The sequence below is a fragment of the Lampris incognitus genome, chromosome 7, assembly GCF_029633865.1.
Source record: "Lampris incognitus isolate fLamInc1 chromosome 7, fLamInc1.hap2, whole genome shotgun sequence".
In the NCBI taxonomy this organism is placed as follows: Eukaryota; Metazoa; Chordata; class Actinopteri; order Lampriformes; family Lampridae; genus Lampris; species Lampris incognitus.
The window spans coordinates 15,914,961-15,987,049 of NC_079217.1; the positions used below are offsets into that span (position 1 = coordinate 15,914,961).

At 42.2% G+C, this 72,089-nt stretch overlaps 2 protein-coding genes across 2 annotated transcripts; both read right to left on the minus strand.

Moving 5' to 3' along the window:
- Positions 1-5,437: 5,437 nt before the first annotated feature.
- Positions 5,438-55,405, minus strand: nectin3a (nectin cell adhesion molecule 3a). The gene is made up of 6 exons (XM_056283596.1): positions 55,273-55,405; positions 22,346-22,693; positions 16,469-16,768; positions 14,944-15,061; positions 12,184-12,335; positions 5,438-9,437 (listed from the first exon to the last, which is right to left on the minus strand). The coding sequence occupies exons 1-6, from the start codon at positions 55,355-55,357 to the stop codon at positions 8,779-8,781; spliced, it is 1,662 nt and encodes a 553-aa protein (XP_056139571.1). The 5' UTR covers positions 55,358-55,405; the 3' UTR covers positions 5,438-8,778.
- Positions 55,406-63,601: 8,196 nt separating this feature from the next.
- Positions 63,602-67,821, minus strand: diabloa (diablo, IAP-binding mitochondrial protein a). The gene is made up of 6 exons (XM_056283570.1): positions 67,489-67,821; positions 67,063-67,192; positions 66,632-66,757; positions 65,427-65,537; positions 65,080-65,176; positions 63,602-64,664 (listed from the first exon to the last, which is right to left on the minus strand). Exons 1-6 carry the CDS (start codon positions 67,623-67,625, stop codon positions 64,456-64,458), a joined length of 810 nt encoding a protein of 269 aa, XP_056139545.1. The 5' UTR covers positions 67,626-67,821; the 3' UTR covers positions 63,602-64,455.
- Between the last annotated feature and the right edge of the window lie 4,268 nt (positions 67,822-72,089).

The window sequence follows — 72,089 nt, forward strand, 5'->3', positions numbered from 1 at the left end:
GAATGCTGAGTCTGGGGTGCCCGAGTGGCGTGGCAGTCTCTTCCATTGCCTCCCAACACGGGTATCCCGGGTTCGAACCCTGTGTCACCTCTGGCTCAGTCGGGGGTCCCTACAGACACAATCGGCTCTGTGCATAACTGTAGTCCAGTACTTCCGGTTTCTGCTGCAGAAAAGTATGAGTCTTATTAAATCATTATGAAATTATGATTACTGCAGAAAGTTATGATCCTCATAATTAATAATTGTGGATGTAACTTGATATGTACAACTTGAAACTTTTCTTTTGTTTTCTCACTCAAGTTTTTATTAAGTTTTCAAAAAGGTATAAACAGAACACCAACACACACAAGAAAATACAGTAAGTTATACAACAGATAAAAATAATAATACAACAACAAAAAACAAAAAATAACAATAAATAGTTGTCTGGAAGTATTTCAAACTTTTCACCCGTTTGCTGGTAGGTGCAGCTGAAAGTTTGTCGACAATTCTGTGCATGTCGTTGCCATTTATCCATGGTAAACTGTGCATCGCGAAAAATACGCCATTGTCACACGCCAACAAACAGGAAACTGGGCTGACCGCTGCAGTAGAAACCGGAAGTCAGTGGACTACAGTTATGCACAGAGTCAACTGGCCATGTCTATGGGTGGGAAGTCGGATGTGGGTATGTGTCCTGGTCACTAGCACCTTCTCTGGTCGGTTGGGGCGCCTGTTCAGGGGGGAGGGGGAACTGGGGGAGTAGCGCGATCCTCCCACGCGCTACGTCCCCCTGGCAAAACTCCTCACTGTCAGGTGAAAAGAAGCGGCTGGCGGCTCCACATGTATCAGAGGAGGCATGTGGTAGTCTGCAGCCCTCCCCGGATCGACAGAGGGGTTGGAGCAGTGACCGGGACAGCTCGGAAGAGTGGGGTAATTGGACAGGCACAAGTGGGGAGAAAAAGGGCTGTGAGCAGGAGGGGGAGGGGTGTTATGGTGTCAAGACCAGTGCTGGATTATGAACCAGGCTAGTGGGGTCAGTGCCCCAGGGCCTTGGACTGGCAGGGGGCCTCCAAGCCTCAGGCTGCGCACGTTGCATGGCCCAAGCCTTCTGAAGCAAGTCGAACGCCAGGTCCCTCGGTGTGCACAGTGCAAGCTGACCACTAGGCACCTGGGTGCTTATGGCATGAGCTAATCACTAGTCCACCCAGACCCTCCGCGCTTACAATGTGCCCTCGGGCCCCTTGGTGTTTAAAATGTGAGCTCACCACTAGGGCCCCACAGACCCCTCAGTGCTTACAATGTGAGGGCCCTCAGACCCCTTGGTGTTTAAAACGTGAGCCGACCACCAGGGTCACTGACAAACTGCCAGGGTGAGTGGATGTTTTCCCTTTTAGGCAGAATAAAAAATGAGCTGCAGAGTAGCATGTGCCAAACATGTCTCGGCTCATTGTCACTTATCTCAAACGAGTCAGACCTTGTCAGACAGCTAGATTTTGAGGATCTAGTGGATGATTTTGCAAGAGGAAAGGCAAGAAAGACACCAATATAGGATAGCGGGGTGGTGTGGGGGGCTCCAAAAGACATGTGCCCAGGGGCCTCACAGGACCATGAGCCGGCCCTGGTCCTGACTGCTCAACTGCTCCGAGGACTTGGAACTGACAACGGCAACCTCGGGCTGTGGTCTCTCGGCTGGTGAGCCTTGACAACACACCGGAGGGGCAGGAGTCATATGATGTGCACAAAAACCCCCACAGTTGGTGGTGGGGAAAGGGCAGAGAGCAGTAAGGCAGGCACCGCTGTCAGACGGTATCCATGTGCAGATCCAACACAACACCTGTCCGTGGGAGGCGAGCAGACCATGGGACACCACGGGAGTGGTGTCTGGTTTGTTGAATTGTTCTTCCTTGGTAGCCCCTTGACTGACAGACACAGCCCGGTGGTTAATAAAAAAAGAAAGCTTCAAGAGTAAGAACAACACTGCGGGGTCGTAAAGACATCCAGACAGACACAGGAAGTTACTGAATATAACAGATGGTTGCCTGAATTAATTTGGGCTCTTGTCGGACTCTTAAGCGTTTTCGTCTGCTTAGGGAACGATAGCATACATTAAGGCTAGCGCATATTCCACCGACTGACCGGGCCTACCTGGCAATGACATGTATATTTTCCCCAGTATTTCCATATACGTATCTCCGACAAGAAGTGAGGAGTCCGGTCCAGTTCTTGAAGTGCTTGAGATTCAGTGTGGTCATCTCAGTAGTGTGTTGTTGTTTCCCGTCATTTACCTAACGGAGGTTTTCTCAGGGAGTAGTGCGTTGTTGTGGAGGGATTAAAATTCACCAAAGATTATATCTGCTCCAGCACTGGAGAACAATGCCAAAAGATGTGGGGGATTGACTCTCCCGTCCCCGGTTAGGTGGCGGCCCACCCATTTGGATCAAACCCTTTGCATGCAATGAGCCCAATTAGCGGCTGAACCATAAAAAAAAAACCTTGAGCCTTGTATGTTAAGGCATGCAATGCTGTTTCTCGCACTTTTAACATGTGCATGATTTGTCTCAAATCTATGCGTGTTTCCAAAGAGGGGGTCTTGCGTGCACGGGCTAACAGAATGTGTGTTCACCTCACGGGCAGTGTGCTGAAAGAACGAACCATCCAGCCAGTTTGTTTATACCTTATTTGTGCTTAGGTCTCGAATAAAAACCCACTTTATCATCGCTGTATAATTTTCACATTTTGCAATAAGATGCTGCTCCCGGGAGAGCTTTCCGAGTCAGCAGAGAGCAACACGGGCGGCTAAATGCACGCTTTTCATGCCTGCAGAGTAAAAAAGCTGGGAGCAGCAAGCAGAATCTGTGAATGGCCTCCTGAATAGACCCGGAGTAACAATGTGGCTTGTCGATGAAAACCTTCATTGTCTTCGCTTTTCGGTCTCAGAGGAGGTGCGTGGCACAAAGGGGCTTTTGTTACAGTGTCCAGCCTGGCATCTCCTCTCGCAAGTACAGCCAGTCATCCCGCAAACAACTCCGACTCGCCACTTGAAGATAGGATTTTCTCCACATGGTGATGGATTTTGACGACCTTATGTCTTCTTTACGGCTCCACGGGGCGGCTTTCTGTCAGCGCAGCTCATTAGTTCCTCGCCCCTTCTGCTTCTGAAGTAGAAGCAGAAAGGCAGAGGGGCTCTCGTGGATTTGCCAGCGAGTGGAGCCCAAGACCTTGGGGGGGAGGAACAACAAAAACAACAAAATGACTACAGCACAACGCATAGATGCATCACTACAGCTGATCAGTTTGTATCTGGGGAAAAAAATCCTACACTCAGCAAAAGTCAGGCAAATGATACCCCCCCACCACACACTTTTTTTTCTTCTTTTTTACAGAAGGCAGGGTAATTCAGTAGTCCACAAAGTTGCAGAGCAGACGCCACAGATTGCTTCAAGGCTTATGCTGCCTGATTCCTGCCAAACACTTGAGAGAAGAAGGGAGGGCACATTTATAGAGTGAAATGTGGAAAAACAAAGCGCGGCCTGAGTATATACTCCCTCTCTCCCTCCCTCTCTCTCTCGATGACTTGGCCTGCTTTATGGCGTGCACTGAGGCAAGTCAGTGTGGCGACAGCGCTTCGCGGTAAGAGGAACCCCCTCACGCCCGTCCTCCCTAAAAAAAAGAAAAAGAAAAAAAGACCTTAGCAACGGAGTTGACACCCCCCCCCCCCGTGGGCCACCGTGATCTCTGTCACAGGTGCTCTGTGGCCTCACTGACTTCACACCATGACAGGACGGGAGCAAGGCCGCGGGCCATGTGACAACATTTTTGTTGTAACTGCTCCGTGCTCTCCCACCCTCTGCAGCATTTCATTATTTCCGAACCCATGAGCTCAAACAATTTGTCTGCTCAGCTATGTCAGCTGTGGCCTTTGATGTAAGCGCCCCGCTGCTCCGGTTGTGTTCATTAGCCAACAATCAGTGCTTTTTGGGAGGTAGGGGATAGAAGTGGCCTTCTCTCTTTAAAAAAAAAAAAATTCAAGCAAAAGGTTGAAAAAGACCTAAACGCCCATCTTGCCGCGTTTCCTTGCTGCTGGTCACCGGAATTGGGAGTTTATTGAAGCGACGTACTCTCATCCCGTCCGTCTCAGCGAGCAGCGTATACGTCGGACAAGGCCGCCTTTTTTACGAGAGCGGTTTCCAAACGTCTCTCGGGATCCGATGCCAAAACGTATCTGGGGTCCAACGTTGGGGTGGGGTCTTTTGGGAATGTTGAAAGGACCTGCTGCTGTTTAACAAGGTAACAAAGCTAAAACACATTTGCTGACTGATTCATTAAGTGTGAAAAAAATGCCCCTTGTAGACAGCTGTGAAAAACTTAAAGGGGGGGGGGATGGTAACCCAAGCCCACCAACACGGAGTTATTTACTCATACAAGCCTGCACAAACATGCAGATGGTAGCAGTGATGGATTAGGCCGGGGTTATCACCCTGATGATAGTGCAAGTGTGCTCGGACTAGGGGCACCGCCGGTGCTGAGGTGATGAAAGTGATGTCAAGAGGAGATTTCTTCCCCCAAAATGCCACAGAGGATTAGGTATCTGGTTTCTCCTCCCTACCTTAATCTGGGCCGAGGGGAACGGTTGTCGCTTGCACAGGATTAAACGTGGGCACTTAAAGAGAGAGGAAGGGGCCTGGACGTTGGAATGCTCAATGAATTTATTTCGACTGCTGTGGCGTTGTCATTTTGACTTGATGGGTTTTGTAAGATAAAACTACACGTATCCCACCATTAGATTTTGTTTTCACATTGGAGGGCCACAAAGAATAGGTGGTGGATTGGGGCTGAAGTTGTGGGTGGTCAGTGACCCTCTGATCAATCTCAACGCAGGTGTGAGGTTTTTCTCAAAACAGCCAAACTCGCTATTCTGTGAGCCAGTGATGAAGAGGGTGCTGAGTAGGACCGCATTGGGAGGTGCATAGGATGGGTCATTTAGCTACAACCACAGGTGTGGACAGTGAATGACAGAGACTGATGACCATTGACCTTAAAGATGAGAGTCTTCTTTGGCCCCTAATCGGAAAAGAAAGATACACATTATGTTCTCCTTATACAAATGAATGAAGATGTCCAAATTCCTTTCTTCTTTTTCTTCGATCCATACATGCGCGTATGGATGCACGTACATACGCATGTGTGAATTATGCATCTGCTTGTCCTTCTGGCTGTGCATCTGCACATCCATCTGTTTCTTTGTGTTAACACTGTTTTCGCTGCATGCTCAACAGAAAGCATGGGGTGGATACAGTTGACAAGAATCCTATAGAAGAGGTACCCCTGCACTCTTTCAATCACCTCTGATAAACTGAATCCAACTCTGTGATTCAAATAAAAGAGCATGCCAAAGGAAAAGAAACACGCCGCCTTCGACAGCATAAACCACGGAGACACTTTACTGCAATAACAATGCTCTTTTATTGCAAACAAAGGAAACAAAATACAATCTACTGCGCTTTCGTTTTTGATTCTCGTGAGGGATCAATCATTTAAACAATGTACAAAATAATTAGTCACAAACCCTTGAGAACTAATACAAAACGCTGCGAAGAGAGAAATACGCCGCTGATCATCCGACAGGAGCTCTTCATTGCTTGTAAGTTAAACTAATACTCTGTGAAAATTACAGACCTCATAGAAAAAATAATATTTTTTTTCTCAATAATAAAAAACAGCCAGCATATTTACAGGAAAATAATATTTTCTATGACTCTGGCCTGCTTCGTATTCCCGACCTGAATCCCAGTGAAGCTTTACTAATTACAAACTTTCTGGTACTTTGTAACCGAGCTGTTACATGTGTCTTCTTAATGTGTGTAAGGCATAACAATCAACCTTTAGTCAACTGGGTTGCTTTGAGAACAAACCACAGTATCTTAAATATCAAGGTGGAAGACATAAAAGGACAAACCGCTTCTTTCCGACAAAGACGTTTATAGCCTTTACATGCATCCTTAGAATAAATCGTATCACTTCAGAGGGTTCCTGTGCAGTGTGCAGCCCATCTTAAGGCACCAACCGTTCAATAGGGGGGGCCTCAGGTCAGAAAATATCATATATAAACATGAGACTCCAATGTCTGCTGAGTCGGCTAATCACACGCTAACCTTTTTAACACTATGTACACGTACGTGAGCACGCTAGTGGTGATCAGAAAACAGGAAGGCAGTAGGCATAAGGTAACTAATCTCTTTCCGATCCAAAGGCGATCGAGGGATGTCGGTCCGAAAGGCTAACAAGACGGAAAGAGCAGTTCAGAGCGGCTGAGACAAAAATGAGAGCATTCATTACTTTGGCTCCTTGTGCCATTTTACAAGTCTGCAAGTGTATCAAACAAACTATCTTAGTAGTCTGAGCTGAGACAGAGAAAGAGAGCTTTTATCCCTGGATCTTTAAGAGCAGTAGCCAAAATAAGCAATTCTACACACAGAGGCATGTTCAACTTAACAAGATAGGCTGACAGCTATGAATCACCCATTCAGAAAACACATGCAAGCATACAGACACTGGTGTGCTACACATCACTGAGATCGAAACACATGCCAAGTGCATCAAAAGGGGGGAAAAAAGTTAATTATAAAGCCAGAATTTTGAGGTGAGGACTACTCCTTTGAGTGTGGGCTAGAGAAGCCTATGCAGCAGATGTGTGCCATGCGCATGTAAGAGGGGGAGAGAGAGAGAGAGACAGAGAGAGAGACAGAATAAGCGAGAGTAATAGAGAGATTAAAGTAGTTTATTTTCAGACAGCTGAACCTTCAGCTATAGTCCTGGCACGATAGGGGCAAATGAGGGTGGTGGAGGGGAAAAAAGAGAAAGAGTGCAGTTCAAATTAAAATGAGTGTTTCCTCGACATATAAAAAAACCCCTGAAGAAAGAAAGTAACCTCAAACTATAACCACCACCACCCCTCTGCCCAGAATTCCCCGTCAGAAACACACACTGTTCCCTCCTGTAGCACCGAACGCCCCGACTGACTAAGAGGAGAGCTTTCCAGAAAGGATATTTTCCCTTTCATGGTGAGACTTTGCAGAGGCCACTTTGATCCTTGTATCATTCCTCAGGAAAGAGAACATATCGCTGCGAGCCAAGCAGGAAGCGCTAGGTCAAATCAAGCAACAAGAGATGAGATCACCGGTGATGTCAACGCTTTTGTTTCAACACAAAGTCATGGCACTGGTGAGCAGAACGAAAAAACATCCCGGTGGAAGCCATTAAACAGACACGAATAAAGTAAACAGATCTTAAAGCAAGATTTCGCTGCGGTATAGTGTTTCTAGATTTCCGTGCTAACTGCATATCCTCACAAGTACCTCAGCAGCCAAACCTCAACGGTCGCTGTATCTGTAATCAGTAGTGACATCTCACCTGATGAGACACTTTTCTTCCTGAAAATCACACTTCTTAAACATATACCAACTAATGCGGACACACCCAAATCATTGTAGCTTTTGTTCTGCTCTGAAAAGTCTCTATAAAAACCGTACATTTTGAAAGAGAGAGAGAGAGAAGAAAAAAAAAGATTTTGGCCAGGAGCGCTGAGAAATCAGACAACAGAGAGGAAATCACAAGACAGAGAGGAAGAGGATGGAGAGGACGTCAATGGTTTTCAGTGTTAACATTACAGAGCGTATATAAAATAAGGCAATGTTGGCCATGTTTAATGCTTGTTGGCAAACTTAAAAAATAATCAGGACTCGCTCATTACTCCACAAAGGACTTGGATAAACACTTTCAAATGAGCAGGTACCCAACGGTGCACGGTGTAACTTGCTTACACGTAACGTTTCAGTCACACTGCTGACAATCCTTCTGTTTTCCGTTAGCAGCATTTGTATTATCTTGAGTGGTACAGATCCGTAAACATGAAGATGTACTAAATCCCTTCCCAAGGGAGTTAAGAAACTTTGTTTGGTGGTGATCTTCAGGCTAGCTGTTCTATGTAATGACAGATGAACCATTCTGCTGGCAAAATCTGTTCAAGTTTGAATGAAAACAATGAATTGGGTGGCCGATGAAGAATCACTTCATGACAGCTGTTTCCCAGAAGGGCAGTAATCTTGTCACTACTCTTGATTCAGTCAGCTTGCTTTCCCTAGGGCGCCATGCCATGTTCTCCCTTATAATCTTGTGTATGGATAGTTTTCCCTTTGACTTGTGTTTAAAATTCAATTCAGTGTAAATTCATTTTAAATGCTCCTCACAACCACGATAAAAACTGAGCTTTTACGAGGTCATTTGCACACTTGTAAGTGATCATAACTCCAATTCAAAACGCCATAGAATCTCAGGAGTTTTAAAATAATGGAAAGTGGGTACAAAGCTCAGGCAGGGACAGAAATACTTTACAATCAAGGGCCTGAGAGCTGTAGCTGTGACTTGTAGCTAAGACAGGTGCACATACAAACAAGCAGGAAACACAAACTATCACATCTATTGAAACTTCATGGTATGCTGAGGCCTTCTTAGGGCTACAGAGATAACATCAGTGAGGCTACTCCAGCTTGCTTGTACTAGCTCCTTGAGATGCTACAAGACTTTAACACAATCCACATACAAGTCCTTAAGGTAAGTGGTCGCAATCCAGGCAGAGCAATAACTTTTGAAAGCTCATTTTAAAACCGAGCCTGGAACTTTTGTCATCCCTGTCTAGAATTATCTGAACTGAATATAACTTTTAAGGATATTCATATCTGACAGTTGTTAAATTATTCTCAGTCATTTACTGCAAGGTCCCTTTTCCTCCTCCTGCCCTCAGACGTACCACTCCCTGCGTGAAATCACAGAGCCATCCATGTGGGACACATAGTCGCCGTCTGTGCCATTATCATAGCAGTCTTCTGGCAGGTAGGGTGAGCCATTGTTCACGGTGGAACTATGCACAGGAGGCCCACAGGGGTGCATGTTATGGGTGTTATTGTAATGCTCGGGGTAGTAGCTGTCCTCCTTGAGGCCTCTCTGACCTTCACCCCTGTCACCCCATTCCTCCCTGTCCTTGCGTTCGGTGGGGTAGTTGGGATAAATGATGTCTCCTCCAGGCTTGGGTTTCAGATCCTGGCTGCCCTTGCCAGCTTTGTCCCCATACACTTCCTGCAGCTCATGGGGCTGGAGCACATCCAGCTGGGACTCTTTCTGCATATCGGAGGGCCCCAGGTACTGCTTGGTGTAGTAGTCTCCCCGGAAGGTTCGACGTTGGCGCATGAAGCAGGCCCCGCCCAGAATAAGCAGAAGGACCAGGAACAGAACGCCACCTACTGCCCCGCCAACTATTGTGCCCAGACTGCTGTCAGGCAGGGGGGCCAGGGTTGGAGAGGTGAACAGGGCTCTCCCCCGGTCCACAGCAGTACTGGTGCCAACTGTGTCTTGGAAGGGAGAGGCAGTGGTGGTGGGGGCCGCTGTGGTGGGTGGAGGGTCTGTAGAGAAAGTGTGATGAAGATATTTAACATAAAGAGAGCATGGCAAGTAGGGGCAGAATAAACAGAAAATAAACAATAAAATAAGCAATAAATGAAAAGGCAGAGAACATCAATTTTACCCTTTGCTGAATCAAAGGGAAATGAAAATGAACCTGAGTTAAATTTGTAATGATACGGCATACTATTAGGGCAGAAAATTGCCTGTCCTGAGACCAGAGGATCCGTTGAAAGCTATGCTGTAGATTGAAAAGGAAGATAAGAGGAGCAGTGAAGTTTAAGTGCTACGCGACCAACATGCCTTATGTGTGTACAGTGCATGAGTGACATGCATTTGAGATAGAGGGGGTTAGAGAGAGAGAGAGAAAATGGGGTTAGAGAGGGAGGGAGAGAGATACAGAGACAGAGAGAGCTTGTACTCACACACTTTTGTATGTGATTAGTTCTACTCTTTTTCCAACCTGCCATGTTGGGGGAAGTCATGTGAGAAGATGAAACGCTGTATGATCGATGTGAGGTCCCTGTGTTTGATTTGTCCTGCAGTTGCCATGATGGCACCCAGAGTCAGAGAAAAGAGCTCTGCAGAGCTCAAGGTCAGGATTAGCGTCTCTATATTGACCTCCAGTCTCTGGGACAAAAAGCAGCCTGACTCCACTAGGCTCTCTCTGGAAGAGCACATCAAAAGCCTGAGTACAAGGCAGCTTGATATGCAATTAAGTGAAGATTCCATACATTGAAGTGTTTAAGGTATCACTGAAGAAACACACCAGAATCCCTACTTATAATGCCACTCCACAATGTATGGTACTGAGTGAAAATCTAACTACCAAAGAACTACCATCTAACTAGCATAAAGCAGTATGTAAAGGATCAGTGGGGAAGTTAAGAGAGAACTGGAGTGGACAGAGGAGACTAATCATGGGCAATGAACTGATAGTCTATCTATAACTTATTTTGTCAAGTCATGCTCAGTGCCCTATAACCATATCCTCTAATTAGGCCTGATACTGTATGGGGACATCCTAGCCTAGTGCAGGTGGTGAGCATCTTGTGACCATGCAAGTGATCAACAGACAATCCAAAGCCACAAGACCATAGACGGAACTGGGTAAGAAAGCTACGCTGCAGAGGGGGGAGTTTAGCTGTGCAGTGTGTAGGCTCAACCTGGCCATCTCAACAGGGGAGGGGAGCAAGAGGCAGCATGCCCAATTCCTCATATTTGACAAGAGCAGCCAGATAATTGCTCAGTGCAAGTCCTTCCTGGACAGGATGTCAACTGTGCTTTAGTTTGGAGCAGGACTCCAAACTGGGCCCATAAACAGATGGAGGCTGACAGCCTTTTTGGGGCTCCTCCAGCTCTCTCCTCTCAAGTGAGAAACGAAAGGGATTGTGTGCCGGGGGAGTGTCTGTCTAAAAGCAGCAGCCGTTTTGTTTGGATATGGATTAAAAAGAAAAGTGAAGAATGAAAATAAAAGGGATGCAGAGTTCTCATGATCCACGCCTAACTTTTAGACTAGTGAACTCTCATGTCACACTTTGCAAAGAGAGAAAACATACAGGAGGAGTTTAGTATATTGTGTTTTTTGACCACCGATTATGAAATATAAGTAGGGCTGCAACTAAGGAAAATTTTCATCATTCATTGATTATTTTATTAATCAAATGATAATTTAGTCTACATCTACAGCTAATGGACACATTAAAAATGACATATGCACATCACAAATTCCAAGAGCCCAAAGAGACGTCTTAAAACTGTTTACCAAGTTTGACCAGCAACCAAAAACAACATAAGTATCCATTTTATGATGTGAATCAAAGAAAGAGAAAGCAACAAATGTACTGTTTTACTTGATGATTGATGATTCATCCATTAACAAAATTACATTCAATTAATTGCCAGTTGACTCTATTGGGCTATACAAATAAAATTGACTTGACTTTAGCACTCCCAAGTCCAGTTTACACGGCAAGGCCAAATTCAGAAAAAAAAGAAGAAAAAAAAACAGATGGAAGGTTTAGGGAAATCCATTGTCTCAGTCAATTTCAAACAGGTCAGGGCTGAATTTGACAAAATATATAATCACATGATGAGTACTCGGTTGCTTTAACAGCTTAAATGTACTGTTATTGTTCGCAAAAAAAACCCCCTCTCCTGGGGTGGAATAAAAACAACCTTCTGTCAATGGACTGCAAAACTGTGAACACATTTCACTGTGTCCAACCCTGCAACCCGACCTTGAAGCAAAAAAGGCTACATATGACGCGTACTTTGGTGAGTATACTTCTTAACAGCAGGGGAAAAGACTTTGTCCTCCTCTATTTTAGAAATCTGGTGTTGTCAAAAACCACAACAGTGGAACCCTTGGTATTGATACAGCGTATGTGCTCTCTGCTCCTCTGGTGCCAGGAATGTGTGAAAGTTGAGCAGGGCAGGGATATCTATATGGCGGCTTTACTCCGCTTGAAGTGTTTTCACTGAGGCTAATCTTACTGAGAAGGTTTACATCAGAGGGAACGATAACGTCACAAGGCACACAAAGATTTCACTTTGACCTCTGAGCCATTAGGTTCAGAAGCAAACTTACAAAACAAAAAAGACAGATGGACAGAGCAGACAGACAACAGAGGTTACATATAGATAATGTTACATATAGAACTGCCACATATAGATGTTACATATAGAACTGCTAGATACAGTCACACTTTAAGATATAAAGAATTCTTATAATCAAGCATACTTTACCTTGTATCCAAAATTGTACATCTTGACTACGAAGACCAATGTCATTCATCACCTCACACCTGTATACTCCAGAGTCATTACGCTCCAAAGGTCGAGTGAAAACAAGGCTGTTGTTTGCAATATCTACACCCCCAGGCATCTGGCTATCCATTCTGTAGAAAAACAAAACCATGGTTGCAAAGAACTTCTATAATGTGCATTGGTAATGGACCTGTTTTAAGCAAATAAAAAAAAAACTTAGCTGAAAGACCCCTTCCAGTCACGTTTAAAGACATAAAATGCTGTTTGATAAAATAAATTGTCTGATGTGTTGTTTCTGCAAAATAAGTTCGATTGTCTTGTTAAAATCCTTAAAAATCACATCTACTCCTTCTCCCTCATTTAAAAAAAAAAATCCAGAATCTATCAATATGCAAATTATCCCCACCCTCTATTCAAATCTCCCCCAACTCGCCTGTAGTTCCCTGCCGCTCGGTAAGCAGTAATAGAGGAGTAAGAGTAATTCAGCCATACATGTAAGAACTGGAAACTGATTCCGAAGAAGAAGAGAAAATTAAACAGGTTTGTGTACAAGTGGACGTATCAGAATGGTAATTTATTTTATGTATCGCTCTCGACAATGTTAGAAATGCAACAGTAAGGGCATCCGGGTAACGTGGAGGTCTATTCCGTTGCCTACCAACAAGGGGATCGCTGGATCGAATCCCTGTGTTACCTCTGGCTTGGTCGGGCATCCCTACAGACACAATTGGCTGTGTCTGCGGGTGGGAAGCCGGATGTGGGTATGTGTCCTGGTCGCTGCACTAGTGCCTCCTCTGGTCGGTCAGGGCGTCTGTTCAGGGGGGTGGAGGGGAACTGGGGGGAATAGTGGGATCCTCCCATGTGCTACGTCCCCCTCACGAAACTCCTCACTGTGAAAAGAAGCGGCTGGCGACTCCACATGTATCGGAGGAGGCATGTGGTAGTCTGCAGCCCTCCCCGGATCGGCAGAGGGGATGGAGCAGTGACCGGGACGGCTCGGAAGAGGGGGCTAATTGGCTGGGTGCAATTGGGGAGAAAAGGGGGGTGGAGCAGTGACCGAGACAGCTCGGGAGAGTGGGTTAATTGGCCAAGTATTATTGGGGAGAAAAAGGGGGGGACCCCCCCCCAAAAAAAGAAATTCAATGGTTATAGGTAACATGAGCCTTTGGCTTGACTAAGTTATCAAATAATGTGTTGCTAATTTTAGACAAACCTTGATCCCGCTTGCCAGCCCTGACATGTTATCTACTGTGTAAAGATAAACACTCAGATGTGCTGTTACGAAGAAATGCTTTGAACACCATAGAAAGTCTCTGTCACGCCCTCCATGTCCACCTAGCCTGCAGCCAGTCTCTCACTCTCTCTCCTGACCTACATTCACCTCACCGGTTCAGCCAAACACCTGCTTTCCATCAAGCTCATCAACCCTAGCAGTATCGGACACCCGACTCTTCAACCACTCATCGCCAGACCATTGTTTGAGCTACTACTAGTCTCATACACTCGGCCGCTCTGCAAATCTTTCAGAGTATATTCCCAGTGTTGTTGCTTGTTAGTCTAATTGCCTTTTGGTTGTGTTTAGTGCTGCCACTCTCCAGTTCATCTGCCTGCCTGTCTCGCCTGCTGGTCCCCGAGCTCGGTGCAGTCCAGCCGTGCTCGCTCCTTCGTCCGCCGGTCCAGTGCGGCCTGGCTCTGCTATCCACCTCTGCCTCTACGCCATTACCTCTCCGCCACCTGCCATCCTCAATAAACCCCTTTTCCTTACTCGCCTTTGTCCCTTGTCTGTGTCTTGGAACAGGATTCACTAGTCTTGCCCTTACCAGTCTCTATAGAACGAGAAGGAAAAATAAAGTTACCGGATGACCAACACGTCAGCTTGTACTCACTGTGTCCCCAGGATAAATAGATGGCACAGCGTTGGACTTCAATATAAGTTTTGTGGCAAAACCCATCTGTTTTTGTGATACATTTTCAATATGGTACTTTTGAAAATGACTACTGCAAACCCGTGTTCTCTGGAAGTTTGGCTGGGACATGACGATTTTTCCAAATAAACTGCACCCTCTCTTATTTTTGGATCCTTTGGTAATAAATTATGGTCCAATGTTTCTCCTTTTGTAAATTTGCAGCCAAAAACAAAACACGTCTCTGCCATTCTTTTTAAAGTAATGAAACTTATAGCTGGCAAAATTACGATAGGTAGCAACACCTGGATTCTCCTCTGGCTCGCATCGCCGAAGCGGGTGCACGTAATGATATGTAAAGCGCCACCCCGTCCATTAACGGGATTGGTTCTTTAGGTTTGTGACATATGAAATCCTGTCTGACTGAGTCTGTTTTTTTGAGGCTGTCCTTGGTACACTGCAGTTTCAAAGCAGATATGCTCAGCCATGGCGTTGACTGCTTGTTTGGCTCCTGACATGTCTTGTAACATGACCTTAACACCACATGGACATGTTAACAAAATTAAAAACTTGATTTTAATCAGAGGAGGTCTTTACAAGTATGTACTATGTCACTGATTTTCATAGTGGGACTACCAGCCAAATGTTAATACTGAATTCACAAGTGCTTAGCAGAATTAAAACTTTTTCTTGTTGCTGAATTTTTCTCTCTCCACTCTTATTTCCAGGCAACAGAGCAGGACATCTTTTCAGATAGTGGTTTTCCATATGGGAATCCCCAGCTGGGCGTGTGTTTTCAGGGAAGCCTGAAGATTCTGCTTTCAAGGATACTGACCTAATCCAGGTGAAGTGTTGGGCAGGCGGGCTGGCTTTGGCACCACAGTCAAGCTTCACATTCTCTTGTCCCACATACCAGATCTTATCCTTTCCTGTGATAGATACCATTGGTGCAACTGTAATAAAAACAAACAAACCAATAATTTTGATGCCAAAAGGGACAAATGGGCAAGAATTAATGAAAACAATTCATTCACTTCAGGCTTCACATTTTCACACCACAGTGAGATAGATTGCCTTACGGCTTTCTCATTTTTTTCCAAGTTGAATAATAATACATTTTTTGCTTTCTTGAAATTAAATCCTTAAAACTATCGAATTAGTAGGGGAGAAATTTGGATTTACATATGAATCAAGAGTAGCTTGCTGTACCAATTGGAAAGGTGGATTACTTCAAAACGAAAACATTATGGAGTTCATAATCACCCAATGTGACCTCAGGCAGCATGGTGACAAATGAGCCTCTCCGTGACGAATAACACAAGCGTTCTAAACACAATACTGAAGAAAAAACTGAAGACAGTACACGGGATGCTACTGAAAGAGAGGCTCTGCTGGTGGAGAGAGGCCAAGAGAACAAACAAACAAGCTGGCTTGGTGGGGAGCAGGAAAATGACAGGCTCACTCCAAGAAGCGATGTACTTCAGGGGCAGCTAATAATAAACTCTAGTGCACACCTAAATATAAACAAAAGGAAGCAGAATAGATGCCACTTTAATAAAATGTGGCAAACAATAACTCCCAATTTTTCATTTTCATTTCATTTTGATTTCTCCAGAGATCACATAAGGAGCTCATTATTGGAAAGAGGAAGAAGCTCTGATGGTGCTCACTGACCTCTTTCACAAGAGTTCAACATTGAAATTGTGCTTCTTTTGCACTTAAAATCCCCCGCCTCTGCATTTGACATGATTTATTGAGCTCTGAAGCCTCTTTCTTTCTGTATTAACCTTGGTTTTCCATGTCTCCCTCTGCTGCTCCAAACACCCTCCTCCTACTATTGCCACTGCTAGGTCCTGATCAATATATCATAAAATACCTTCATTAGTCTGGACTCACATTGTCCAAACAGATACTATCCTTCAATAAGCCCACCAAGGAAGTATGCATTAATGATTATAACATTAAAATGAGCCTTAAATTGCCATTTTATGGATGAAGGAGGAAAGGCATGGAGCAGAGCGATCACATATCAAGCAATAAACAGGGGTTAATATAGATAACATATACTATAGCTCTCACAGCTGCACAACTGTGGCTCAAATGACAATCACAATTATTTTGCTGGAGCTAATGATCATCATTTATTATTATTATTATTATTGACTACTTTAGGAACCAAATTATTTTCTCTCATGTTGGCATTTCATATCAAGGTCTTCACCTTCATTTTCTAACTACATCAGATATGTTAATTCTATATTTTAATGGACTATGCAAATATGCAGATAATCTGACTTTGCAGCTAACAAGATGGTTAATGTTTTGGTGCAGATGCAGGAGCATCAGTGAATAACACTTACACTGCACGTTGATCACATACGGAATGCGGAACTCTGTTTGCAAGGCTGGATGGTGTACCACGCAGGTGAGGATCTGTCCCTGGGCGTGGCTCTGGGGCTGCCAGATGTAACGCACCTGGGTGGTGGTAGTACCGTTTGGTTCGTTTTGCTTCCCCTCCTCTGAACGGCCAAACAGCTCTGTTTCCCATGCCACCACTGCAGGTGGGCGGCCACGCTCTGCTATGCAGGTGGCAACCACTGATTCATTTCCCCCGTCCAGCAGAGCTGCAGGGCCTGCGGACACATAGACTTTGGGCTCCACTGTGTGAGGGAGAGAGAAAAATGGGGTAGGGAATAGTTCAGTACAGTGAAAGGGGATGACAGAGTGGAGAATGCATTACAAAAGGAATATTGATCTCTTTTGTATGTGTATGAATAAATAATGGCCATCATAACAATGGGACAAGAATATGGACAGGAAGAAGTGGCCAGGGTACATTTAGCTGTCAGACAGAGTAGACCGATCACTTCCATACCACATATATTTATTAAAAATTGATAAACCACGCCATTTGATCACATAGAAGCACTTAATTGAGAACTTTTGCCTTATTCGTTGTGTAGAGACGTCAAAGATACAGTATGTTTTTGAGATGGTAATGTGAAGCAGTAGTATTCTAAGTCTAAGGACAGGATGTTGTGTTGCTGTAAAGCCCCTTGAAGCAAATTGTAATTTGTGATGTTGGGCTATACAAATAAACTGACTTACTTTATTCTACAAAGCAGGCTTCTACATCTGTAGAGATCCTGCAAAATATTGCTGTAAAAACTTGCATAGTATCACTTTCTCCTCTAAAACAACTGCAGAGGATTAGGAACAGAACATTTTTTCAAGTGACTCAAAAGTTTCCATGTGCAACATAGCTTAAACCATGCATAATACTTCTGGTGAAAAAACTTCAACAAAAACACGCTGCCACTGATAGATAGTAGGCTTGGGCAATTAGACAAATATATCGGCAGTTGCGTGAGTCTTTTTTTGGATGATTTTTTTCTGTGCAATTTTTGTCCTTTTATTTTGCTCATTTAATGGTCTGCCTCCTCGAGAATTCAACTCGTTAAATAATTAACCTGTAAAGCACAATTCAAAATGTGCGTGAATAGGAACTGGCAGTTGAAGTTGGGCTATATGCACGTTCTTGCTGGTCTGATTTCCAAAGAGTTTTTCACAAAACAGGGCAGTGACTGCAATGACTAAATGACAATTTTTGCCAGTGTTCTGTCGATATGTACTACTTATCTAGATCTGCTACTTAGCAGTTCTGCGCATGGTTAGAAGAGGTTAGGGTTAGGCCGCTATCAATTCACGCTTTGACAAAGCAGCAAAAATTGTCAGAACATCAGCTCTACTCGTTTGCAAAGACGGCAAATTACTTCATTTAGGTCCTTCAGTTGCTGGTTGCATCCGGTTTAAAACCAAAATAATCCAAATAGGGGATTTTGTATTCTTTTTTGCAACGAGCTCTTCCATGACTGCATTTGCTGAAAATGGCGGGCCACACGGGGGGCAGGGGCGTGACTATATCGGCAATTGCCGGTTTTTGGGCTGAAAGTGGCCAGGAGGAAAATTTTGACATATTGTCCAACTCGAATAGATAGACAGACAAATAGATATGTCACATACAATAGAGAACTGAGTTTTGTATTTGTCTGTAGTGTAGTGAATTGAAGAGTTAGGTTACTGTGCACTATTCAATGCTCTATTGCCAATGTAATGTTACACAAGCTTCCTGTGAAAGACTTAATGCAAATGTTCTCAATATTGATAAATGGATCCATGTGAGAGGGAAGTGACCAATGTAACAGCCTCTATACTTGAAAAAAAAAGATAATGCAGGGGTTTTCTTCTTGTACCGCTGGCTCAGCTGCACCGGCAGTGCAAGATGATGGGACATTCTGGTCATCAGAATCTGTGAATGCCTCCCTGCAAGAAGTGGCGATATCTCAACAAGTCTTTTAGGCTCCATACTAAGTCCTAAAATATAATTTTTCTTAATAAATATGGAAATTCTGCCAACAGGGTGAGATTATTTCCACTCATTTTTTCAGCTTAACTTGTTTTAGAAGTTCCCCAAATAAATTAAAATATCATGACACCAGAGTGATTTTTCACTTCTTTATAGAAAAAAAAAAAGATCCAATATTAGATTTATGGACTTGCTCTCAATGATATTTTTTTGAGTGTGACATTAATCATGCAGAAGCTGCAACGGTGTTGGTGGGTTTACAATAAATAGTCTTGCAGAAAAAAAATGCTGGCTACAGAGGCTGCATTCAATACATGAGTAGCAAGCTAACTTTCTTTTCTGTCCTTAATTCCCTGGGCCTTTCCCACCATTTCTACATTTTCCATGGCTTTTCTAATACCAAGTCTTCTTAGGGCAATTCCTGCTTCTCACAGTCCCTCTCCTGATGGGGGAACTAGCAGCTGTTCCGTTTACAGTGACAGTCTTGGAGCGTCGGGGCTCACACACCGACCTAATCCCCAAGAAGGGGGCGGCACCTCAAGACATCTGCCAGCACCCCCTCCTCACCAGACGAGCATGCGGAGCCACAACAAATCCAAATAACCCCTGACACTCGTTTTTCCAAAAATAACTTAGGAGTCTCCCGTAACCAGTGCAGGGGCAGGGCCCCCATTCATAGTCATCTGCCTCACATTCTTCACTGACTCCCCTTCTACCCCCCCCACCTCTAGTCCTCTGACTGTGAGCACAGTAGCTGCTCTATGTTGGAGGGTAACCTGGCGGAGCCTATGGAATAACCAAATCAGAGGGATGCGTTAATTTGGAGGAGCTGTCAGGGAGGGAGGAAGGGACAGGGGGGGGGGGGTTTGACAAGTGGAAAGGCTTGAGTAGAAGGGCTTGAAAGGCTAACGATTTCTTGTCAGACAGCAAACTGCCTACACTGGCCCTTTCCCGCCCACATATACTCTGTTCCACTTATACGCATTGAACAATGATGCTGTAAGAAAGAGGAGCAAAGAGCCCTATTAGAACAGGATTCAAATGGGTATGCAGTGGTGATACAATGTTAACACAACAGTCATCAACAGGACCAGGGCCTATTAATCATCAATTTCATCATTTCAAAAAAGCTCATCAATTGTAACGGAATAGTAGCTCTGAATAGTGAATGGTACTGCACTTCATATCTAGGACATCACAAGCGAACAACTCTTGCTTTCGCTCTCGACAGTTGATTTCTCAATTTTATGGCTCAGTGAAAGAGAGGTGCCGTTGCTCACATAAAAAATTGGACTCTAAAGGAAAGAGAAAACAGTTCATGGTTGGATGGACGCCTGAAGCTTAGCAAAGGAATCTGCTGTAATATCAGCTTATAATTGTCACCTACATCAACACAGCTTCTTAGATCCTTTTTTTCAAGATAGTCAACTATCATGTAGTAGCTTTCTCAATAATGTGTCAGCAGTTCAAAATGAAAGTTCATTCTAATTTTTGCTGTATGAGTGGCATATTTTTCCTCTGGTTCCTTCCTGTTGTTTACTGGCAGGGGCTTTTTGGTTCATGAAGCATTATTTCTCCAAAAGGTCATTTGTGAACCTAAAAATGAACATGGGAATGAAGAGTGAGTCTCTATTACCCCAGAGTGCAATGCGGTCTTATAAGAATCACAGCTGTCTAAAAGTTTAGGAATGTTCATGGTTTTTTTCCCTACATTATAATCTTAAAATGTGCTACAAGAGCAATTCTGATAAAAACAGAGCAATGTAATCAATGAAAAAGGTCTCTGGAAATAAAGCTCTGGCTTTCCCAGCATAACAAATAAATATTTGATTAATTACTTCAACACGAAGCCAAGTGCCATAAAACAGGCCGCTCAGTGAGCTGACCCTATGTTTGAGTTGTTAATATTTAGTCTGCAACTTGAAATTACTGCACTTTCTGCCATACATGACTGCCATCACAGCCTATGTTTATATAAAACGTTTTGAACCTGTAATAATGTAGTTTCCTCCAATCAGTTAGACAAGACCACAGAAAAAGACTTGTTCGGTAGGACACAGTCTTGAAATTTAAAAACAAACAAAGTTAAAACAACAACAACAACTGAATAGGAATAGGCTAAAATATTTGCAATTTGTGATTATTAATTCAATGGTGTTTTAAAACACCTTTTAAAAAACACTTACTTTTCCACATACTTTGATATACCGTGTACTACAAGAAGCAAAAACTGTTAAATATGTCACATCCTAACAGCAGGCACTACGTATTGGTTCCTTTATTCTGTATCAACCAATTGTAGGGTCATTTATTCTAATTCTTGAAGGCTTATTTTCATATGTGTCTTCTATGACGTCTGGGTAAGATGTGAGTTTAGAACTCAGCTCTAGTACACTGATATTGATTCAAAATGTGAAGACAGAATTAGATTTAGTTTCCCTGAGCCGGCTTGTGTGCCACCACAAGTAACTAAAAGTTTTAGGTTAATCTCTATGGAGTATCTGCAGAGAGCATGTGAAACAAGAGGCGAATAAAGAGCACTTACAAAACATCATGACTAGGGCCTATGCTGGCATGGAAATGGCTCCTGATAATGATGGATGCCTTTTATTTTGCATGTCCTAGAATACTGAGTTATAAGTGCATGGCCATTCTCTTAATATTATTTCTCCTTTTGGTCAAGGCAGTCTTGTGGAGTAAACCATATGTCACCCCAAAAGGAAGTGAAGATAAACAAGTTGCTGCTGTATGGTCCTAAAACTGCTGAGTTTAGGTTATCATAATTATAATGCACTGGTTGAGAAGAACACCCCACAAATTCTACTAATACCCAATTCTCTATTGCCATGTAGCAAATCGTGGTCAGCTCAGATATTTCTGGAGTAATCACACTCTGACTACTTAAGGAACTATTCATTGGACCAGAGCATGTGCATGGATGTGTTTGTGTGTGACCCCCCCCCCTTTCCAAAAATCAGGCCCGTGAAGCTCTTACAGCATACAGTGTAAGGTGTAATTGTACGCTGTGAGGTCCCAGACACCATGGCTGTCACAGCAGCAGCGCTTAATGTAGCACTCATTAGTCATCAGAGCCTGCGTCAGTCTCTGGAGGGAGATGTGAAACTACTGCCTACACTGCAATCTCCATTTCTCAGCAATGTCTGACTGCAATCCAACATACCATAGACTTGAAACACATGGTGACCACAGAACAATCTTTAATCTTCCTGTTTCACAGAATGGGGCTCATACATGTGTAGAATGTGTATGTGAACGCCAGGGTCTACACTGTGCACTATGCAATTTATTTAATGAAACGCAAGAACAGAGTCTGCCTGTGTTTGTTTAGATTAAGGCTGTAAATCTGCATAGGGTAAAGATCTTACTGTTACAGGGGCAAGCTCTATGAATATTTATGGGGGACTCTGAAGCACCCTCCCATTATTCAAGGGAACTCAATGAAATGACATTTCAAAGAGAGAAGGAGATGCATCTTTTAAGTGAATTTTCTTATGATCCTGCATTTTGTTCACCTTATAGCAGAGCAAGCACTTTGTCAGACTGAGTGACATTGATGTGAGCAGAGTGAGCAAGACCACACTGCAGCAGCTTCTGCACAGCTGTGGATTCTTGTGGGGATTTAAATGTGAATGCACCCTGTCCAGGTAGTAATTTAAAAGCGGGGCTACTTTGGAGAGTAATTTATCCCTCCAGGGCAAACACTTAGCAGTGACCTGAGCTGCACTTAATCTCAGCCAACAGCGTTCTCCAATTGTTACCCCGTCAGAATGAGATTTTAAGGTGGGAGGATGCCATCTCACAGGAATGGCAAAAAGACAACAAAGATGGAAGTCTCACAGCCCTACCTTACCTAATACATCAACAGTGGTTGACGCTTGCGTGTTGCCCAGAGGAAATGTCGCCACTTTGCAGGTGTAGGAGCCGATGTCTGCAAAGCCAACTCCTTGTAATATAATGGTGGCGTCATGCACAGACGGGGACAGGAAGGAGACACGCTTGGCATACTCAGCGGAGAAGGAGATCCCAAATTGTGGGTTGAACACAGCCACAGTGATGGTGCCGGAGGGAAGATGCCGTTCCCAGGAGCTCTGCGTGAGGCTGAGGTTAGAACCCACCTCTATTCTGCAGCCGAGAGTGATGTTCTTTCCCAGAACTGCATTCACTTTCTCAGGGACAACAACCTGGTTCCCGCTCACAGCTGTCAAGGGAGAAGGAGTAGATGTCAACACCAGATACATGATGGAAACAGATCATTGTCTGAAAAACCAAGAATCAATTTAACAGGATGGTCAATAAGATGTGTACTCCAAATGGAGGCACGTGATGACTACGTGTATAAGAGCTTAGGTTATCTAGTATGAGGCTACATAATAAACTTGTCCTTGAAAAGATAAATGTAGCTTAAGCCACACAGCAATCATAGAAATTACATTTAGCTATGTTTAGTCCTGAAGAATAAGTATTTTAACTTTTAAACTAAAAGAAAAACTGGAACTTCTCCAACAGCAATTATGGCATTTTCTGCAAGTACAGCAACAAACAAAAAAAACTGCAAATAAAGCATTAGTCTGCAGAAAACACCTCTGTTTTCAAAAAGAAAATCTCAGAGTAGACATAGTGCAAAATTAGATTGCGTTTGTATTATGTATTTTTGTACTTATGTATTGTGAAATCTACCAACAACAGCTAATAACAAAAGCACTGCCGTAAAGCTTCTCTGCTTTTATTATTAATGAGAAGCCAAAATGTACTTTAAAGGCACAGAGAGAGGAAGAGTACAACATGGTATTTGTGATTTAGGAGACCTTAATACTTTTGAAAACAGATCAAGCTGAAAAGAAGTTAGACCAGAGTTGTCTTCTCGTATCATTGGCATCCTGTTTAGTATGTGCACAAAATATCAGCAGGTTAACAATGCATGATACCCAAAGTCTCAATAAATACCCTTATATCTACTAAATGGTATTCACAGCTGGTATGAAGAACAAGACACATTTGTGCAGAGAGCTCTTCCTTAGTACCATTTCTTGTTATAAATTGTTTTAGTGCGGCTTAGTTTATGGACTAACTTTTATTAGTTCTTTTGGTACAAAATCTGCTGCGTAACACACAATCCCCTCAATTTTGTCAGACACACTTGTTAACACTACAACTATTCCCAAGACTATCGATTAAAAACTGTCATATGTTCCAGAATTTAGGCAGCATTTTATTCTGTGGTAGAAATAAAAAGAGGTTAACGGTGGGGTTTAAAACCAGTATACCAGACTCTGTCTGAGCCACTACTCTATGCTTTATGTTACCTCTTAATAAACAACACACACATCACCACAGGACATTCAGACTTTTCCTCTTGCTAATTATTAGAGCACCTTTTAAGCAGGATATAAAAATGCTGGCGTGAGATCAAACAAAAAAATGAAATTTGGTGGGGTTTTGTTTCTTCCTCTTTAAAGAAGCCACTTATTCTGTCTATGTAGACGGACGGACGGACGGACGGACGGACGGACAGACAGACAGACAGACAGACAGACAGACAGACAGACAGACAGACAGACAGACAGACAGACAGACAGACAGACAGACAGACAGACAGACAGACAGACAGACAGACAGACAGACAGACAGACAGACAGACAGACAGACAGACAGACAGACAGACAGACAGACAGACAGACAGACAGATAGACAGATAGATAGATAGATAGATAGATAGATAGATAGATAGATAGATAGATAGATAGATAGATAGATAGATAGATAGATAGATAGATAGATAGATAGATAGATAGATAGATAATTAGCCATATGACCAAGGTTGGTGGAATTTGTTTTTCAGAATCAGGTTTATTGGCCATGTAGGTATTGCACACACGTGGAATTTGACTCCAGTTTTGTGGCTCTCACAGTGTACTTAACATAGAATAACACAACATTGACTATATACAGGTGAAATAAGAGGCAATAAAGTGCAATGGTACAGAGACTATATTAGAGGTGCTGAAATAAATATTAGCATGTTGTTTACATGCCTGAGGCAGATGGACATGACAGAGTGTACCAGTATATCAGTTTTGTACCAGTTTTTGGTACAATATGTAAAAACTATACAGCACAATAAATACATGGACAACAGCATGGACTCCACATATCACGAAACAATACAGTGATACAGAACATATTACAGACAACCACATAGAATAGGCAAATGGTACGTCTGCATACACACACGTATGCGAGTAGTGTGTGAGGAGGGGATGAGAGGGAGGAATTCAGTCCTGGTAGCTAGGGGGAAACAGCTGTTTGTGAAGCGTTTAGTCTTAGTGGACAGTGACCTGTAATGCCTCCCTGAGGGAAGGAGCTGGAAGATGTGATGAGCAGGATGTGAGGGGTCGGAGATGATCTTGTTCGCTCACTTTACAGTCTGCTGAGTATGTAAAGATTAAACTGAGGGAAGTGCGCTTCCTACGATTTTGGATGCCTTGTTGACAATCCGCTGCAATTTTTTCCATGTTTGACTGTCTGTGCTGCCGTACCACACTGTAATAGACGATGTGATGATGGACTCAATGATGGCTGAGTAGATCAGAACGAGAAGTTGATGCTTGAGCCAGTATTTTTTAAGCTCCCTAAAGAAGTAAAGTCACTGTTGTGCTTTTGCAATGGTTTGTTCGGTGCTAGTTTTCCAGTCATTGGTGGTGATGGGCTCTCCATCTATTTGTGTGGGTATTTTGGGATTCGGCATGCATCGGAAGTCAATAAAGAGTTCCTGGGTTTTGGCTGTATTAAGCAGAAGGTCATGATTTGCGCACCAACTGACAGCTTGGTCCACTTCAATGCAATACTATTTTTCAGAACTGTTAGAGATGAGGCCTACAATGGTTGTGTTGTCTTGCTTATTTTATGATTTTCACAGAACTGTCCGTGGATGTTAAGTGGGTGGTGTAAAGTGAAAAGAGCCATGGGGAGAAAACACAGCCCTGAGGAGCTCCTGTACTGAAGGTAAGAGGATATGAGGTTAGGTTCATATTCTTTGTCTATGCCACCCCATAGTGATGCACGGGTCAGGGTTTTTTTAATACCCGCACCCACACGACCTGTTATGAAAGCCAATCCGCCCCGCCCGAACCGCTAAAATATGCTTTAATAAACCACTCGAACCCGACCCGCAAACCTCCAAATTTAGCCTAGGTTACAGCAAAGTGAGCAGTGTTGCACTGTTTTGTTTTTGGGCTGTTTGCCCAGCATAATACACTGATTGCAAGACATAGTCTATTGTATCTTAGCCTCATAGCGTCTGGGTGTAGGCTACTAAATAAACAAAGAAATTGTTCCAAAAGGTGTTCTTCATTGTTGAATAGCAGCAAAAATATTTAACCTATCATTAAAGACATAAACTCTGTCGCTTTCTTTCTCTCTCACTCGCATTGTGTATTCACGCACCCCCCCCCCCACACACACACACACAGATTGACACCTCTTTCTGACCAAAAAAGCGTTTTGGCAGTGTAAACAAAAGCTACAGATATCATTTAGGGAAAAAACTAATAGGTGAAGCCTCAACACTCTGAAACACATGCATTGACCAAATCCCACAACTGCAAATTGATGATAAAGCTGTGTGCATGTGTGTGCGTTTGAGAGAGAGAGAGTGACAGAGAGAAGGGAATAAACAGAAGGTGGACTAGTAATGCACAGCCTAGCCTGTAGCATGCAATCTTTCTGTAAGTTATTTATTACAGACTCGGAGCGCTGCTTTGTCACTTTTTGACCCGTTTTTGAACCTGTGACATTTTCTAGTAAATTTACCCGAACCTGCCCGACCCGCGGGTCAACCCGCACATCAGTTCCACCCTAGGTTTATTTGAATATGATAGCTGGGGTAACATGAAAATGTAGTCTAGTGTTGAAAAGCACTTCTTATTTATAAGCATTTGATGATGGAGACATGAGATAACACAGTAAAATATCAAGCTTCCATTTTTGAGAAAGAAAACAATTAATCATGAGCGTCACTGATCCCCAAATTCTTAATATGCAAACTACAGAGACTGCATTCTGCGTCTTATCACATTTGGCGCTGGTTTGCTTAAATACATAATCTGCAATAATGTACCAAAAACAAAACGGGCAGCTAAGATGGGACACATCTCAGTATTTTGGAAAATAAATTTGAAAACTAACCTGAAATAAATCCTAAATTACAGGTTATGGCTAAAGACCCGAGTGGGGAAAAAACCTACCCCAGGCTCAGTCTGTTTTTCTCTAAGCGTAATAACACAAATGAGTCATTGATAGCCACACTAAAAAACATTTTAACAAGAGGCTATGTGAGCTTTTACGATACTTTGGCCAAAACTGCATTGTACCCGGGGATCCCCATTAAACTGAGTGAAAATGCTGTTCAAAATAAAATATACTGTGAGAAGTGACCTTCATCCAGAATATTCAAAAAGTACATGTCTCAGCTTCTCAACACATTCACAGTTCCAGTGCACTATATTTGGGGTGCATAAATTTCCACTTAGTACCTAGTCTCGGATGTGTATGGAGTAAAGCTTATAAAAGTGGTCCACTGGCTGGTATTTTTGGTCTTTGGCATGAATATGAGTGGTAAGCCACAGCTATGCTATCTTGGCTAGTGGGGAATATAGCCAAGGAGGCTGAGGCTCCCCGTTCTCCATTACGTCCCCTGTAATTTAAGTGAACTTTCTTACACACACACACACACTGTTTCTCTCCTCAAAAATGAGGAATGACTGTGTGACCAAGTGATTTTGAGTCCAGCATTTGTTTGTGTGGATATATAAATCCTAGTTGTGTGTCACATTGCATTGCTATGTCCTGTAGGATACTTGATGACTCTGTTTTGTAACATTTTGTTGTTCTTGTTGTTGTTTTGTCATTTTCTCTTTGTTTGCCTATATTATCAAATGATTTCTCATGTGATCCCAAAACTGATTGTGCAAATTATTGCATTGGCTAATTCATTGTAATTATGCTGTGCTTTAGGATTTCTAACCTATCGTATTTCGTTTGGCTTTCCCTGTAGAGAGGGGTTTCGGAAAGACTATGTCAACTTCACAGAGCTAATTACACTGGATATCTCTCCATTTCTCCAAAAGTATATCAGAATTCATCATTCATTTATATCTTCTTCACACATATGAGTCCTGACCTGGTCTAAAAAAAAACCCACATTGCTGTGATACGATGCGATGCGATGCGCTGCGCATGTGCTGTCCTATGTTTATATTGCATCTGTCAAAGTTCTCTGAGTGCACTGGAGTAGCAGAGAGTCAGGGTCAGTGCAGCGTTGGCTACGCATTTTCCCCTCTGCAGCCATCTGAGATGACACGACAGCTGCTCCTTGTCCCCTCAACAGCACAACTGAGTGGTCCTGCTGGGCTACCTACTATAACAACATCATACCCTCATGACAAGTTAGACTTATGAGCTTAGGTAATCACTAAGGCTACAGTAAGAGCCGGCAATATATGGCTGATTATACAGATGGCCAAGAGACGAAATAAAAATCCTCTACAAACATTGCTTTTTCTGAGCTGCAGTAAACCAGCATGCTTGGCATGCGTGACATTGTGTTGATCCAGGCAGACACGTGTCTCAGAGAGGACTTCTACCAAACATGCCCTACATTCTGTGGCTACCTGACACGACACCCCGACTGCCTCTCAGTAGTTTATCTGTCCTCTGTGTCGGCGTTCAGGCCTGTCAAAGCTTACAAAGAAACTAGACCCCATCTATGATATGCTGTGTTTGTTTAACAGTGAGCATTTAGGAGGGAGAGGGGGAAGGAGGAAAAGAAAGAGGGGAAGTGCATCGTGTGGCCTCCACCCTTAGCCATTATAGTGGAGGAGAGACAGATGGCCTCTGCATGGGATACCTACACAGCCAGGAGGAGAGGGGGGAAACTTGGCATTAATAGCCCACACCGTGAAGCACACAGGCAGAGCACACAAACCTGAGCACCATGAAATATTATCTAAAGTACTGTAGGTAAACAGAGTGTAAGCAGTGCATTAAACAAAGCTGTCATGCTGTTCCAAAGAAAAAGGCTTGCTGGCTCAGTATAGGGCTGAGGCATAACTCGAGTGTCACTTGTTTAATTAATGACCATCCATCATATTTTCCATATGAATCTCTTCAGAATCATAATAGATGACACAAATAAGTTTATGCTCTTGCTGCTGTTGTTTTCTCTATCTCAAGTATTCAATCCTTTGTAACCCAAGCACTTGATCAAATCAAACTGGGATGTCCTGTGAAAAGAAATTGAAGTATCCTAGCCTGCATCAGCTAATTTGACAGCAGCGAAACAGAATAAATCACATTGTTGCCCTTTCCAGAGAAGACATCCCTGAGAAACTCCAGGAAAGAATGAACTCATGGGATGGTTGTGATTGCCCTTTGAAGAAATGCCTCATATTTGTTTCCCTCTATCCTGACATCACTAATTGCGACAAGCTGCTCACAAGACGCAATGGTAAATCAAAACCTTCCTCTTTGCTAAGCAACCAGCTCAAACATTCCACATCGGCCACTCCGTGAGCCAAAATCTCCACCTACCAAGATCTGACCTAGCTTCAGCCCTGACCTCCCCAGAGGAGGCCTGTCTCCTGGCCAGGGAACCTCTCAGTGAAGCCTGCATATTGCATGTCAGAGGAGACTGCGACATCCAACACACAAGGCCAGAGTCACTCACCAGCAACAAGAAAATAGCCTAAATGACATGCTTATGTGGACAAGCTCCATGAATTGATTATTCTGTCAAGCAGCACTCACACGGGAATGATCTAAGGACCTCACAGCTGAAGAATGCAGACATGAGATCTGTACAGGAGGGAGTGTGGTTAGGAACTAACAGTCAGGGGAAAAACGAACAAGCAAACTTCAGACAGTAAAGTCGGGAGACAAATACAGAATTTGGGGAGGGAGGTTTGGGACAAAACTACTGGGATGAAATGAACAGGGGAACAGATGTGTACTGCAATTTTGAGTTTCTTAAGACAAAGAAGAAATTTAGAGGTAGTGCCGAAACAATTAGTCAATTGACAGAAAATTAATCTGTAACAATTTTAGTACGCAATTAATCATTCGGGTTATCCATCCATCCATCCATTATCTGTACCGCTTATCCTGCTCTCAGGGTCGCGGGGATGCTGGAGCCTATTCCAGCAGTCATTGGGCGGCAGGCAGGGAGACACCCTGGACAGGCTGCCAGGCCATCACAGGGCCGACACACACACACACACACACACACACACACACACACACACACACACACACACACACACACACACACACACACACACACACACACACATATCTAGGGACAATTTAGTACGGCTGATTCACCTGACTTACATGTCTTTGGACTGTGGGAGAAAACCGGAGCCCCCGGAGAAAACCCACGCAGACACGGGAAGAACATGCAAACTCCACACAAAGTACGACCTGGGAGGAACCAGCAAGGATGGACTACCCCAGAGCGCGAACCCACGACCTTCTTGCTGTGAGGCGACCGCGCTAACCACTGCGCCACCGTGCCGCCTATTCGAGTTATTCATCAAGTAAAATACCAAACGTTTGTTGGTTCCAGTTTCATAAATGTTAAGATTTGGTTGCCTTCTTTTGATTTATATTATTATGAAATTAATTCTTGAGGGGTTTTTTTTTTTGGCTGTTGGTCAGACTAAATTAACTGTTTTAAGACATCATTTAGGACTCTAGAAACTTAAGATGGACATTCATAAGTCGTTTTGACTTGTTATTTATTTATTGGCATTCCTGCTTTATTTGACAGGGACAGTAGAGAGACAGGATGATGACGATTGCTGTGTTGTTATTCTATGTTAAGTACACTGTGACAGCCATGAAACTGGAGTAGAATTCCATGTGTGTACAAACTTACATGGCCAGTAAACCTGATTCTGATTCTGATGATATGCAGAAAAGGGCCATGGATTTGAACCCAGGCCACTGCGGTAAGAACTCAGCCTTGATATTCGGTATGTGCTCTACCAGGTAAGTCACCGGGGCACCCCGAGTAATTTCAACTTTTAACAGACTGAATGATTAATCGAAAAGATAATTGATAATTGATCGATTATGAAAATAATAGGACAAAAAAAAAAAACCCGCAACAAAACCACTGAGACAAACACTTGGATGTGCAACACACACAGGTCAGATGATTTTTTTTGCCAACTTGACTTAGATTACAACAACTTGACCTATCTTGCCTCTGTAATGAAGGCCTTAGCAATGTGGAGTCTGACTTGTGACTGCTGGCTGAAATAGACTGTGATACAGACCCCAGACATGCACATCACTACTTCTGTACCCCAATTACAATTATAAAATACTTTGACCAAATTATGACACTGCTGTCCCTTTTAAGATGAATTTTTTTGCCTTTAAAGGACCATGAAAAAGGACAGGGGACATAGGGTGGAAAAAGAGAGGAAAACATGAAGCATTGGGCTGGGTTCAAACCTCAGATGTTTGGGTCACATGGTACACACTCATCAGACCTCATTTGGTGCCAGAACATAGCTATTTTTGATATTTGTGACACCTTTAAAATTGGGAGTCTGAGGTGTTACTGTGGTGTTTAATAACTGTTTTTCTTTCATTTGATGGCAATGCCATATTACTGTGTACGACAATGCAATGTCACAAATGTTAGTGGCAAAATTAATTGAATCATGGCTAGATGACATTAAAGAAAAACAAATTCTTGCACACTTAGTTGAAAGATAAAAAACAGAGACTAATGCATAAAACCAATGCATTTTTGCAAATGCCTTTGTCATGGGATACAGACAGATATGGTGAGAAGCTCCTTACATACATCAAGAAGTTAAAATCAACCAATAAAAAGAAACCGACAGAAAACTACAGACAATAATCCAATAAGATGGTTTGCTATAGGGCAGGAATAACAAAGTAAAAGGCTGACCAATCGGTTCGTCCCCAATCTTCGACTCAAGTGTGCAAGAGTTCTTTTTCTTTGGCTAATCCTTTCTTCCACCTTATTGCTTCACAGCAAAGTAGCACCAGACTTTCATACTGTAGATGAAATAAAAGCCCTTTCTTCCTTTGAAAATGTAACACCATAAATTGTATGGTAAGGTATCATCGTGTTTTAATACATCCCTGATTGATTGAGCCACAGTTGGGAAGGCTTTCTTCTGTGAACAGCTTGTTGTCATACCCTAATTTGCACTTTCTAAATTTGATGCATGAACTGAACTCTAAAAAAAGCGGTTTGATGCTTGTAAAATCTTTATCCCATAAAACTGGTGCAGGCACACAACTTGTGTGTTAAGGGGCCATTACACCAGATGATGATCACTAGGTAGCTAAAGCATGTCAAACACCATCCACTGAAGGCAGCGCTCTCTTTGGATCTTGCGAAATACTTCTTTAAAGAGGAAATAAACATTGATTTTAGCCTGTCTGCTCCCACCCATATTTAAAAAAAGGGAGGGGGGCGGAGAAGAGTGAGATGAAAATGAGAGTGTCTTTGCAGGGCTGAAAGTGGCAGAACACTGCATCCCAGCTTCTCAAAAGTCTACCCAGAAAGTTGGCAAATATATTTATTTGCTTATTTCATAGGGTCATTTTTTTTAAAGATTTTTTTTGGGGGCATTTTTCCACCTTTAGTGGATAGCAGAGAGAGAGACAGGAAAGGCAGGGGATGACATGCAGCAAAGGGCCCGGGTCAGATTTGAACTCAGGTAACTGCAGTAAGGACTCTGCCTTATGTGGTACGTGCTCTACCAGATGAGCCACTGGGGCACCCCGTAGGGTTCTCAGGGACCCTCAGTACTGTTGTTTTTCTATTCTGCCAGGTGATTATTTACTTTCGCTTGTTATGCCAGATCCATATTAGATGGCTGAAAGACCTGACACAACAGGTGAACAGAATTAACTTGGCAGAATAGAAAACCAACAATACTGTGGTCTTTGATGACTGGATTGAGAACCACTGGTCTAATGTGATGGACCCCACGTGTGTCAGCTACTAATAAGGCGTCTTTGATGCCCCATATGATATAGGTGATTCAGGGGGGTTAATCATAATATGCATTTTAGTACAGTAGACAGAGACATCATAGATTTTCTCCCTCATTAAAAGCCATGAGATGGGGCCTCACGTCTTGCTGAATTCATCACCAGGGCAATCAGATCTACCATCTTAGGAAATTACCAACAAGATTACAGTTAAAAAATGTGTACTGCTTCTTAAAACACTGCACACTCAAGGAACACAATAGACCTTTTTCACACACATGGCCAACATATTTTCGCTTTGTCGTAGCTGGGTAAAGATCAGTTCTCCCCATTGCCTGCAATGTCAAAAAGCCAAATTTCTGTCGTCTTTGATTCCGTCTGTGATAGTTAATTTTATGTTTTAATATAGCATATAACACAGTGCAGGTTTTGTCACTGACGCATCTTTATGTTTCTGTTTTCAGACCGCTGCATGGCTAGAACAAGTCTAGGTCAAAACCCAGTATATGGCGGGGCCGTGTATGGTCAATGTTTGAAATTGTGGCCAATTTGTTAGAGAGATAGTCAGTAGTGTCTATAATATGAATTCCTGGATATTAAATGTTAATCTGGTATTCTCTTCTAGCTCTGTGAAGTTGACTGCTTTCTTTTGGGGACTCAGTATCCACAGTATTTCTGCCTTCTACGTGGCTGTCGGGAGAAAAACTGCTGAATGCTGTCTGATGACGGCTCAGCTGTGCAGTGGTAGTTATGGAGCCTGTAGCTCAGGCGGACACATTTGCAGCAGACAAATTAGCTCTGTTACTACAAGCAGCCAAGCTAGCAACGGGCTCAACATATGACTGGCCACTGTGCTTTCTCAAGTGCTAGCATAGCACAGTGCTTGTGCTTTTTAGATTTCATGAGAATCTAGTGTTTTACAACCCATTGTCACCAGTTTGAATGTTTTGCAACAAAGTTCACATCATGCCTCGTAAGAATCGCTGGATTGTTTAAGCCACCAACGATATTTGTCCTCCAACGATTTCAGAATTTACATTTACCCAATTTCTTTTTGCTTGCTGCCTCATAGTCTGTTGCCCGCTAATTACTGCTTCAGAATTCCACTTACCCTAGCAACCTAGCGTATGCTATTTAGCATAAATCCATTGTACATTGCTTGCAACAATTGTCAGGCTGTTGTGGAAATACAAAATAAAACAAAACATAAAAACTGAACAAAAAATTGATATACACCATTCGTTCTGCCCCAGAATAAATTTAATGTCCCCCTTCCTAAAATTCCTGACATTTTAAAACATTTTTAGACCTTGAATTAAAAAAGAAATTCAAGAAGTTTTAAGGATCTGCAGGGACCTTGACGGATGCTCTACGTCGTTCCTGGGTCTGACTTCCTGCCTGGCTCTACTGCTCTGTGCAGCCTGACGCGGCTTCTGTCAAAAATAGACCAGGCGCGTTATTTTTAGGGGAGCAGAGCGGAGAGCCGCTTCTGGAACACTTCTGAAACACGCTGCGGAATCAAGTCATAACATGGTCCCTGACAGACATTCATGGTTGTAGGACTGGCCGGCTGACCAATCGGTTAACTTCAGTGATGTCGTTGGTCACCTGATCCAGCGGCCCAATCATGTGAAAGATTATTACTCAGTCAGTCACTCTCAACATGATCACTCAGCGACATTCACGTTTGTAGGGCTGACCAGCCAGACCAAGGTTGGTGCTATAATGCATCATCCAGAGGGAGGTGGGAGGGAACTCCGCTGCACGTCATCAAGAGCTCACAGCGGAATTGACCGATATCGACTCGGGGTCCTTCGACTACATATGATGTCACGGATTGTGTTGCTAGCTAGCGTTGTTTAACGTTAGCTTTACAGTTATTTAGCTGTGTGTTTTACAAGCCACATTGACATAGAGTTGGTTAGTAAAGGGGCGATGGCCGAAGGCCTGATCAGCATCTAAGGAGCGAGGCCGCAGGCTCGGGGGGAGGTCCTGGACGAGTGAATGCGCACGAGGGCCGAAGGTCTGAGCTGCGTCTAACGTCAATCTACTGTTCCCCACTGTTCCTAAACTGAACTAGTCCCTACCCAAGCCCCTACCCAATCACAAGATTGGTGGATTCCGTTGATGACGTGCAGCGGAGTTCCCTCCCATCTCCCTCCGGATGATGCACTCTAGCACCAACCCCAGACCAATCGTGTAACTTCAGTGACGTCGTTGGTCACCTGATCTAGTGGCCCAATCATGTCAAACATGGTTACTCAGTCAATCAGTCAGTCACTCTAAACATGAATACTCAGTGACATTCGTGTCTGAAGGGCTGGCTGGCCAACCAATCATGTAACTTCAGTGATGTTGTTGGTCACCTGATCCAGCAGCCCAATTGTGTAAAACATGATCACTCAGAGAAGAGAAGAAAAAGCCACTTTATTTTGTCATCGTACAAGTAATAATGAAATTTGTTCTCTGCATTTAACCCATCCTGTTGTATAGGAGCAGTGGGCAGCTGCAGCACCCAGGGATCAACTCCAGTTCTTTTTCCTATTGCCTTGGTCAGGTGCACAGGCAGGAGTATTAACCCTAACACGCATGTCTTTTTGATGGTGGGAGGAAACTGGAGCACCCGGAGGAAACCCACACAGACAAGGGGGGCGAACATGCAAACTCCACACAGAAAGGACCTGGGACAGCCTGGGGTTCGAACCCAGGACCTTGTTGCTGCGAGGCAACAGTGCTAACCACTGGGGCATCCTGCCACCTCAGTCAGTCATTCAGTGAAATTCGTGTTTGTAAGGCTGGCCCACTGGTCCGGTCCAGCCAAAAAAAGTGATTTGATCAAGGGTCACAAAATGCTACCAGCCCTGAAATTACCATTAGCATTGACTAGCCAGTTATGGATGTGGTGTGGGAGGACATGCAGGTGGCTGGTGTGACAGAGGAAGATGCAGAGAACAGGAGGCGATGGAAACGGACAATCCGCTGTGGTGACCCCTAATGGGAGCAGCCAAAAATAGTAGCAGCAGACTGACTAGCCAGTTAGCATTTTGCGAACCATGATCAAATCACTTTATTATAAGGATGCAGTCTTTTGACAACAGAAATGTAAAGGTATGTCAATGACAACACCTCTATGTGTAATAAGCTGTGTTTAAACAAAAAATAAGTGATCACAGACAGAATCAAGTGCAACAGAAAGTTGGCTTTTTAAACATTGTGGGCAATGGGGAGAGCAGATATTTACCCTAAGTGAAAATATGTCATCATGTTTATAAAAAAAAAAGGTCTATTGGCATTCTGAAGCCATTTGCTACCTACTGTTACTGTCTTAGGAGTCAACCAGAAAAAAAAAATCATATGTTTATGGTATAGGCGTCCAAGAACTTTGTTTTTCTTTTGTGAGACCCATACCTCTGTCTAGATCAGCTGGAGGCAGGAGTAGCCAAGTACTCTGTTGTGGTGAATTGCCTGCTTTATGGCTTGCCTTTATCGTAGGGAATTATTTGTGCAGTGTGAAAAGCCATTAGTCTGAACACCAACTCTAATCTACCCCCTTCCTTCCTAGCATTGTAACTTGTGAGGGTGTGAGGCGGTTTCAGTCAGTTAATTCATGGCAGAGACAAAAACAGGCTGACAGGCCTCTCAAAGGGGCAGGCCAAGTCCTTTCACATGTTACTCTGTCCTCTTTAAGACCCCTTTCTCCTCGCTCCCCCAGCAGCACTGTGTCTGTGCCCTTCTCGTCCCGGTCACATGTGATTAAAAATCAGTCTTTAAACAAGAAAAAAAATTGAAATCAATAGTGTTGATAAACAGAGTGTCAGGATAGGCTGCAACCTCTCAACACCGTGTGCTACAACTGTGATGTAAGTCTTGTGAAAGATGATGTCTGCCATTGTTTACTGAAGCTACACAAACATTCCTGCAGTGCCCTGCTTCGTTGTTGGTGGTAGTTGTGAAGGGGTAAAGTATTTGCGAAAGAATGTGCATGCAATAATACTAACCTGGGGGTTTGCCATTAACGATGTTTCCCATGTATAAAGAAAAAGCACAGTAACGTGCAAATTTGTACATAGTAACATTATCAGAGTAAATAAAAAAATGAAACAAAAAGCTCAGGCCTATGACAGAGGCTGCCAATGAGGGCAGAAACAGCCCCAAGAGGCTGTGGTCTTGGGAGTAGCATCCAGACATTTCTCTGAGATGATCTAAGTTAAGTGGTTCTTTGTCAGGGGTTTTGCTAAATTGGGAGTCTCTTAATTAGAGCATAAGTGTATGACATCCCTGACAAGTTGATGCTAAGAGACAGCCCAATGCAATTGTTGTCACACCAGTAGTGTTGAAATTCACACTTGGGTAGTAGTTGTGTCCATGCCTGAGATTCCTAACTCATCAAGTGCAGTCGAAGCCACTTGTCCTTATAAAGCTGAATTTTTGAAGCTTAGAAATTGCTCTTTTGGAAAATAATTTCTTTGCCTCTGAAGGTGTGAAGATGTGATTTTTGTTGAGCCATTACTGTGTTAAGTGTTGGGAAACTAACACAAGAAGCAAACTGTATTCTCTAATTGCAGAACAAGTGGATTCCTATAGTTGGATCAGCAACTACTACTACTACTTTTGGCTGCTCCCATTAGGGGTCACTACAGTGGATCATTTGTTTCCATCTCTTCCTGTCCTCTGCATCTTCCTCTGTCACACCAGCCTCTTGCATGTCCTTTCTCACCACATCAATAAACCTCCTCGTTGGCCTTCCTCTTTTCCTCTTCCCTGGCAGCTCCATATTCAGTATCCTTCTCCCATTATACCCAGCATCTCTCCTCCACACATGTCCAAACCATCTCAATCTTGCCTCTCTTGCCTTGTCTCCAAACCATCCAACCTGAGCTGTCCCTCTCATACACTCGTCCCTAGTCCTGTCCTTCTTCATCACTCCCAATGAAAATCTTAGCATCTTCAACTCTGCCACCTCCAGCTCCGCCTCCTGTCTTTTCATATATATATATACACTACCGTTCAAAAGTTTGGGATCACCCAAACAATTTTGTGTTTTCCATGAAAAGTCACACTTATTCACCACCATATGTTGTGAAATGAATAGAAAATAGAGTCAAGACATTGACAAGGTTAGAAATAATGATTTGTATTTGAAATAAGATTTTTTTTACATCAAACTTTGCTTTCGTCAAAGAATCCTCCATTTGCAGCAATTACAGCATTGCAGACCTTTGGCATTCTAGCTGTTAATTTGTTGAGGTAATCTGGAGAAATTGCACCCCACGCTTCCAGAAGCAGCTCCCACAAGTTGGATTGGTTGGATGGGCACTTCTTGCGTACCATACGGTAGGCCTGTCAGATAGCATTTGAAATTCGAATGTACATTCGAATTATGGTAATAATATTCGAATTTGAATATGAAAATATGAAATTCGATTTTTTGTAATATATTTTTTAAATATATTTTTCCCCCTTATTAATATTATTATTATTAATGCACACACGTTTAAATGGAAATAAATGATGGTTTCGTGAAACGTATTTTATGAAAATAAGCATAGCCTACATCCGTAGTAAAACCGGAAATTAAAAAGCTCTTGTCAGTTCCCACGCCGAGCGGGCGGGCTCATAGAACACAGGAAATGGCGGAATCCGAGAAGAACGTTGGCTGTGACCCAAGCGCTAGCACTAGCACTAGCACATCTCCTGCGAGAGTCATTCATACTCCACAACATCTGAGAAGTTACGTATGGAAATTCTTTGGGTTTTGGGCTGTTAATGGGAAAATCGAAGAGAGAATATATCCACACCTCGGGAAGATGGCTCAGAGATACCTCGCCGTGCCAGGGACATCCGTGCGCTCTGAGCGTGTCTTTTCTGATGCGGGAAACATGGTCACCAAAAAAAGGAGCGCTCTCGAGTCTGAACACGTGGACGCTTTGGTTTTTCTCGCAAACCACTATTAGCACAACTTCTTATACTACTACAGTGAGTAGGACTCTTGATTTTATTTTTTTAAGCCCCGTGGGTCATGGATAATTTACTATGCCTATGTTACTTACGGTAAATTCGTTAACACCATCTGGCCTTTTCCTAGTCAGATTTATTTTACCTGTATGTTACTTAGAGTAGGCCCTAGTTAACATCATCTGGCCTTTTCCTAGTCAGGTTTATTTTATGTTTAGGGGTGCTCAACAACAGTTTTTGGACTAATATGTGCGGACAATGTGCTGGAGTTGTATGTTGTCATAAATATGCTGTTAATAAAAACACGGGCTACAATAGACTTACTCTCTCTGTATTGATTTTTGGGGGTGATATGCAAATTCAAGGTATTCGAATGCCATTCGAACCTCAGTGTGTAATATTCGTTATTCGTTCGAGGCCTATTTTTGGCATTCGTTCACAGCTCTACCATACGGTCAAGCTGCTCCCACAACAGCTCAATGGGGTTCAGATCTGGTGACTGCGCTGGCCACTCCATTACCGATAGAATACCAGCTGCCTGCTTCTGCTCTAAATAGTTCTTGCACAATTTGGAGGTGTGTTTAGGGTCATTGTCCTGTTGTAGGATGAAATTGGCTCCAATCAAGCGCTGTCCACTGGGTATGGCATGGCGTTGCAAAATGGAGTGATAGCCTTCCTTATTCAGAATCCCTTTTACCCTGTACAAATCTCCCACCTTACCAGCACCAAAGCAACCCCAGACCATCACATTACCTCCACCATGCTTAACAGATGGCGTCAGGCATTCTTCCAGCATCTTTTCATTTGTTCTGCGTCTCACAAACGTTCTTCTTTGTGATCCAAACACCTCAAACTTGGATTCATCCGTCCACAACACTTTTTTCCAGTCTTCCTCTGTCCAATGTCTGTGTTCTTTTGCCCATCTTAATCTTTTTCTTTTATTGGTCAGTCTCAGATATGGCTTTTTCTTTGCCACTCTGCCCTGAAGCCCAGAATCCCGCAGCCGCCTCTTCACTGTAGATGTTGACACTGGTGTTTTGCGGGTACTATTTAATGAAGATGCCAGTTGGGGACCTGTGAGGCGTCTGTTTCTCAAACTAGAGACTCTAATGTACTTATCTTCTTGCTCAGTTGTGCAACGCGGCCTCCCACTTCTTTTTCTACTCTGGTTAGAGCCTGTTTGTGCTGTCCTCTGAAGGGAGTAGTACACACCGGTGTAGGAAATCTTCAATTTCTTAGCAATTTCTCGCATGGAATAGCCTTCATTTCTAAGAACAAGAATAGACTGTCGAGTTTCAGATGAAAGTTCTCTTTTTCTGGCCATTTTGAGCGTTTAATTGACCCCACAAATGTGATGCTCCAGAAACTCAATCTGCTCAAAGGAAGGTCAGTTTTGTAGCTTCTGTAACGAGCTAAACTGTTTTCAGATGTGTGAACATGATTGCACAAGGGTTTTCTAATCATCAATTAGCCTTCTGAGCCAATGAGCAAACACATTGTACCATTAGAACACTGGAGTGATAGTTGCTTGAAATGGGCCTCTATACACCTATGTAGATATTGCACCAAAAACCAGACATTTGCAGCTAGAATAGTCATTTACCACATTAGCAATGTATAGAGTGTATTTCTTTAAAGTTAAGACTAGTTTAGAGTTATCTTCATTGAAAAGTACAGTGCTTTTCCTTCAAAAATATGGACATTTCAATGTGATCCCAAACTTTTGAACGGTAGTGTATATATATATATATATATATATAGTCATATAGTTTCTTATAGTTGGATCAGTAACTATTCAATTGATTTCATCATTAAATCATTCATAACATCCGCTAAGACCTACAGTCAAGCCAAACAAAGAAGGCATGTACAGCCTTTGTTTAACACTAGGTAGCCTAACTCTCCATAATAGTATGTAGTAGTAAAAACTGTGGAATACTTGTTCCATGTCTTTAACATTGACTGACATTTGCCTGAGTCTCTCTGATGTCTGTTTCACTGCAGTTGCAGGTTTCCAACGGGGAAAAACATTACTGGCCAACCGTATCCCACACAACTGTGCTTTGTTGCAGTTGGGTGGAGAGCTGAAAAAAATGTGCTTTTCCTCACTCCAGTCTTTCTTAACAATGCTCAGCTGTATGCCCAACAGTGAACCATGCCTAACAACATACAATGCTCTGAGAGATGAGACCCTACATACTGTCTAAACTAACAAAGGTTGGACATTTGATTTCTTTCACATACTCACACATCACTCCCTTAAAGAAGACACTAGTTTCCAAACAAAACAATTCTTAATAAAATAAAACTAAACTAGACTTTCATTCATTCAGACAGAAATAGATCAGACGCTTTGAGGAGTGGGTGGGGCAGTGCAAAGAGAAAAAAAACTCCTGTAACAATCACAGTCTCCTGTTCCCTTCACTTGGTCTAAATAGGCTACTGTACTTTCATTAGGATAATCTTTCATAATGTAACCAGTTTCCCACACACCAAAGAGACCCTGAGGAAATGACAATGTTTTGCTTTAAAATAATTCCCAGGATTGTCCCGTTTTAGATTTCTTGCACAGCAACATCAACTAGCAGCTGACAAACATAATCTTAAGTGACGTAAATGATGTCTCTCACACATCTAGTCCAAAAGCCACACTTAGGGACATCCAGCAATTTGTAATGATGAATAAAATTGACAGTACTGTAAACTTCAATCCGGTGCGAACCTGAAATGTATGCAATTTGTAAAGTAAAAATTCCACCACAAATTGACAACTTGCATTTGAGCAATGATTTGGCTCCTCCCATTTGCCATAAAGCACCCCCCATACTAATTTCAGGCACCAAAGAGGTTGTAGTGGGTTTGAATCAGGGTTAAACTTAATTGCCAAAAATGTTGAAAGAAAGCCCCTTTATTTGACATTGTATCTTACAATGAATTTGTTCTCTGCATTTAACCCATCCTATTGTATAGGAGCAGTGAGCAGATGCAGCGCCCGAGGACCAACTTCAGTTCTTTCCATTGACTTGGTCAGGGGCACAAGCAGGAGTATTAAACCCTAACATGCATGTCTTTTTGATGGTGGGAGGAAACCCACACAGACACGGGGAGAACATGCTAACTCCACACAGAAAGGACTTGGGGTTCGAACCCAGGATCTTCTTGCTGTGAAGCAACAGTGCCACTCATGGCCAAAAGCTCAGGAAAACCAGATGATTCTTTGCAGTTCAAGATGGCCTATTCTTTGTTGTCATTACATGGCCAACCTTGACCCTCTTGCAAAATCCTATTTAATTTGACTGGTCTAAATAACAGTATATTCTTACAATACTTTATACCATTTGTCCACAACCTGGAGGTCGGGACCCCCAAGGGGGTCATGAAATCATTTTCAAGGGTTCACCAAATGGCTGTGGGGCAAACAAGCAAGAAACTGTCCAGATCCACAGTGCACCTGATATGAAAAATAGTTGTACTGTCTCTTTAACTGCTGTGCCGCCAAAGTATAAAAGGCTCTGCACTGGCCCTCAGTACTCTTAAACACTTCTTTGAGAGAGCAATACTGTCCAAAATGTCTAGTAGTATGTTTAGTAGATCATTGTTCATATCAGGATCTTCATGAAAAAACATTGCAGGCACTGAATGTTACAGAAATCGAACATAAATCATTGTCACCTTGGGCTGGGGAAAATCACATCCAGCACGCGGACAATCAGCACTTCTCTCTCTATACAAATGACTGCACCTCAGGAGAACTGTCTGTTAAACTCCTGAAGCTTGCGGATGGCACAACCATCATTAACCTTATTTGGGATGGTGATAAGTCTGGATATAGACGGGAGTTTGAACAGCTGGCCCTCTGGTGCAGCCATAACAACATGGAACTGAACACACTCAAAACTGTGGAGATGACAGTGGACTTCAGGAGCAGCCCCCCCAACACCTCCCCCCCAACAAACTCAACAGCATGGTGTCTGTGGTGAAAACCTACAGATTTCTGGGTTCCACAATCTCCCTGGACCTAGGGTGGGCATCCAACATACACACAATCATCAAAAAGGCCGAGCAGAGGATGTACTTTCTCCGCCAGCTCAGGAAGTTCAACCTGCCACAGGAACTGCTGATTCAGTTCTACGCTGCAATAATCCAGTCTGTCCTCTGCACATCCATCACTGTCTGGTTTGAATCGGCCACCAAACAGGACTGGGACAGACTACAATGGACAGTTAAGTATGCAGAGAAAATCACTGGTGCCAACCTGCCCTCCATTCAAGACTTATACATCTCTAGAGTCAGGAAACGGGCAGGCAACATCACTGCAGACCCATCACACCTTGGTTACAACGTGTTCCAAGTTCTCCCCTCTGGTAGGCACTAAAGAGCACAGTACACCAAAACAACCAGATATAAAGACAGTTTCTTTTCACGGCCTGTCATTCAAATGAACGCTTAACATTGTCAAATAAATCCAACCATTTTGTATATACTGTACTGTACATTGAACATATACTGGTCTGCTCGGTCACGTCCATCTACTTCAGGTATGTATGTAAGTAACCAGCTAACATTTATTTCAGCATCTCTGATATACTCTGCACCATTGCACTTTATCGTCTCTTATTTTGTCTGTTTAAAGTCAGTCCTTGTGTATATATCTGAAGATTGCTGTGTTATCGTGGTGTTATACTATGTTAAGTACAGTGAGAGCCACGAAACCGGAGTCAAATTCCATGTATGTGCAAACCTACATGGCCAATAAACTTGAGTCTGATTCGTTAAAAACGCATTCAATTTCTCATATGATTCACTTGAAGACATACATCAGCGATAACAGCTTCTATGCAAATAATATGGATACAATTTATGCGTCAGCTTCTTCAGAGGACCCTGGGATCCAGGGATCTTGGTGGCTATTGTGCGTGGAGGAATGGTTGTCGAGAAAATTGAAGGACAGCAAGGACAACAGCAGACCTATAGGCGGTGCAGTCCAGAACAAGGTTAATGTATAGTTGATATATCAAAGACTATATCAAAGATGGGTCACACTTTATTTTCAATGAAAAGTTGTCATTGTTTGAGATGTCTTTGTTGTAGCAACCCGAGAGGGGCCAAGCTGCTTGATTTGATATATTTTGTGCGTCTGCAGCTCAAAAACAAGACATCTCAAACAATGTAAAATTTGCACTAATAATGACATAACTGACCAAATGACACTTAATGACAACAGTCATAAACATTCATAAAGACTCCTTGATGTTAAAGAACAGGTGTCGTGTCACGTTTATGATGGTGTCATGTCAGTCTTATACACACCCCTTAAAAATAAAGTGTTACAAAGATGCGAGTAGGATGTGTGAGTTGTGGCAATCAAAGGAGAGCAAGGACAACAGCAGACTAACAGCAGATGCAGTCCAGAACAACAAGATTAATGTATATAGTTGATGTGTCAAAGACTAACATTTAGTAGGATGCGCTCACGTGTGAGTGATCACAATTTGCGCCCATGAGTGAGTTACCACAATTTGCGATGCTTAGCCCACAGCAGCAGTTCCGCAGCAATGTGGAAAACCCAATTTCCCCTCAGGCATGAATAAACTATTATGATTCTGAAAAAAAAAAACAAATCAAAAACAAAAACAAAATAACGTATTTTAGACTGGGGAACGGTTTTTACATTACATCGTCTGCACCAGTGATATAATTTGCCTTGGAACAGATTTTATTGAGTGTGTTTGTGAGAGTCAGTGTCAAAGTGTGTGTGCACATGAAGTGCCCTTATTTCAATAAATCAAAAAACACTAATTAAAGCCAAAATCGAATTAGTTTGATAACTGTTTGTCCGAGACTGTTCAGGGATTACTGTAATGTAACACATGAAAGCTACCAAACTCACACAGGAAAACCATTGCTTTGCAGACAGAAAAACATGTGTTTGCATCAGGTTGTAGTGAGTTAAATGTCCCAGTGCTATTGTGTGTGTGTGTGTGGGGGGGGGGGGGTCACAAACAACGACTTGATTATTCTGGGGGGTCGCGACTCGAAAAAGTTGAGAACCACTGCCTTATACTACAACAAATATACCTTGTTTGCTTTTTGCTATTGTAAGGCACAGAGAAGGAAAGGACAAATACACTGTTTTATTGTTATTGTAATTCACTGGTTCTTAGGAAGTGACCACTAACACTGAAATGGGACCAAAATTCTTGATATTCTGCATGCACTGAGGGGAGATTCCTACAGTTTCAAATGCTAAAGCTGGTTCAGATTTGAGAAGCACAGATATTAGATACAATTTGCAACAGCCTTGTCCTTTATAAACACATGGATGCACATGAATTGCCCTTCAAAATCTTAGTTTTTTATGTCAAATGGCCAAATGCAGTAAACAATATAGAGCATGCAATGCCTCTGTACTCACTGGCACCTTTCCTCACCTCAACCAGTCCTTTCACAACAAACCAGACATTGGAGAATGACAAGCAGGACAGTTGAGATTTTCTCATAATTTAAGCACAGTAAGTGACATCATACTTAAAGCTGGGGTGGGCAGCTATGGAGAAGTATGCAAATTTGACATAACAACCCCCCAAAAAAAACACTCCTAGGCATCCGGGTAACGTAGTGGTCTATTCCGTTGCCTACCAACACAGGGGATCAACGGTTCAAATCCCCGTGTTACCTCCAGCTTGGTTGGGCGTCCCTACAGACACAACTGGCCGTGTCTGTGGGCGGGAAGCCGGATGTAGGTATGTGTCCTGGTCACTGCACTTGCACCTCCTCTGGGGGGGAACTGGGGGGAATAGCGTGATCCTCCCATGCGCTACGTCCCCCTGGCGAAACTCCTCACTGTCAGGTGAAAGAAGCAGCAGGCGACTCCACATGTATTGGAAAAAGTATGTGGTAGACTACAGCCCTCCCCAGCTCAGCAGAGGGGGTGGAGCAGTGCCTGGGACAGCTCGGAAAATAGGGTAATTGGCCAAGTACAATTGGGGAGGGGAAAAAAAAGGGGGGGGGGTATAAAAATAAATAAATAAAATAACCCCCCCCCCAATGCCCCTCGCTGCTTCCTCCTTTCCTCCCTTCACCCCTCCCTCCAAACCAGGTTAACGCGCATGCCTGAGTTCAGCTGTTGTAACTGACAAAACACATACTTTTTGTTGATGATCTATGTATCTACAAATTTCTTTTCAGCAAATCTTAGTTACCCCAACAATGACGTTGTGAAGCGCTTTATTCACTTATAGGTGAAGTATTTATAAATATCTCTATGTCCAAAGCACCAACACAGTGTGTAATGATCTGTCAAAATTCCTTACTCTGTGATGAGTAAAAAATTTAATCTATGCATGTCAAGATTACATGTACACCATCTGTATTAATGTTGTAAAGACAGTAAAATGTATCATAGTTGCTAATCTATGCATTTAAGAAATATTTTTTTCAGCAAATCTCTTAGTAGCCCCATCATTGATGTTGTGAAGCAGTTTTCCACATAGGTGAAGCATTTATAAATATCACTATGCCCAAAGCACCACCATGGTGTGTGACGATCCATGTCCAGCATCCTTATGCCATGGAGGGTAAAATGTATAGCTACAAATCAATGTGTTAGTAGAGCATCATTTTTTTCTGCACTTGAGATACATTGTTACTTGTGTAAGGGTGCTAATTAATGTTGCCTCGTCAGTCAGTTCCTGCTGATTTCAATGTGACTGTCAGAACATTTCTTATCAAAACCTATCAGAGTGAAGTTTATATAGTGGGTTACAGTTATTATGACTTGACTAGGCCAAACCATAACCCATTTCCTATCAAATAGCTCCTTATCACATCTTAAGATAATAGCTTACAGTATGTGTAATGCAGTACCTTGACTATATGACAATGGAGTCTCTTGAGGCTTTGGACATTTTCAAACAGTCTGCATCACTACTCATGTCAACAATCACCACTTCACAATTGAGCAGGAAGTAAAAGCAGCACAACAAAAACAATCCTCTGAACTGTGTAAACTCCAGTGGTCCATAAAAGCAGTAGTTTGGTCAGTGTGGTGTTTCACTAGCATTATGCCGGTCAGAGGCAGTTTACTTTCCCGCCACTCCCACCTCTGTGAGCGCTCTAACTCACCCTGCTCCTGCAGGAGATTAGAGCAGTATTCTGGAGTCATTGTTGCCATGCACTCTGAACAGTGAAAACAGGGAGAGCTGATGCCATTTGGGACATCTAATAAGAGTCCAGGCTGTCGAAACCAGCACATTTCCAGATTAGCCTTACAGGAAGGCACTTGCGTGTTATCCAACAGACAAAAATGAAAACTTAGCCCACTCCTCATTCCATTCAGTGTGAAATACAATAGAATGGAATAGAATAGAAAAGCTGCATTTTATTTAGGACGGTTCTATCAATAACCTACTTATTAGGGCTGGGCGATATGGACAAAATCCAATATCATAATGTTTTTGGACCAAATACCTCGATATTGTAACGATCGCGGAGATATTGCGGGGATGACTACTGGCACTTTTTGATAAATAATCATCAGTAATGCCTCTTTAATAACTAAGTGGATAAAGACAAATAACAGAACAGTCTGGTAATTTCACAAAATTTCATCACTTTACTGTAATGTAGCCTTTAAAACCAGGAAAAGACAACACTTATGCCATATCACAATATCCAAAATCCCAGACGATATCTAGTCTCATATAACGATATCAATACAACAGAGATGTTGCCCAGCCCTACTACTTATAACACAACTCTTGTATTAACCTGTTCCTTATTATAATGGTCTGGATCCCATCTCTTAATTTTGTTTCAAAAGATTGCTGATTACTAGCTACGAAATAGGCCAATGAATGTTACTCATATGACACAACACTGCAGTCATTATTAGTAGTAGAAGCCTAACCACTAGCTTTGATAGCTAGAAATTAGAAAAGTTGCCCCACTCCACCTCTGTGATGCAAACAATACAGAGCTTCATAGAGAATGAAGGAAAAGGAAGGAAAGTTTTACTAAGACGTGTCCTGTCCAAGAATACATGCAAGCCTTTGTGCCTGTATATGTACCACTTAACACGCCCTAACTAGTATGCCTACATTACCATTAAAAAAATACAGCTAGATAAAACATCACGTTATGGGTTATTCTCAATCACGTGACTTCTTCATTGACAATGAACTGCTCCGTCATGCTGGAGGACAGCTAGACCTTAGCAACCACTGTTTACACTGAAGTTCTCATTGTTGATCTGTGTTTACAACTTCATCTCCCCTAGGTCGTCCGTTAGAACGCCCCAACAGGGTTTCGGTTGCGCATGTTTATTCAAAGCATGGGGCGCTACTCCACATGCAGTTCTATGGTTCTCCGCTACCTGGAGATTTTGTGCCTTTCCATTGTCAAGATGCATTGATTATCTGCAAAGCCACGATGTCCCCCGGTCCATAACATCAGTCTATCGATGAATGCACCTAAGACTACTGTTACCCATAGGAATAGCAGGATTTATTATCGAGGTTTACTCCTCTAGATCAGCCGTGTTCTGCTCTGTTGTCTCCTGACAATGTTAACACAATTACCGTGAGGACGGTGTGGCTCTTCACCACGCAAGGACGGTCATTCATCATGGAGATGCAATATTTTGTGCTTCACATGATGCTGGGGTGTATGGAGACCAGTCTACGATGCCACAAAAGGCCATCTAGGAAAGGTACTACTCCTATAGGGGTTAAGTATAGGAATAGTACCTTTGTGTTTACAATAAATTTTAAGCGAAAATCGGACAAACGTATGGAAATAAAACATCGCAGTTGTTATCCACTCTTTGAAACAGTTTGCAAAATAAATTTTACAAAGTTCTGGCCTAACAGCGCAAATGACCAGATTCGATTTGAGGATTTTCGGCTGTTAGGCCAATCTCATGCAATTCTGCGATGGCTTTGATCAAGAATTATGTACAAGCTTTAAATGGAAAAATCAAAGAGAGATATATGGAAAAACTCGCACTTATCGATATGTTAGGCCAATATATTAACAAATTTACAGAACAAAAGCAGTTTCCCACCCTCTTGTACCAATTACATTCAAACCATGTAATTTTAAGATTTAGCTTATAACTGCTGAGGATGATTGACACACAACTGAAAAATATCTAATAAAATTGAACTGTTGTCTTTATTTTTAAATGCTTTTGTTTCTTTAAAGTATAACAGTTTTATACAATGAACCATAATAACTTGAAAGTTGTATCAGTCTGAAGCAACTACTGAGTCACACACATTTGTCAATGCACAAGAAACCAAGGTAATTGTATCCACTGTTAGTCATACCAGCACTATTCTTATTACTGAGGTAGTCTGTTGGTAAAATTCCTTGTAAAATTGTACATTTTCTCAGTACTAGGCCGATGACACACTCCACATGGATGCAGACAGATGCAATTTTTCTTGCTGCCTCAATTTCTAAAGGACCAAGCTGCTTTTTCCCTTTTGTAAAAGCAGGTATCTTAACTTCTGCATGATACTAATTTTTCATCTGAAAGATCTTCCCGACTTATCCTCGATATCTGTTTTCTTCTTCTTTCCTCTGACAACCTTCGAGTTTCTTCTACTTGATGGCTGATTATCTTTGGAAAGCGAAAGTAGGACTTGTTCCATTCTCTGTCAGCTCGATTGGAACAACCAAAAACAGAGCTGAAATTAACCGTTGTAAAATATCGAACCACGATAGCTATTCTGTATGGATCAAACCTTGAAACGAATTCTGTCCACTTTGACTGTTTAGAAAACGTTTAGCATCGCGCAGTGAGAGCAACACAGTATCCTATGGATTGGAGCTGTTGTCCTTCAACATGGCGGATGTGTTGCCGTCACGCTATATGTGACATAATATGAGAATAACCCATAGACAAACTTATTTGGCTTCTTTGGGAGAGAGCTGATGATTATACTGGTGTTGGCAATGGAACAGCATAAGCCAATTCTTTAAAATGAGCAGTGTTCACATTTAAGAGGCAATGCAAGTAAAAAAAAAGAAAGTCACTTAATTTGACATTGTAGTCTAACAATGAATTTGTTCTCTGCATTTAACCCGTCCTATTGTATAGGAGCAGTGGGCAGCTGCAGCGCCCGGGGACCAACTCCAATTCTTCTTTCCATTGCCTTGGTCAGGGACACAGACAGGAGTATTTACCCTAACATACATGCCTTTTTGATGGTGGGAGGAAACTGGAGCACACAGAGGAAACCCGCACAGACACGGGGAGAACATGCAAACTCCACACAAAAAGGACCTGGGACGGCCTGGGGTTCAAACCAAAGACCTTGTTGCTGTGAGGCAACAGTGCTAACCACTGAGCACCGTGCCGCCCACGGAATATTGAATGTGAAGAATATTCATATATTATTTTTGAAGCTCCAAGTAGACCCGGCCACTTGTTTTGTAGAGATTTCACAATCTAAGTAGAGGCAAAAAATAGCAACCACAGCAAATTGACAACCGTGTTTGTCAGTGGACAGCAGTAATCTTACTTTTCTCCTGTGCATAACAGCAGCTTCCCTGTTGAGAGGAATGTAGCGTAGAGTCAAGTGCTACCTTAGTTTCTCAACACTGTAGGCAGTTAAAACTATATTCAAAGAGATCAAATCTATCCAGCTCTTTCCATCACAGCCTGACCATAAAAGAAACAAGACATTATGCCAGAGATTGAAATAGGAGAGTGGAAACTATCGCAGGGAGGTATGTGAACATGGGAGGCGTAGCCGGGACAGCATAAGAAACTGAATAATTTGGCTCAGCCCCAGCTGGGATGTGGTTGTGTAAAATCCTATTAAAGCCATCACTGCTGTATACTTGCAGCAAGTGGCAGGGTCAATCTGCAAGCGAAATCAGTCAGGCTACTTAATCTAAATTACGTGAAAAATCTTTTTTTTTGCCTTAGGTTTGCTGTCTAACATAATCTGACACATACTAGGCCGAGGCTGAAGCCTCGGAGAGGTTAGAGGATTTAGTCCTAGCCTTGAGCTATTATTTATTTTAAACCTTATTATTTAGGTTACTCTAGGCAGTGACAAGGAAGTTTAGAGTGATTCTTAGGTGTAAGGCTTCACTGTTCCTTGGCAGTAGTCAAGTAGTTAAAACTATGCCCAACCAGCCCAATACGGCAGTGGTAGGATATCAATGCACATTGTTGACTCAAAATAGCACTGATAGCAGAGTGTCGGACAACTGGCTGAGGCAGCCAAAAACTGAGTAGGAATAGCTATAAATTTAAACATTTAAAAACCGTATCATTATTTATATGTCTTTCTTGCCAACAAAGCTAAGAGTAGTCTGTGTCAATATATCCTGATGAGTTTGAGTCGAGTCTGCAATACACATGCACAAAATAGAATGTTTGTTAAAGGACGGCATTTGCATTCAATTAGAAAGCAATAATTTTGTAATTGTAATGATGTAGAATATGTTTGTTTTTTTTCCTCAATTTTAACTCACAGTGATTCTAAAGTTTGTGTTTTGGTGGCTAATCCCGCCTAAGAAGCCAATACTGGTCAATGACCCTAATGAATTGCTATTTAACTGGAGTAAAACATTACCAGGACTACAATGAAATCTGTCAGTCTATACCTGCTAACCACATGGTACACCCCTGTTTAAAGCTTCTAAACCAACACATGCTGACCCACTCCGGTCAGTCACACTCTCTGATCTGCTCCATCAGTGGAAAAAGATCATGATTCCTAAAAGCAGCTGGCATAACAGTTTAAAAGGTTTGCCTCTATTCGTCTACAGACAAATAGCCATGAAAATATCTGGAAGCCATTGCTACTGTACCATAGAGTTCTTTAAATACAAAACCTCAAATTTGTGAGTGAAATAGTCGGGTTTCCTTCTAAGTATGGTACTCTCAGTGGACAGCAATAAATTATGACTAGAAGCACTCTGTAGGCTTAATATTAGGGGGGGGACCCTTAAAATATAAAAAATTTGTTGCAGGACAAGTCACATTCACCCCAAGATAACATTTCATAACCCTATCCTACCTGCACAGCAAAAGCTGTGAGCTTAATCTGCCATGATGCAACATGATGCAGGTTTTAGTTAAATTTGAAGTAAACTGTATCTCAGCATGATCTCCATGTAAGCAATAAAGTTAACTTTACATATTCATGCAGTGTCACCATTACTTAGCTAAAAGTTGCATATAACAAGTATAATGCCATTATCAGTAATGTTTTTAATCATTTCTTCTGCTCGTTTGCATCATTTGCAGCTTAATGTTTTCAGTGATAAGGCAAGTAATCTTATTTAACGCTGATTTTAAGCATAGCTAGAATGTCTTTAAACATGTTATCTTATTGTAATACAATATATTATTACAATACAATGTCAGTTAAATTTCAGTTTTAATTTAATTCAAAGCAAACAATTCAAATTCATTACATTATATACTACTGATGTGTCTAAACAGTCCCCCTCCAAAAAACAGCCTACAGTCTAGCCTATATCAATACTGTGTCAGATTCTGGCATAGGTAGTTCAAGGGTGAGCTAGTCATTATAGCTTCTCTTAGTAAAAGCTGCAGAATGATAGTGATTAAAAGACACTAGTCATAAACTTTGCCTTAGTTGTTTTTATTCCCATTTAAATCATGTCTAGGAGCAGGCTATGCACGACAAGGTTGGAGGTCACTCCAATACATTAAGTCATGGACCACCAGGGAGCAGCTGGCCCTTCCCCTGACAGTCACATCTGTCAAGGGGATAAGGAGGCAAAGGGTTGAGGGTGTAGTCTAAAGCAACAGAGCCTCAGCGGCCAGAACCTCACCCTGCTCCCCGGTCCTCCCCCACACACACCATGTCCCACAAGAAAGCACACTCATCTGCTGATGGCCCTCCTTCAAAAGACCCTTTTATTGTGATTAGGAGTTTTCAGTCTACTGCCTCACTACTGGGATTCAAGATTAAATTAGAGGATCAGATGGGTTCAACATCTGTGAGTCACAGATGTGCATCGAGACACTATAAGTTTTTTACATCACGCCCTAGCATAGTAGTTGAGTAGCAAGAAGTAGGAGTGGACAATTACCACCAAACATTTAACAAAAGGTTACAATATATTGTGTGAATCACAAATCTGGTCTACTTTCCTTGCCACTTACCACCAGTTAAGAAGCTATTGTTTGAAGATTTTCTGTGAGCAAAATACTTTGGTCATAAAAATAGTGAAAGAACTGTAACTGGCAACCCACTATGGGCGGTGGTGAAATGGTAATAATTGGCTGGTTAAAAAATTATCATATTCTAAAAGATTCAGCAGAGGGTTGGCATATTGCACAGTTTATGATTACATACACATTATTTGGAGAAGGCAAAATCTTAAAAATCTGCAAAAACAAAACATATTACTTGCTTAGTGTTTACACTAAAATATTACTTGTGCACCTGTTCCTCACTCAAGATGAGTATATCTAATAATTAACCTGTCCTGGTGGCTGCATCTGATGACATGCTGGAATAAAGCTGGGGCAAAATGGGTTAAATTAGGGTTGACTGACTTTGGGTGCTTTTCCCCCCTGCATTTACATTCAGATATACAATAACTTCCATTAGGCTTAAATCTGTTTAGTGTGTTGCGTTTTAAAAAATCTATTTCTGTATTGAGTCTGTAATTTAGGTGGCCCCATTATTACATTATTTATTTAGATTGCGAATCATACAGGCCCAGGGGAAAAAAACCCACAAAACTATGGTCTTCAATTACAGACCTCACAGCCTGTAGCCACGCCTTAAAACGATCCCCTCCTCACAGCCTCGACTACTACAAGGATTCTGAAAATGACACAGTGAATGAAAGTCAACATTTATTGTGTTCTTGTTTAAAAAAAACCTGTCTGCTCAATCAAAGACAGAAAGGGCTGGTGTATCTAGTGCGTCCTTAGGGCCAGCCTAAAGACACGCTAGTTTTTTACAGCCACAAAACAACGTTTAACAATTCTGTCTTACTTCGTGAATCTACGTTTTGTATCTACAGACAGTAAAGGTATGGCATGGAATGGAGAATTGTGTGTGTGTGTGTGTGTGTATGTGTGTGTGTATGTGCCTTGCAGGACCATTTTAAAAAGGTATTCTGGGTTCTGTTGGGTTCCAGCTTGTGGTTCCTATTCTAGAAACTGCTCTTTGATAAACTACTCAAAATGTAGTTCTTACAAAATAAAACATCTGCATACCCACTATTCGGTTTCAACTTGAATATATTTTACCCCTGGGTGTAAATCAATTCTGTGTGAAGATAGTTCAAGTCGATGGCTTTTTTTTCCTTTTTGCCCTTTGTTTTGGATAGATTTCACTTATTATTGCCCATAGACATACAAATAAAATGATTTTTCAACTGCTAAATAGAAATAACAGCATCATTTCCAATATTTCAGGACACTTAGAATTCAAATTATGAAGCATAAATACATTTGGGAACATAAAAAAGTAAACAAATGATGTGAAAATTCTCCTAACGCTCACGACTCATCTCTCATCATTTTTCCCTCTTAAATGCCCCTTGTGCTGACAAAATGGAAAACTGCCAAAATGTAACACCAGATGTTAACCAACCAGACAGTCAGCATTGAATTCAGCATAGTCTCCGAGGAGGGGGTGGGAGTGACGAAAATTGAATCATTCTTTTGAATAATTACTAATGACAATTAGCACCACAACAGAATTGAAAACCAGCTTTTGTTGATCGGAGATATTTTTTTTCTTCCAATTCTTTCATGGACCTCATTGAAGCGAGGCAATGGGTTGGGACCCGTTTAAAATTTAGAGGTGCCTTTTTTCTGCTGAAATGTTACAATGCATCTGCAAGGTACGCATTCAATGATGCGATTCGAGCACACATAATGGGAGTTGACCCCCTTCTTCTCTCACAGTGGCCCCTGTTAGGGAGTTACGAGTCCTTGTTCTGTGGGTCGAGACTTTGGGCACAGCGGCGTCCTCATCGCTGCACTGTTTGCGACGGACCGGCCGAAGGTGATCTGGCGTGGAGCCCAGCCGCGGCTGCAGTTGCCTTTCCTCCCCCCCTGGCCGTTGAAGTATGTCTTCAATTCCCCTGACACACCCCACACACACCCGGCTGTGCTTTTCTCTCCCGTTTCAGATGCCCGATATATCTCGACACTTGCACAAACTTTTTTTTTTTTTGCACGAAAGGTTCCCCTTTTCGGTTTCCGTTACGCGGGGATCACCAAAAGACAAAACAGAAACACCCATATCCAACTTTCCTTAGTTTTGCTCGTAGTGAACCGCACGTCATCATATTTCAATCCATTACAATGGTCAGTGACAATACGCAGCCATGAGAAATAGTGGAAACGGGGGACGGTGAGTTTATCGCAAGACGTGAACGTGTTCAAGTCGACCCGGCGTTAAATTGCAAGTTGCGCCTCTTGTACATGATTCAGCTCAGTACGGCTGGACAGCCTGTGTATAATTAGCAGCGGTTGAGCTGGAGGTGTAACATTAGCTAGCGTTAGTTACGGTGGAGAACTCGCTAGCTGGCAACACGTTGGCACTGGCAATCTTACTTTAGTTATCCCAGTTTATGGCGCCGACAAAATACCGTTAGCTTAGCCGGAGGAGTCGCTCGGGGCTAGCTAGCTGTGTGAACTAAACATTAAAGCAAGACCATCGGCAAGCAAACGGCAAGACAGGCCGAGCACCACTCCGCCTCAACTTTTCCAGATAGCTTTGAAAGTATTTCGAAAACCGAAAAGAAACACGAATGACTTACAGATTAATCCGAGGATGAGCAGGGGTAACGTGAGTCGCGGTCCTTTGGACGGAAAAGTGCTCTTGAGTAGCGGTCTTCTCTCCATGGCTCTCCCCGCGGTGCGCTCCGGCACTTTCCGCTCCCTGCTCCTCGCCAGAGCCTTTGGCAACTGTTCTCCATGGTGACCGTGACGCGTCGGATGTACCGCCGGCTGAGGGACCACGCAAGCGCACACGCCTTTGTTGTACCTCGTGTAATCCACACAAATGGTCGTAGTAGTAGTAGTAGTAGTAGTAGTAGTAGTAGTAGTAGTAGTAGTAGTAGTAGTAGTACCAGATTTAACATTAACAGTAGGCTATGACATTAGGGCGTAGACGTTTGAAGCAAAAAGTCAACTCTACAGAGGCAAATGTAAACGTTACAGTTTACTGATGTATTTAGAAATCCCACAGCCGTCCATCATTTTGTATACAGGAATGGTCCCCTCCCCCCCTCAACAGAAAAGTTTAACAATACTTCATATGTTATTAATCGGACAAACAGAACAACATCTTGTCTCACTTGAACTTGCAATATGAGCCCATTCGACCTCAAATTCTATTGCGATAGCTTATTATTGGCACTTACATCCTCCGGGCTATTCGCACATGTTTAATGCTGTTACAGTGACTGCTGCTATTCTAATATCGTGTGTTTATTTTAATATCATACCATTTTTGTTTAATATCATTGTTTGTTTACTTTATAACCAAAAGAACAGATCTAAACACTGACATTCAAATCTTTGAACCTATCAAGACATCACTCAGGGTTCTTGACAGCACGCAGAACACACTTTTTAAACATTAGGACATTTCATGGTTCCTAGAGAGGAGAGATATTGACATATGCGTGCTCCCTGCCTATTTTCACCATAGACAGTTCATTCACATGTTTAAATGACAACATGGTCAACATGAGGATGATCTGTATCTCCGCTGGTTGCTCCAAGGGGGCTTGTTATTACTTTTGTCAGCAATGAGTAATTTCTAGAGGTTTGAAACGCTCCTTAAAATTGGCCCTTTGTCTTCCTAATAGACATGTGATATAAACCTGAGTAAAAGAAGAAAATGAACATGGGAGTCAGTACAAACTTCAAGTGTTAAACTATAAATGACACAGCACTGAGGCAATCCAGGGTGTTCTCTAAATAATAATACAGAAACTTTGCAACAAATTTGTCATTGAATGATGAAGTTACTAAACATCCACGTATTTCACGTTGCTAGATTACATTGTACTTTATACATCCGGTCCTTGCACCAAAGTGAGAGCTGTGTCCACATTCTCGGCACAAAGTCAAACACATTTTCGGTGGGTGTCGGACTCTGCCAAGGTTGTCCCTTGTCTCTGATTCTGTTTGTGATATTCATGGACAGGATCTCAAGGCGCAGCCAAGGTGAGAAGTGTGTCCATTTTGGGAACCTCAGAATTGCATCTCTGCTCTTTGCAGATGATGTGGTTTTGTTAGCTTCATCAGAACGTGACCTCCAGCGCACACTGGGGCAGTTTGCAGCTGAGTGTGAAATGGCTGGGATGAGAGTCAGCACCTTCAAGTCTGAGGCTATGGTTCTCTACCGGAAAATGGTGGATTGCTCCCTCCGGTTTGGGGATGAGTTTTTGCCTCAAGTGAAGGAGTTCAAGTATCTTGGGGTCTTGTTCATGAGTGAGGGTAGGATGGAGCGGGAGATTGACAGGCGGATTGGTACAGCATCAGCAGTAATGAGGACGTTGTACTGGACTGTTGTGGTGAAGAAGGAGCTGAGCCGGAAGGCAAAGCTCTGAGTTTACCAGTAAGTCTTCGTTCCAGCCTTCACCTATGATCATGAGCTTTGGGTAGTGACCGAAAGGGTGAGATCGTGGATAGAAGCAACTGAAATTAGTTTCCTCTGTAGGGTGTCTGGGCTCAGCCTTTGAGATAGGGTGAGGAGCTCGGACATCCGGAGGGAGCTCGGAGTAGAGTTGCTGCTCCTTCGCATCGAAAGGAGCCAGTTGAGGTGGTTCAGGCATCTGATTAGGATGCCTTCTGGACGCCTTCCTGTGGAGGTTTACTGGGCACAGCCAACTGGGAGGAGACCCCGGGGTAGACCCAGAACCTGCTGGAAGGACTACATGTCCAATCTGGCCTGGTAATGCCTTGGGATCCCCCAGGAGGAGCTGGAGAGTGTTGCTGGGGAGAGGGACGTCTGGAGTGCCCTACTTAGCTTCCTGCCACCGCGACCTGACCCTGGAGAAGTGGCTGAAGATGAATGAATGAATGAAATAATTAATTACATTGTTTTGAGGCAAGCGTTTCAATTTCAGTTATCTGGTGGCATGGTGGCCCAGTAGTTAGCACGGTTGCCTCACAGCAAGAAAGTCCTCGGTTCAAACCACAGGCCTTCCCAGGTCCTTTTTGTGTGGAGCTTGTATGTTCTCCCTGTGTCTGCATGGGTTTCCTCCGGGTGCTCCAGTTTCCTCCCACCATCAACAAGCCATGCATGTTAAGGTTAATACTGCTGCCTGTGCCCCTGACCAAGGCAATGGAAAGAAGAACTGGAGTTGGTCCCAAGGTGCTGTAGCTGCCCACTGCTCCTATATAACAATGGGTTAAATGCAGAGAAAAAAAATCATTGTAAGAATACAATGTCAAATAAAGTGCCTTCCATTTCATCATTCATTTTGCAAAGAAATGCTCCCTCTGTGATTTCAAATAAGCATGATGCTTTGTTACCCAAATACAAAGAAAATAGTGTTGTGTTTGATTTATCCCCTATACATCTACCTTACAGCTCACCTATAGCTCACTTATGCTATTCTGCTGTAACATTATCATTATGCCGTATTAGCTCCAAGTGCTCATGGGGGTGACACTAACGGTACAGGATCCCCCCATCTCCTATACAAATTGAACCCTGTCCCATAACAATGGTGCCACCGAGTAGGCCTCATCATGATTAAAGCATGACCTGTGATGTGTCCCCGCACCATCATACCCCCTGCCTTTATACCCCCTGGCAGTTTATTTATACCCTCAAAGAGAGCTGAATCCACAGGTGAAAGCTCTGCCCTTTCCCCCAATCAATCCCCCCTCCTGGGCCATTTTGCATGTAACCCTCAAAGCCACTGAGAGACATGTGAGAAATCACTTAAATTGAATAATCTCATTGTCATCTTTTCAATCGACGATTAAATAAATTTTAAAAAACATTTCATTTTATGAAGCGTTGATGTGTCTATGACCTCGGCAGTTTGGGCGAGGGTACTTTCAGTAACTGTTGAATTATTTTAAGAAAATGACCCTAAGCTACATAAGTGTCCAATTTAGGCTGTGCATTCCCCCTCTTTAAAAGTATCCTCGGGAGAACTTAATGGTTTATGAGTATTTACAGTCTGTGACCTTTGTAATCATGGTTTCCACGCTGAGGGCTTATTCTGCACAAACATTTTTCTAATATAATTCCTCTCTGGCAAGCAAGGCTCTATTGGCACCACCTCTCCTGTGGCCATTGGGTGTGCATCTACACAGCCTGTCTGGGGCATTTTGGTTCTACAGTCTGTGAAAACAGCCTTTGTTAAACACAGCATTCCTCAACAGTCACATTGGTGAGCCAGTCACAGCACACCTCCTCTCACCCCCCCCTCCTTCTCAACACCCCACCCCTGTATCCCACTACCCCCACGGCTCCATCCCCTGCCAAGGCTTGGACATCTCGAGCAGAGGAGAGGTCACCTAACTGCTGACGCTACATACTTGTGTTTACAGCTCCGGAGAGGTCTTCCCCATAATGAGCTGCCTCTGAGACAAACCTCCACGGCGCACACTGACCTTTAGAGGGCATATGTGAAGACAATTAAGCAGGCATACCCTGTCTATCTACTACACTCTGTTTACAAAATGCTAGTTTGACCAGGCTTCGCAATGATTTTGCAGGCTCGAAATGAACATGTCTTGTGTTTTCCTGGGCTAGGTTAACCCTTATCAAGGAAACTCGATGATATTTTTGTCCGATATATGGGGCAGGTGAGTGGAGTGGAGGGAGACGAGGGAAGGTGGAGACAGACATGCCTCAAGTTGACCCTTTTTTGGGGGGGGGGGTGTTCTCTCCCTTTTTCTCCCCAATTGTGTACGACCAATTACCCCATTCTTCCGAGCTACCCCAGTCGCTGCTCCACCTGCTCTGCCGATCCCGGGGGGGGGGGGGCCTGCAGACTACCATCTGCCTCCTACGATACATGTGGAGTCGCCAGCCGCTTCTTTTCACCTGACAGCGAGGAGTTTCGCCAGGAGGACGTAGCGCGTGGGAGAATCACGCTATCCCCCCCCTCCCCGAACAGGCGCCCTGACTGACCAAAGGAGGCGCCAGTGCAGCGACCAGGACACACACCCACATCCAGCTTCCCACCCGCAGACACTGCCAATTGTGTCTGTAGGGACGCCCGACCAAGAAGGAGGTAACACGGGGATTCAAACCAGCGATCCCGTGATGGTAGGCAACGGAATAGACCGCGACGCTACCTGGACGCCCCCTCAAGTTGACACTGGGGAGGTCCAAATCATCCAAATGAAGGCACAGTAGTAAATGTACAAACCAAGGAAGCAAGATCTCACAGATCGACATCAAAGTATGTGTTCAAGCAAATGATTGTTTCTGAAAAAAGCAACAAAAAAAAGAAACACCAGAAAGCTGCAGAAGAAAGATAGAGGCTCTCAGTAGTGTCTGCATACAGTCAGAGGCTCAAAAACCCCAACATGGAGTCATATCTGATACAACAGCATTTTAGGAACCAACTGTCATAGTGGCGGGAACATATTATCCAGACTTCTAAGCACATAAAAACGACTCTTACTGATACAGTAAAACGCTGGCGTAATCAGTGGTTGTAATGGATTTATATCGCCACCTCCTGGATAATATCTAGCAATGCAAGGCAAGCCAGAGAAAACTAACAGAATTTACCCCATTTACACTTTGCATGAAAATGCTTCTTGGACAAACCACGCGAAAAGTGTAAGCAGACCCCAGACCCCGTGACTCACTGAAGAGGGATTTAAAGTAGAAATCGCATGCAGTTGGGTTTATATCCTTTTTTTAATGTGTCTTGGGCCTTTTTACACTTGGATTTTGGTGTGATTTGACAAGATTGGATCAGATTTAAGATATATTTTTATGCAAAGTGTACACAAGAGGTTATGTCAAGGCCTTGGTGGGAATGTTTCATCTATCAGTCTGAATGAAACTTAAAGACAGACAAAATGAAAGTCTGTCTTTACTCATTTCCAAGTAAAAAAAAAAAAAAACAACTGCCCTGCATACACATCTTTTGCTTAAACTGATTCTTTTTGATTGCATATAATGTTCACCACTTGCTTGTTGCATGAAAGTAGGTACAAGAAAATAAATTTATGTCATTAAAAAACATCTTTTGTGGTCATTTACAACGTTTAGGCGCCGTTGCGCTGTTTTGGCAGTGTGGCATGTCAATGTTATAGAATAATTGATGGGAGACTGAGAAAGAGCCTTGAAGTTGCAACGGAAAGACCAAGGTCATGGCTAATTTGCAGTGAAGACAAGGTATTGAGTGAATGGAGAGATACAAATCACAAGGAAATGAAAGATCTGCCTGTACAAAAAAGAAATGCTCTCGGGGAAATGAGTGACAATTATTAACCAAATTATTCTTATGCACAAATCTGTGTCGGTCTGTTATTCACAGGGACAACATGCAGATAAGAGTGAGAGCTATGTCCCACATGTGGTCAAACATTAACTGGGCAAAAATCAAGGCCAAATAAGGACTTCCATCTGTATTTGAAATCCAAAGTTACAAAGGTGAAATTGCAAACAGAAAAGAAAATGTGAGCTATTACAAATGTTTCTGCCAAGGCTGAAGTTGTATGCCATCATGAGTGCTCTAACTCAAATGGTCATTTTGACCAATATCAGTCAGGTTTCTGACCTAACCACGGTGCTGAAACAGCTCTTATAAAACTGTTAAATGATATACGGGTGAATACTAGGTAAATATTGGGTGAATACTCAGGTAAATATTCATTCTGGTTTTACTTGATCTCAGTGCAGCATTTGACACTGTAGATCACAGAATACTGTTGGACAGGCTGGAACAATGGGTAGGACTTACTGGAGCAGTCCTTCAATGGTTAAGTTCTTATTTAGAAGAGCGGAGTTACTTTGTCAACATTGGCAGTTATGAATCCGATACAGTGGCTATGACATGCGAAATCCCCCAGGGATCAGTTTTCGGACCTCTCCTGTTTAATCTATACATGCTGTCTTTAGGCCAAATTCTTCAGAACAACAACATGGATTACCATAGTTATGCAGATGATAATCACATATATCTGGCTCAATTTCTTCAATTAAATAAGGAAAAAACAGAGAGTATTGTGTTTGGCAACAAAGAGAACTATTATAAATGAACAACTCAAGTCTCGAGCTCTAAAAACCAAAGACCAAGCCCGAAATCTTGGCGTTTTAATAGACTCAGATCTCAAGTTCACCAGCCATATCAAAGCAATTACTAAAACAGCCTTCTATAATTTTGAAAACATAGCCAGAACCAAGGGTTAGGTATCCCAAAATGACCAAGACAAGCTCATCCATGCTTTTATTTCCAGTAGAATTGATTACTGTAATGGTCTCCTAATTGGTCTTCCCAAAAGACCATTAAACAGCTGCAGCTTATTCAGAATACTGCTGCTAGCGTTTTAACCAGGACCAAGAGAACAGAGCACATTACTCCAGTCCTGAAATCTTTACACTGGCTTCCAGTTAGTTACAGAATAGATTTTAAAGTGCTGCTACTTGTCTGCAAATCACTGAATGGCGTAGGCCCAGAATACGTCACTGACATGCTTGAAGAGAATAAACCGGGTAGGGCTCTAAGATCCATGGACTCAGGTCAGTTAGTTCAGCCCAGAGTCCAAACCAAACATGGTGAAGTGGCATTTAGCTGTTATGCTGCATGCAAATGGAACAAACTATCAGAAGATCTTAGATGTGACCCAAATATAGCAATTTTTAAAGCTATGTTAAAAACATTTTTTTTCTTGTGCCTATGATTGAGCATTAAAACTTGCCCCTTATTCCTACTGCACTTTAATTCTGGAAGTAGATCTCTAGTTACTCCCAGTGGGGAAGTGACTATGTTTTTATTCTATTTTTTTACTTTGTATTTTCTTTTTATAATACCTGTCTTTTAATTATATTATTTTTTAATTATAATTTCAAAGTACATTTTATGTACTTTGTACTCTTTTAATTATTTTTTATATATGATTGTTCCCATTTGTTTTTATTTACTCTTTTAATTATATTTCATATGGTTGTTCCTTTTCTGTTATTTGTGTAAAGCGCACTGAATTGCCCTGTGTATGAAATGTGCTATTTAAATAAACTTGCTTGCTTGATAACCAACAAGATCAGATATGTCTCAATCATAGGTCATTGTGATGGGACAAAGAATTTAACAAAGTGGCATCACTGAGTTTGATGCTGAGGTTAGACAGAATTCTGTGGCCTCTTCCTGTGAAGGGAATATTTCCCAATGGAACCTCAGTGGTATTTCTTCTCAAACGAGTGGCAAGCTTCTTGAGAATGGCATCTCATCTCCATCCATCCATCCATTATCCAAACCGCATATCCTGCTCTCAGGGTCGCGGGGATTCTGGAGCCTATCCCAGCGGTCATTGGCCGGCAGGCGGGGAGACACCCAGGACAGGCCGCAAAACATTTTCTGCCAAATGCTACATTCACATAACTGAATCACTGTTTGGCACAGCACTCAAATGACAGAGAAAAATAAACTTTACTTCTGTCACACTGATTGCAAGACACATTTTCAATCCACCAAATGAATTTAAGTTGCAATAAGAAAAGGCAATAATAGTAAAAAGAATCAAAGGAACGATTATATTAGAGGGACCGCTCAGGTTGGACGGTTTGGAGACAAAGCAAGAGGCAAGATTGAGATGGCTTGGACATGTGTGGAGGAGAGATGCTGGGTATATTGGGAGAAGGATACTGAATATGGAGCTGCCAGGGAAGAGGAAAAGAGGAAGGCCAAAGAGGAGGTTTCTGGATGTGGTGAGGGAAGACATGCAGGTGGCTGGTGTGACAGAGGAAGACGCAGAAGACAGGAAGAAATGGAAATGAATGATCCGCTGTGGCGACCCCTAACGGGAGCAGCCGAAAGTAGTAGTAGTAGTAGTAAAATGTACATTCAATTGAATTCTTTCAGTTAAACTCTGTCATAACACCCAAGTGCTAATAATGAACACCATTGACACCAGGCAATAGTTACATGAAAAAGTGCCTTTATTACATAAAGAAACATAATACACATAAACTTAAAAGATGACAAAAAAAATCTGAATCCTAGTTCAACATTGGCTTAAGTCCCTGCCATACAACATACTTGAGAGTTCTGAGATAATCATATCCCATACTCCAAAACCTGTTCACTAATCAAATAAATAGTCTTAAATAATCAAATTACAGGAAAGTGCCAAATTACAAACACATTTGTTTGCAAATTTGCTTGAGTAGCTTCCATGTATTATTCTTTTTCAATATTGCAGAGATAGATACAGATGGAAGTGCACAAACACAAGAACTCAAAAACATGTCATTCTCAACACCCCCCTCAATACAAAAACATACAACCACTCCCTCTACGTTTTGAAAGCATCCACAAAATATTTCTTCCTGTTGTGAGTGAAAGACTGTAATTCACCAAGGTCAAAACATTTTAGACACATAAATATGAATGAACAAGATTGGAAATAATCTGTCAAATGCAATAGTTGTGGAAACAATTGGCCTTTACAGAGAATTCCTTATAAAAACATGTCATTCTCAACACCCCCCTCAATACAAAAACATACAACCACTCCCTCTACGTTTTGAAAGCATCCACAAAATGTTTCTTCCTGTTGTGAGTGAAAGACTGTAATTCACCAAGGTCAAAACATTTTAGAAACATAAATATGAATGAACAAGATTGGAAATAATCTGTCAAATGCAATAGTTGTGGAAACAATTGGCCTTTACAGAGAATTCCTTATACCTTTCTGGCACTCCAGAATTCACATAAACCTGAAAGTAAAAAAATAACTTTTCTATTCATCTTTTTTCCCCCGATTTCCAAATCATTGATTTCCTTTTAATCTTCTCTTAAGTAAGCCTCATGAATCTCATGCTCCTCACCATCCTTCTCTAAGAAGGCTGCATATTCAGCCATCCTTTGGATTTCCTCAACTTTAATCTCAGCCAACTTCTTATCTGCATCCGCTGACAGTTTGCGTGCCTCCTCTATCTGTGACTGGGCCACCTGAACATTTGTCCTCGCAGTGATGGATGCCTGCTCAGCTCCTGGGAACACACAGGCAAACGCAACTTTAGTCAAATTGCTGGGAAAGGGCAAGAGATGATACAAGCCAAATTCAAGAGGATCTAAGGTGAGAACATTAAGCAGGTGCTCATCTCCATCACTTCTGTTTTGTTCTAAACTATCGACTCATCTCAAAAGCATCGCTGACTTACAACTACCAAGTTGTGTACCATTTCATGTGTAAGACTGACAACAACTGAATAGGAAGAGACACAAACAGGAATCTAGTGAAGATACTTAAAAGTCCATGTTGCTATGGAACACCAGGAAGATCTAGCTCAACACTTCAACATCTCAATACTTCACAGGCAATTGTAAGTTGTGGTTCAATTCCTCCTTTGATTCAAATAACCACACAGGTCAAGCCATCTCAAACAGGAATAGCCTTTCACATACCTGAAGTATACGCTGCCTCGGATGCCATTTCACACAAGCTGACTGCATTTATCCAGGTTGACTCAAAGCGCTTGCATTCCTCTAGTCTGTCATTAACCTGTCAGGGCAAAAAGATAGAAAGACGTCAATAATGGCTCTGCAAATATCTCATGCCTTCTTGGGAAAACATTCAGAAAATCTTGTTTGAACTCCCTTGTCAAATCTGTTTTGTAGTAAAAATCATAGAAGAATGAAAAGCTGACACTGAATTATTAAGTATGAGCAGAGCAACTGAGGTGTATTTCTATTCAAAACAAAAACAATATGTCTACAACACTGTTCGAGAGTAGAGGCAAACACATGCTTACTTTTGCACGCTGTCCAATGATCACCTGCCAAATAGAGTCCTCCTCTGCAGGGGTCAACTTTCCCAGTGAGGCCAAATATCGTCTCTGGAGGGCAACAAGGGTGTGCACAGCCTGTAAGCACACAGAAAACGGGAAAAATACATTCAGCAGTAATCAAAGACAGTATAGTTCAATTATTTTTAAAATCTAACTTTAACTTAATCATTATTTTTGCCTACCTGACACAATTAATTAAGAAAAAAAATTGATTACACACAACAATCTAATTGGTCAGCAAACTCAATGGAATTTGCTTTGCAACCCTTAGAATTTACTTAATACTCAAAGAAACCTTATCAGGGAGATGTATTACCACATTAAAAGGAAAAGTCCAACCTACATCACTATCCAGACATGGTGCTGCTGTGATTCTGTCCAGTTCAATCCTCTGTCTAGATGTGCAATCTCAAAATATTCCCAGTAAAAGAACATAATTTGGATCAAGAAGCTCAAAAAGATTCTGATGTGTATACAATCTGTTCTAAGTCCTACTAAAAAGTAGAACATATAAATGTCTTTATGCATGCTCAATAATCCAGGTAAGAAAATCAAAAAAAGTTGAATCAGTTCATCTGGACACAACGTTTATTGACAGATACATTTCATCACTCATCTAACTGACCTCTTCAGTCTGAACTGACTGCAGGTATACCAACCCTTATAAACAATACAGTTGCATAACGACCGAAACCAACGATCAGTTTCATATGCAAATATGAAAGTACAGAAAGTATAAAGTTTTATTTGAATTCTAGTGTTTTGAAAGATGCTAATATTAATGAAAATGGGCTGAAGCCACCAAAAAAAAAAATCAATGAACAACATGACATCTAGTTGGACATTGATCTTTCCTTCTAAAAACGTGAACAATCAAGCAAATCTACCATATTTTGATTACTTGCACAATATAACGCCTGAACCATTTAGCATTCATATACATGCTTCACCAAAGCACTCCACGAAATCAAAATCAGGTCTGACACTGTATCCATGGGTAAGTGTGTATCTGAGTGTTGCGGTCGAACAATACCGATGCAAGTGCTGTCGTGCTTCATTATAACAATTTTTGGTAGACTTTGCCGTTTCCCTTTTCAAACTACATTTAGCTTTAAACTGGCGATTCTACACTCAGTATAGCGATTTTGAAACAGTGATCAAAATCATACCTTGGAATATGTTGTGATGGCATCTATAAGGGCCAAGGTGGTCTGGGAAAGGTAAGTGTTTGCACTGTCTGTAACCATTGAGGCTGCTCTTCTGATCAGGGAGTCATGCGAGAGATTTTCCACTTGCTAAAAGAGAGAAATTTCACATTTTAGTTAAGTTCCAAATAAATTCTCGTTGTAAAATTAAAAAAAAATGTTCTTAACATATTTTACTGAACAAAATGTTTGAGCATTGTGAATCTGGGCTGCACACACTACCATCTCCTCAACCTTATACTTTATATACAGAAGAAAACACCATGCCGACTGCGCCATGTATGCATCTATTTGCCAGGAGGATTAGTCTTTGTAAGGGGCTATGACTCGTCTTCCAGGCAACACCATATCCATCGGTAAGGTATAAAATCAGGGAACAGCTGTCGTGAACCTACCTGTGTGAAAGGAACAGCGCACAACCCGCTGCCAACACTCAAATACGCCATGCTTGTACGCACAGCATCTGTCCATCTGCCGAGCCTCGGGATTGCAGGCTTTCTCTTGCTGCTGAGGACACTAGAGCTCCTGAAAATCAATAGGAATGAGACATTGATCGTCCATCATAACTTATAGGCAAAAGGACGAGACAATCTTACTTTTATCGACGATTCAAATCGCGATTTGAGCTAACCTAGCTGCCGTTGGGTATCAGCTGACAGGTCAGAAACGAAGGTGACGTTTGCTTCCGCTCGCAACAAAACGTGTTTATTCTCAAGTCATCTAAGAAAAATACTTTACACTGGATCGGTGTGATACTGAAAAATATACGGCATGGGTTGTGTAAGTTGGCTTTAACGATGTAAAATTTCTCCACGACTTACCTCAGGAAACTGAGACAGAGCGCGGCTCTCCTGAGCGCGGCCATGTTGGTCCGCAATGATAAGATGTCCGTCGGCCTCTGCGGAGGAGTCCGGGCGGAACGGGAGGCGCACGCACAACACTGACGGAGAGCTTGCATCTCGATAGCCAATGAAGTACCAATTAAACTCTAACACGCACTTAACCGATATGATTTGTGATATTTTAGTCTCGTGGATCGATTCAAAGTAAACGCTCTTTTCTCTTTTTATGACCCTCGCCAACCACTGAACTATCTATAGCGTCACCTAGTGGTAAAGTCAGCCTAGTTATCTTATGTTGCTTACTGAGAGCTTGCAGCGTTCACGACTGATGGCCTGCTGGGTCCCATGGGCGTTTATAAAGCTCCAGATGCATCCCCCGCATGACGCAAAATGTATTGATCCGTTTGCTTTGGCCTGAAATGTGCGCACTCGGTATTAACTAAAGGGGCCCAAGAGGGAACGCTATTATGTACAGATGCAGACCCTGATACCGCAGTGGCTATGTCCACAGTACTGTACCAGGCTCCATGATTATATTACCCATCCACGTCTGTCTATACACGTGTGTTGTTTGTATGTATATATCTCAGTCAAGCTGTGTAGGTGGATTTACACTTGGGACAAAGGAAATAACCTTTTCGTAAAAGTGAGGATGATTATGATAGCTCCTAATTGAAACATATATATATATTAGAAGAACCCCGCCACAATGTAGCGGTTTGGTTATCCACCTGTCTAAATCTCCCTCCTCTTCATCCTGCCAGCTAACCGCCTTCCCCCTGCCCCTAAACCCCCCCCCCCACTCCAACTCCCTCCCCCCAAATGTTCAGAATCATCTGAAATGCCGAGAAAAGTGGTTTTTAGCCATTTGTAGAAAATGCATATTTTGCCTAATTATGCACAATTATTATAATTATTTCAATGTTCTTCTATTTTTCTGGTCCTCTCTGGAACAATACCTACCACCTCCAAAAAAAATTAGGATCATAAGTGCATTTTTGCAAAAATGCATATATATTTTGCATAATGCCAAAACATTTCTGTCCCAGAAATTTTTTTTATATAGGTGAAAAAATCAAAGATGCTCAGAATCATATGAAATGCCGACAAAAGTGGTTTTTAGCCATTTTTAGAAAAATGCACATTTTGCATAATTATGCATAATTTTAATTTTCTGGGATTTTCCCCTTACTCTCTGAGACAATACCTACCACCTCCAAAAATAATTAGGATCATTAATGCTTTAGTTTTCGGGCCCCGCTATCTACACTAACTAACACACACACACACACTAACACCATACACACACACACACACACACATTATGAAAATATATGAGTAGATAGAGAGAGAGAGAGAGAGAGAGAGAGAGAGAGAGAGAGAGAGAGAGAGAGAGAGAGAGAGAGAGAGAGTGAGAGTCAAGGGTTAGATCAGATGAAGATGGAAGAAAGGTTAATTTAGGCATGCATTGGCCAGGATTCTGAGAATTGTAGCATATTATATGTGGTGGCCTTAGTAATGATGCGGGTCAGGGGTGCAAGCTAACATGCAGCAAATTTTAAATGAGAGGAAATTGTTCCTCTGCTGTCAAGCACTCTTACAGATACTTCTACTCATTTACATCTAGCTTACTATGTCCAGTATTTTTCTGTAAGAATGTGATTCAAGTGTCTCCTCTATGTGGTCATCTAAACCATTCAGCTTATTAATGTAATTGGACCATAAGAAGGCCTCCTATAGTTCAGCCTACCTCATCAGCAACCACCATGCACACAGGTTTGATGGAAGTCTTTCCTGTGAATATTTTATAATACCTGTGGATGTTATGTAGCAAGGTCATGTGCAATTTATTTAACATCCATAGTTATACTGATCAGCCAAAACATTGAAACATTGAAACCACCTGCCTAATATTGTATAGGTCAGTTCAATTTTATTTATATAGTTCATTATCACAAATTATAAATTTGCCTCAGTGGCTTTTATAGCAACACAACACCCTGTCCTTAGACCCTTGCATTGGATATGGAACAACTCACTAATAATAAAAAAAAATCCTTTAGCAGGGAGAAAATATAGGAAGAAACCTCAGGGAGAGCAAAAGAGGAGGGATCGCTCTCCCAAGACGGACAGACGTGCAAGGGATGTTGTGTTTACACAATTTACAGAATATATCATTGAAAGAGGATAACAGAATTATAATGGACTTATAAAATACAGGAATAATATGATGATGAGGATGCCAAGCAGTGTCCAGATGTCACTGGAACAGCCCAGGACCCGAGCCACGTGACCAGCATCACCATGCAGACAAAAAAAACAAAACAAAAAACACATTAGTCAAACATCTGAGTGAGAGAAGGATATAACATTGAAACAGGTTACCAAAATTATATGGATTTATAAGATATCTAAAAAGAAAATGTGATGAGGGGGATGCCGAGCAGTGTCCAGGTGGCGACCACCATCACCATGAAAACCTGGGAGGAGGACAGACTACATGTGCACACAGGGGAGACTCATGTCACGCAATTCACACACACAGAAGAGGAGAAAGGAGAAGACATCATTCGGAGAGAGAGAGAAAAGACGTGAGAGAAGAGGACAGTTTGCAATATGTTACAACCAATGTTATTCACTTCACCTGTCAGTGGTTTTAATGTTTTGGCTGATCGGTGTATCTCTACTTATATTGTTATTGTATCATTCTATTCTACACTTTATATTGTCTTTGTATTGTCCAGTCATTTATACTTTAACATTTAACGTATAAAATGGCTATACAAATAATTTATCATTGTTGCTGTTATTATTATGTGTCTAATTTGCTACATTTTACAATTTAATGCCATACTGCTGGACTTTAAATATTGCCACTTCCTTACAAAACAAACTGTTTTCATTAACTTTTTTATTTCAGTGTTGAGTACATTTGTTGTAAATGTCAAGAAGCCAACTATTGATGGGTATTTTAGCAAGTTTAGATTTTAAGTTTGAGTTTCTTGACTGTGCTTTCAAAAGGTTTAAAACTGTTTGTAACCCAGGTCAAGATAACCCAGGTTAAAATAACCTACATATAATTACAGTTGAATCATAATAAATAATACATAAATAATCATAATTATTCATTTTGCAAATAAATAGTAAACAGTAGATAAGCAATTCATGGTATCAGTAAATTCATATTCATATTGTTGGTTCAGATTGCTATTTCTTAAAACGCAGCGCGTGCAGTGCTGATTAGCCAATCAACTGCCTTGCTCGAGAGGGAGAAAGTTCCAGAACTAGCTAGGTTTCAGAACGCCAGGCAAACGCTTGAGAGAAGCCACTAGAACGGGAGCTGAAGATCAAAGATTCTACTTTGAAATAGCAGTGAGCTACAATCGACCTTTCGCAAAGTACCGCCCCAGAACGGTGCTTGTCCAATCCTACCTAAGCAACGGTCCGTCAAACTCACAACAAAATGCTGAAACGGTGTGCCTATGGGATCTGCAAATCGGATACTAGATATCTGAAAAGTTTGGAGGGGGTGTAATTTTCTTTCCCTTCCCGAAACCCAGAACGCAAGAAGCGCGATGTCTGCAATAGATTTGGCAGTATAGCAGACCCCATGGCCAGCATAATCCATCCAAAATCAACAAAAATACCTGTCTGCTCCAAGCTAAGCTTGCTACAAGCTATTATTGATAGCTAATACAGCTAACGTATTATTACTGTTACTTTTTACCCACACAATGCGCTGATTTCTTCCTTCGTGTTTTGGTGTTTTCCGGCTACTTCCTGGATAGTTCTGAAATGCTTGACGGGCATAGCAACAGTAACTAAGGGGGACGGAACTTTGCGAAAGGAGTATTTTGTTGGGTTTAATCATCCTCCGGACCCTCGGTTTTGTAATGTGTCCGAGTATCATCCAGGACTTGGTGAGTCAATTGCTAACTAGCCAAACTTTTCCGTTTTCAATGTCCGTGTGCATAGGCTAGTTAAAGCTATACGTAGCTCAGTTTTATGTTGTAGATCATATTTTGTGTAAAGATTATTGAGGAGCTACGTTTTTCTTTTGTAAACCGAATTCAGGATGTATTTTTCTTTTGTGCAAACCGATTTGATAAGCTAGCTACTTCCAGTTAGGCTGCAGCAGCATGGTGTATTAGCACAGAAAATTGACCTGCGTCACAGCTAGCCACATGTAGCCAGGCTGTAGTAGTGTAACCGGTTATTTTCTTGCCCGGAGCGGGATTCGCTATGGGGTATACTGCACCACAAAGCGACATCGCTAACTGCTCGGCTAAAGGGTCAGCCCCATTAGCTAGGGGCTAACCGCTTATCTACCGGTAGATTGACTATGTCAATCGGTACTTCTGTTGTGTTCTTTTGATTATTTTATTATTTGATTATTATATTTAGAGATATGTAAACTAATGTCTTTGTATGTGTGATGTGCCTGTTATAATGCAGGCCAGGTTTTTTTTTTTTTGGATTGGTAAGATCGCGCTTGGTGTTTCCTACCCCAAGCTGGAAACAAGATGGCGAGCCACCCATAGGAGACCTGCTGGGTCCACGTGGTCTGTCTGCGGCTGCAG

What these genes read in the sequence shown, in the direction of transcription:
- nectin3a (XM_056283596.1), bottom strand. Translation starts at nt 55,357, where the DNA reads ATGGAGAGAAGACCGCTACTCAAGAGCACTTTTCCGTCCAAAGGACCG. An exon ending in CAACACTTCACCTGGATTAG is followed by an intron (nt 12,336 to 14,943) that starts GTCAGTATCCTT and finishes GTTTTTCTACAG; the next exon opens with AATGGATAGCCAGATGCCTG. An exon ending in TGTACAATTTTGGATACAAG is followed by an intron (nt 9,438 to 12,183) that starts GTAAAGTATGCT and finishes CTTTCTCTACAG; the next exon opens with ACCCTCCACCCACCACAGCG.
- diabloa (XM_056283570.1), bottom strand. Translation starts at nt 67,625, where the DNA reads ATGCAAGCTCTCCGTCAGTGTTGTGCGTGCGCCTCCCGTTCCGCCCGG. An exon ending in CTCTGTCTCAGTTTCCTGAG is followed by an intron (nt 67,193 to 67,488) that starts GTAAGTCGTGGA and finishes ATTGATTTTCAG; the next exon opens with GAGCTCTAGTGTCCTCAGCA. An exon ending in CCATCACAACATATTCCAAG is followed by an intron (nt 65,538 to 66,631) that starts GTATGATTTTGA and finishes GTGTGCTTACAG; the next exon opens with GCTGTGCACACCCTTGTTGC.